Source organism: Marmota flaviventris, chromosome 19, assembly GCF_047511675.1.
Source record: "Marmota flaviventris isolate mMarFla1 chromosome 19, mMarFla1.hap1, whole genome shotgun sequence".
In the NCBI taxonomy this organism is placed as follows: Eukaryota; Metazoa; Chordata; class Mammalia; order Rodentia; family Sciuridae; genus Marmota; species Marmota flaviventris.
The window spans coordinates 20,304,282-20,366,973 of record NC_092516.1 but is presented as its reverse complement, the minus strand read 5'-3'; the positions used below and the strand labels follow the sequence as shown (position 1 = coordinate 20,366,973).

The window sequence follows — 62,692 nt, the reverse complement described above, 5'->3', positions numbered from 1 at the left end:
TGATTGTGGGGGCAAGAGCATGGAGTACTGCATATGTGGCTATATTAAGGGTGTCTGAGTAGCAAATCACTCCCACGTGCTACGCGTGTGAGCAGCAAACCGCTTATCCCATAGGCAGTCCTGGGTGTAAGGCTATGTGTTGCAAGTCCCTGCACTTGCTCCATGGCCCACTCCTCGATTGGTTGCTGCAAAGACAGTTGGCCAGAAATTGTATTGGTGGCTGCTTATAATCTGCTTAGCTACTGCCTGAATATATATACATGGTAACCGTGTAATAAAATCAGACCTGCTTCCTGCTTGGTCTCCGGAGGTCTTGATTAGCGACTCACAGCCACACTTTCCTCTACCCTGTTTTGTGGCCCATGCACATAATTTCAGATTTTTGGTGAGGGGTACTGGGAATTGAATTGGTGAACTCAGCCTTAGAGCCACATCGCCAGCCCTATTTTGTAATTTATTTAGGGTCTCACTGAGTTGCTTAGTGTCTCACTTTTGCTAAGTCTGGCTTTGAACTTGAGGTCCTCCAGCCTCAGCCTCCTGAGCCACTGGAATTATAAGTGTGCACCACCGCACCCAGCATAATTTCAGATTTTTATTTTTATTTTTTAATTTTTTTTTTTTTAGTATTTAATGTGGTGCTGAGGATTAAACCCAGGGCCTTGCATGTGCTAGGCGAGCTACCACTGAGCCACAACTACAGCCCATGATTTCAGATTTTTTTTTTTTAAAGAGAGAGAATTTTTAATATTTATATTTTTAGTTTTCGGCGGACACAACATCTTTGTTTGTATGTGGTGCTGAGGATCGAACCCGGGCTACACACATGCCAGCAGAGCGTGCTACCGCTTGAGCCACATCCCCAGCCCAGAGATTTTTATACTAACCTTTGATTCCTGAGACCTAGCCTGTTTAGTCCTGATATATTATCTTTTGTATATTGCTAAATTTTATTTGCAGTTTTGTTTTTTTTATGCCAGGGATTGAATTATGTAAGCACTCTCTCACTAAATTGTACTCAGGCTCCTGTTTGCTCATACTAGTTCCTTTTTTTTTGTTTTTTCTTTTTTATAATGTTATTATATTATTATGCCCTTATTTTATTTATTTTTTTGTAGTACTGAGGATCAAATGCAGTGCCTCACACATGCTAGGCATGCATTCTACTGCTGTGCTATAGCCTCAGCCTGCTAATATTTCTTACAGCTGTTTGCATCAGTGTTTTATGACTTGTGTGTTGATCCCCCCTACATTTTTTTTGTTTGGGTTTTTTTTGTTTGTTTATTGTTGTTTTTGTAATAGGGATTGAACCCAGGCATGCTACTTAACCACTAAGCCACATCTGCAACCCTTTTAGAGACAGGGTCTCACTGAGTTGCTTAGGGCCTTGCTAAATTGCTGAGACTGGCTTTAAATTTGCAGTCCTCCTACCTCAGCCTCCTGAACTGTAGGGATTATAGGTGGACCTAGCTATAATTGTTAATGAAGATTTAGTCTTTCTGGGCACAGTGGCACATGCCGGTAACCCCAGCTGCTTGGGAGGCTGAGGCAGGAGGTTTACAAGTTCAAAGCCAGCCTCAGGAGGGCCATGCGCAACTTAGGGAGACCTTGCCTCAAAATGAAAAATGTCCTTGGATTCATTCTCTTGGTCCCCCACCCCATCTCCGCCAAAAAAATCATTAACATGAAGTGGTGGGTGTAGGGATGCATGCTTGTAATCCCCCTACTTGGTGGGCTAAGGCAGAAGGATCACAAATTTGAGGTCAACCTCAACATTTTAGCAAGACTTTGTGTCAAAGTAAAAAGCCAGAGGAGGGGAGGTATTGCTTAGTTGTCGAGCACTCCTGGGTTCAATCTCCAGTACTGCAAAAAGGAACAAAGAAAAGCAAGCCACCATTACCACACAAACTCCTTTTTTACTCCCTTCTCCTATTTTATTTTTCTGTAACATTAGTCATTTTCATCATGTAGTTATTTTGTTCTATATCCACAGGCCATGCCCTCGTACTCAGCATATAGTAGATGCTTTAAATTTTTTGACTAAATGAACAACTTGCCTGTGGCCGACACCTGACTGCATTACTCTGTTCCCCCAGATCCTGTACAACCGCACCATGGTACAGCTCGGCATCTGTGCCTTCCGCCAAGGCCTGACCAAGGATGCACACAATGCACTGCTGGATATCCAGTCCAGTGGCCGGGCCAAGGAACTTCTGGGCCAGGGTCTACTGCTGCGCAGCCTACAAGAGCGCAACCAGGAGCAGGAGAAGGTGGAGCGGCGCCGGCAGGTCCCCTTTCACCTGCACATTAACCTGGAGCTGCTGGAGTGTGTGTATCTGGTGTCTGCCATGCTCCTGGAGATCCCCTACATGGCTGCCCATGAGAGTGATGCTCGACGCCGCATGATCAGCAAGCAGTTCCATCACCAGCTGCGGGTGGGCGAGCGACAGCCCTTGCTGGGTGAGTGTGGACTTCTGTAGTGCAGTATACTTCCTTTGCTGTTTGGTTATGATTAAGTATTAAGAGAAATTAAGGAGAGTAACTCTCCCACTCAGTGATTCCATTTGGTTTAATGGTACTTTCTCTAGCACTATTCTGAATGTTTTACAAATGAAAATTTGTTTCATCTGTTTTAGAAATGGCACTGTGATACAGATTCCCTTGTTTACCTCTTTTTCCTGATGTAGAAACTGAGGCACAGAGAAGTTAAAGTGACTTGCATAACTTTTAACCTTCCCCCTGCCTTCATTTACAGTGACTCCTTTGATTACTTGTGTGTATATGCCTGCACGCACACAAAGTGCTAGGTATCAAACCCAGAGCCTTAGTGCTAGACAAGCACTTTACCACTGAGCTACATCCTCAGTCTTTGCTCTGATCACTTTTGCTGATCATGCAAGGCCTGAATGAGTTGTGATTCAGTGGGGAGGGAATTGAACTGTGCCCTTCCCACCTACGCAGTTGGTGAATGGAAGGGCTTGAGTGGGCCAAACTCACTATCCATGGCTATATCCCCTTACACCGATGTCTTCTACTGGTCCTGCAAATGACATCCTACGTGCAATCCTAAGGCAAATTTGGTTTGACTTACATAGTGATGTCTTATTTGATGGAAAATTTTCCATTGAAAATCTGAATTTCTCACACCTTAGGTGGATCTGGCAACCCTGGGGCTGCCTTCCCATGGAGCTAGTCTTGGCAAGAGCTGAAGCTGTAGGGAAGGATTTTCTGGCTTACACAGTCCCTGCCTCTATCTGTTACTCAGGATGTGTCAAAAAGCAGTTTCTAGGGCTGGGGTTGTGGCTCAGTGGTAGAGCACTTGCCTAGCACTTGTGAGGCACTGGGTTCAATCCTCAGCACCACATAAAAATAAAGTTATTAAAAAAATGTTTTTATTTCAGCACTGCACTCTTGCTTGTAGAAAGATATTCCCAGAGCCTCTAAATTTGCCTTTGCAACAGTGTAACAATAGACTAGTCTAAGGTGTGTATTTTTTCTTACACTTAGTTCTTTTCGTATATTATTTGGTCCTGGTCAGTGTAATACATTTGAACTTGCTGTGCCTATTCTGGTATCTTCCACGATGATTTCCAGTCTTGGCATTTCTGTACTTTGTTTATCCTGAATTCCACTTAATGTTGTTTGTTGTGTTCCTGGCTTATCTCTCAAGAAAGTATTTGGGGACCTGAATTCATAATCAGCACATCAAGCCTGGGATTTCACAGAGATGATTAAACTGAGGCTGAATTTTTTTGGTACTGAGGATTTAAGCCAGTGGTGCTTTACCCTGAGCCACATCCCCAGCACTTTTTATTTTTATTTTGAAACAAGGTCTTGCTAAGTTGCTTAGAGCCTTCCTAAATTGCTGAGGCGATCGATCATTCTTCCTCAGCTGCCCGAGTCTTGAGTATGCAGGTGTGTGCCACCATATCTGGCCTGAGGCTGAATTTTTTAAAAGCAAATAAATGAGCCACTTTCAATAAAAATAACCTAGTCTGTTCAGACTTTTAGTCCTAAACCCACCCTAGTCATTAAAGGTCTGTATGGATATGGCAAAAACACAAAAGTGATAAAAGAATGATTGCTTGTGTCCAAATCTAAGGAAACGTATTCAGATATCAAGTGACATGTACAGTCCGTTGCTTTTCAGTGAAACTGGGAGGGAATCTGCTCTAGTTGTTTGCCCTTCTGACATATGTTCCTTCCTGAGCAGTGCTCATGGGGACAGGAGCCTGTGTCCCGAGTATGTCTAGGTCCTGCCTTATTCCCAACTTTCAGGTCCCCCTGAGTCCATGAGGGAACATGTGGTTGCTGCCTCCAAGGCCATGAAGATGGGTGACTGGAAGACCTGCCACAGCTTCATTATTAATGAGAAAATGAATGGGAAAGTGTGGGACCTGTTCCCTGAGGCTGACAAAGTTCGCACCATGCTGGTTAGGTGAGTGCAGAAGGAGGTTGTGGTAGGTGGGAAAGGAAAGACTGACTGGTCTCCTTCCCTAAGAACCTCCTCCTTTTCTGCCCTCTTCCCATAGGAAGATCCAGGAAGAGTCCCTGAGGACCTACCTCTTCACCTACAGCAGTGTCTATGATTCCATCAGGTAGGATGGGCTCTGGGACTGCAGAGAGGCCCCCGCTTTGTAGTCCCGGAACTGGCTGCCCCACTCCCTGCTTTGCTTTCCTTCTCCCCAGCATGGAGACACTGTCAGACATGTTTGAGCTGGATCTTCCCACTGTGCACTCCATCATCAGCAAGATGATCATTAATGAGGAATTAATGGTAAGGGCCAGTAATGGTAATGGCAGGTGGGAGAGAACAGGCTGGACAGGTCTTATTGGTGTCACATCGCTTGCCTTCAACAGGCCTCCCTAGACCAGCCAACACAGACAGTGGTGATGCACCGCACTGAGCCCACTGCCCAACAGAACTTGGCTTTACAACTGGCTGAGAAACTGGGCAGCCTGGTGGAGAATAATGAACGGGTGTTTGACCACAAGCAAGGTACTTATGGCGGCTACTTCCGAGGTGAGTGGTTCCAGTCCCCTGTCCTCTGTCAGTACCCCAGCCCTCTACTGCTTTTCCCCTGTGCTCATGCCTTCCCCTTTCTTCCCACCTCTTTCCTGCAGACCAGAAGGATGGCTACCGCAAAAACGAGGGCTACATGCGCCGGGGTGGCTACCGCCAGCAGCAGTCTCAGACCGCCTACTGAGCTCTCTGTGTCTGTCTCGATGATCTAGACCATTCAGACTTTTAGTCCTAAACCCACCCCGATCATTAAAGGTCTGTTTTAAGTTGTTACAGTTCCTAATTTTCTGCATGTTGTCACAGGTGTGTGTTGGTCTCATTCATTTGCTAATTAGATTTCTAAATTAACCACATGACAGGAACAAGGCTTGGGATACAGGATGAATTGGATGTACCCCTGACTTCAAAGAATCTAGTACACCTTGATATTTAATGGGAAATTGTAGTGATGTGATAAGTTACAGCAGTGGAATTAAAAAAGGTGGGTGTAATGAACAGAACGTGACTACGGGGCATAACATTAGGGATGGCATAGTGGAGGTAGTAGAGACTGCTGAACCTTGAAGGGTGAGTGGTGGTTCATGAGGCAAGGAGAAAAGATAGTTAATCTAGGTAAGTGTGAAGAGTGGTTTTTGAAACAGTGTAGATCAGCTATTACCTGTTATAACAGGATGGGGACCATAATTAAGAGTAAGCATAATTTTTATAAAAGTATTGGTCTGCAGTAGATTGGAAACTTTTAAAAAATTATTCTTTACCAAGTTTAAGAAACACTGTGTTTGCTGTGGTTGCTGCCTCAAAGGGCCATGAAGATGGATGACTGGAAGAGGAAAAGAGAGCAAGTGCAAAGAGTCAGGGGGAAGTGTACTTGAGTGTGTGCAGGAGGCAGATTGGAACCTGAGTGGGGCATCTGAGAAAGGCTTTGATTTTTATAGACAAATAACATGAAGGGGTCCAATGTAGGAAAGAGAATGAAGCAGCATTGTAAAGTGTGAAATTGGAGGCAGAGAGCTAACTTAGAAAGCAAAAAGCAACTAAAGCCAAAATAGCTGGGATGAAAGGTGGGGGACCCTTGAGGAGGTGTGAGCGTAAAAGGCCATGGGGTTTCTATGAGTGGAAGAAGTGAAGAATGACATTCTTCTAATTGGAGGATAAACAAATAGGACTGTAATCAAGAAGTACCTGGAGTATTCTCGTGTGTTTAGGAATGCACTAATAGCACATATGCTGGGAGCTGTGATAATGAGGTTGGTTTTTCCCCAAGTTTGAGGAGTCTTTGAGACAAATGAGGCAATGATTGAAGGTGAAAGTTTAAGACACATTAATTCAACTATAAGCTACTATATTCTGGAACATCTAGATATTCAAACAAAACAGGGTATTTCTCTTGTGATAGTTCAAAGGTAGGTAGGTGGTCCATGCTTGGGGTTATGTAACAACTGTTCCACAGGATCTTATGGGAATCTGGGTCCACTGTCCTATTATGCCACTAACCCAAGTCTCCTTGTTTAAGCTCTCAGGAAGTGGAAGAGGATATAGCAGGCCTGGAAATTACACTGGTTCATTGACCAGATCTTAGTCTTATTCTTACCACCATGTAGGAAAACCTCTAGCTGGATAGTTATGTTAATTTAAACTTGGAATTTTATTACTAACAAAAAGAAAGGGAGATGCCAAATTCCTAGCCCATCACAGAAGGGGAAAAAACAAAAAGATTTCAAAGTGAGTTATTTACAAATGGTTGTTCAAACTATAGTAATGAGTAACATCAGAGCCAGCATTATTGACTTTTTACATACTGGGTGTTTTACATGCCATATCTCATTCAATCTTTTTGGAAAAACCTTATTATTATTTTTATAGATAAAGAACCTGAGGCCCAAAGAAGTCTGATATCATGTAACTAGAAAGTAAGGGGTATGGAGACCTGGGAATTCAGGTGCCGCCTCTTTTTACTCCTTTCATAGTCTGGGTGTTTCCAGTCATGGCAGCTAGTGTCTAGCCTTGAAGACAGAAGAGACTAGTCAAGTCTAGGTCAAGTTAATCCTTTATTGTTGTGGGGTGAATTTCTCAAATGACCAGGATGTCTACATTGCAGTGCTGAGTGAAATCTGACCCAAAAGTTAAGGCGGCACAGGAGACAGGTATAATATACAGACAGAGATGCTTAGTGTTTCCATCTTACTCCAGTCACCCATGGGACATCCACGGGTCAAGAATCAACAGTTGTTTCAGATCCCTGGAAAGTAACCTAGGATCATCATAACCCATACATTAGAGGTGTTGTCTACAGCAGTTAACTATTAGTGGGAGACTAATACTGTCTAGCCATGTGACCTCCAAAATTAGTGATTTTTAGGTCAACTAGGAGCAAGTGAAGCTAGAGGATTTCTTTAAGTCTTTCACTATTATTTAACTATTTCTTTTCTTTTTAATACCTCTTAAGACATAAAATCCATCCTTACTAACTGATGGTACAAAATCCACAGACCAGATTTGGCCCATGGACCATAATTTGCTGAAACCTGTTCTAGATAACAAAGTGATTACTATGCCCTGGAATTGTACAACATGGCAGTTCTGCCAGGCCTAGAGCACATTGGACAAGATTTGGTTTTGGCTTTAACTTTTGGGGAGGAAGCAATATATACCCTTTGTTTTTTTGTGAAAAACTCATGTTCACAAGTTTTCTTAACTTTCAGATTTTGAGAAAATAACAACAGTTTATAAACAGAAACAACCACATATTCACAAATTTCTTTTTATTTATTTAGGTGCCAAGGATTGAACCCTGGGGTGCTTAACCACTGAGCCACATCCCCAGCCCTTTTTATTTTTTATTTTGAGACAGAGTCTCCCTGACTTGCTTAGGGCCTCACTAAGTTGCTGAGACTGAGGCTGGTTTTGAACTGCTATCTTCCTGCTTTAGCCTCCAGAGTCATTTCCAAAAGAAATTTCCAAGTGTGAATTTGAGCACATCTATGATGAATCATAGTCTGCTGCTGCTGCTGCTGTTTTGTTTAAAAACAACTTAGGTTTACAGATTTTTTAAAGTATCTTCCTGGCGGGTGTGGTGGCACATGCCTGTAATTCCAGCTGCTTGGGAGGCTAAAGCAGGAGGATCGTGAGTTCAAAAGCAGCCTTAGCAATTTAGTGAGGCCCTAAGTAACTCAGTGAGGCCCTGTCTCTAAATAAAATATTTAAAAAGGGCTGGAGATGTGACTTGGTGGTTAAATGCCCCTAGGTTCAATCCCTGGTACCAAAATTAATAAATAAAAAGTATCTTCCTGAGTTTTAAGAAAATATAGGTGGGAAAACAAACTCTGAAAAATAACTTCCTGTCATGAGTTTCAGGAAATCTAGCTGAACCCCTAATAATTATAGAGGCTGGGCATAATGGCGCATGCCTGTAATCCCAGCAGCTCAAGAGGGTGAGGCAGGAGGATTGCAAGTTTGAGGCTAGGCTTAGCAATGTAGCAAGGCCCTAAGCAATTCAGCAAGACCCTGTCTCAAAAATATAAAGGACTGGGGATGTGGCTCAGTGGTTAAGTGCCCCTGGATTCAATCCCTGCTGCCCACCCACCCCCCCCAAAAAAAAAAAAAAAAACTTATGCAGATGAGCTCAGATTATTCAAGAGTTTTCAAAGTTAACTTCCAGGTGAGATTGTACAACTCCAGCTGCAAGAGCAGTCTTGTGAAAACAAGATCATACTCAGGGATTCTCCCAGTGTGAATTTGAAAAATTGTCTCCCAGCTTTACGCTCACTTTTCCACTGATGAGAGAAATGAGGAAAAAAATACGAAAAAGAACCTGAGAACTCTGTGAAGTAAAGGCCGGCATATTGGGGGGAAATTCAAAACTTGAAGCAAGCAATACAGGGGTGAGTTTCTTGGTATTTTTTCTTTTGTGGCTTCTGAGGTCAGGCTGCAAAAACCCCAAAAGAAAAACCCATCTTGGACCAGGAAAAGGAGCCTGTGGACTGGAAAGCCTGGCAGGAGATCCCATCCCCCTACTCCCCTTTTTTCCCACCAGGGGCAGGGAACAATTACAAAATTATGCAGCAGTGTTGCTCTGGAAGCTAAAACTTTAGAGGAACCAGGAAAGAGGACACTTGTCTGAAGAAGTGGGGCAATCACTATTTTGTTTTTCTATTGCTGGTTTGGCCCAAGGATGGGCTCAACTGTAGTAGGGGCACAGGCAACTAAAACTTCTGAACAACTGACTCTCTGGGCCAGAGATCAATTGACTACTGAAAGGAAATATTTACCAAGAGATTTTTTTTTTTTTTTTGGCAAGGGTTGGAGGTACACTGGGAATTGAACCCAGAGGCACTTTACAACTGAGGTATATCCCTGGCCATTTTTGTTTTTATTTTATTTTTATTTCTTTATTTGTGGTACCAGGGATTGGACTCAAGGGCACTTAACCACTGAGCCATATCCATCCCCTGCCTCCCCTTTTTGAGGTTCTTGCTAAGTGCTTAGGGCCTTGCTGAGTTGCTGAGGCTGGCCTCAAATTTACAATCCTCTTGCCTTAGCATCCTGAGCTGCTGGGATTACAGGAGTTGTGTACCACTGCACCCAGCTTACCAAAGGATTTTAACAGAACCTAGAGTCTCGATATGCAAATACTTGGAACACAATCTATTTTAACAATACTCTCTGAAATATACACTTGAGCCTGGGAAAGACTTCTCAGCAGGTCATCAGCACATTAAGGGACTATGTAGCATGACCAAATTTGATTTATCCCAGTAGTACAGGAGATGCTTAACATAAGGAAATCAATGATACAAATTAATAAAACAAAGAAGAAACCCAGTTAACTTGATGCAAAAACCCTTCCCCACCCCCTCATTTGGTACTGGGAATTGAACCCAGGGGTGCTTTACAACTGGACTACATCCCTGACCCTTTTTGTTTGGAAACGGTTTCACTAAGTTGCTTAGGACTTTGCTAAGTGACTGAGGCTGAGGCCTTGAATTTGATTCTCCTGCCTCGGCCTTCTGAGTTGCTAGGATTATAGGCACACCACATGTCCTACAAAGTGTCCTTTCATGATAAAAATAAAAGAAATAGAAGGGACTGTCCTTAACATGATATTGGCCACTTAGGAAAAACTCACAGCTAGCATTCTCGATGGTGAAAAAGACTGAACACTTTCCCCAGAGTTCAAGAACAAGAGACAGGATGTCAGCTTTCACCATTGCTATTTAACTTGTACCAGAGATTTGACCCAGAGTAGACAAGGAAAAGAAAGGCATCCAGTTGGAAAGGAAGAGGAAAGAAATCCAAGTTGCAGGTTGCAAAGGTAAGGCAAAAATCAGTGTGCACACATCAAAGAACTCTCAAAAGTGAAAAGGTGACCCCCAGGGCGGGAAGAAATCAGTAAAATGTATCTGATATGCATCTGATAAAAGATGAACCCGCAAAATATAGAGAGCTAAAAAGAGACAACCTTACTTCAAAAGACCAGGTGCGCACGCCTGTAATCCCAGCGACTCTGGAGGCCAAAGCAGGAGGATCACAAGTTCAAAGCCAGCCTCAGCAATAGTGAGGTGCTAACAAACTCAGTGAGACCCTGTCTCTAAATAAAATACACAATAGGGCTGGGATGTGGCTCAGTGGTTGAGTGCCCCTGAGTTTCAATCCCTGGTACAAAAAAAAAAAGACAAAGGACTGGAAGATATTTCTCCAAAGAAGCTGTATAATCCTATGGCTCAGCAATTTTACTCTTTAGAGATAACACCCAAAATAATTTAAAGCAGGCTCAAATTGCAGTAGAATTTTATTATTTATTTATTTGGTACTGGGAATTGAACCCAGGGGCACTTAACCACAGAGTAACTAACATCCCAGAAGATTTTTATATTTAGCGACAGGTTCTCATTGAGTTTCCTAAGGGCCTCATTAAATTGCTGAGGCTGGCTTTGAACTCAATCTTCCTGCCTCAGCCTCCTGAGCCAGTGGGATTACAGGCATGCACCACCACACCCAGCTCCTCAGCAGAATTATTCACAGTAACAAGGTGGATACCCAAGTCTCCATCAAAGTGGAGAATATATAAAATGTGGTATATACATACAGTGGAATGTTAGCATTGAAAAGGAAAATCCTAATAATGTGTCATAACGTGGATGAACCTTGAAAATATGCAAAGTGAATTAGCCAGACAGAAAAGGACAATATTTTATTATTTCACTCGAATTAATCTAAAAGGGGCAAATTCGGGAAAAAAATAGGTTTACCAGGGGCAGGGGAAATGGGTAATTGTTGCAGAGTTTCTGTTTTGGGTGATGGGAAAGTAGTGATGTTTATACGTTATTATAAATGTACTGTCACAATTGTGCACTTAAAAATTAAGGCTGGGCATGATGGCACACGCCTGTAATCCCAGTGACTCAGGAGGCTGAGGCAGGAGGATTGCAAGTTCAAAGCCAGCCTCAGCAAAAGTGAGGTGCTAAGCAACTTGGTGAGACCCTGTCTCTAAATAAAATACAAAATAGGACTGGGGATGTAGCTCAGTGGTCAAGTGCCCCTAACTTCAATCCCTGGTACTAAAAAAATAAATAAATAATAAGATAAACCAGGTTCGGTGATGTGTGTCTGTAGTCTTAACACTTAGGAGGCTGAAGGATCACTTGAGCCCAGGAGAAATAAGTTAAAATAGTAAATTTAGTGTTCTGTGTATTTTGTCACAATAAAATAATAGATCAAAGACTTAAGTATAAAACTATTAGAAGACAACTTAGAAGGAAATCTCTGAATTTAAGAAAAGATGTATTAGCTGTAATGCCAAAATTATGATCCACAAAACCCAAATTGGACCTTTTTAAAATTAAGAACCAATCTTCAAGAGATGCTTAAGTGAATGAAAAGCTATAGGCTGGGAGAAATTTGCAAGTCATATCTGACAAAGTACTTGTATCCAGAATATATAAAGAATCAAAATTCAGTAATTTAAATTTTTTTTAAAATGCTTAAAATACTTGAACAAATACTTCAACGATTTCTTGGAGGTTCCACACCATTAGTTATTAGGAAATGCTAACTGAAACCACAGTGATACACCACTCCACACCCATTAAAAGGTGTAAACAACAGACCATGCCAGGTGTGGAGGAACTTCCTTACACTTGGTGAGTGTAAAATGGTGCGACTCCTTTGGAAACCAGTTTCACACTTTCCTCAAAAGTTAACGTACAGTTACCACATGCACAGAGATCTTGAGAGATTCAGAGCTTCAAGGACACCCACGATGTTGTCCCTTTCCTGAACTGAAGACAACCCTGTGGATCATGGTGTGGGAGCTGCAGGGCCAGAACCTGGTTTTGGTTCCTCTTCCACCATTTGTGTGCCCTCGTGTGATCCGATTAGGTCTCTCTTGAGCTTCAGTTTCTTCAGATCCGTGCTACATCACCAATACCATGAGATTTATGGTCCGTGATAGTATGATTTATAATAAGCAGTTAAAGAATTAGATGTTAGCCAGGCGCAGTGATGACATGCTCCTGTAGCTCCAGCTGCTCAGAGGCTGAGGTGAGAGGATCACTTGAGCCCACAAATTCAAAGCAAGCCTGAGCACCATAGCAAGACAGCATCTCAAAAAACAAAAACCCTATTAACAACTAGATGTGAGTTAAACTCTTCGCTTTCATGAAATCAGGGAATTTTGCTTGCTTAAGGTCACACAGCTATAAATATAAAAAGAACATATGATGCTGGGAGCTTCAAGGGACTTTCACGATGAAGTCAAGCTTCCCATGTTTCCCAGATGAGGAAATTAAAATATAGAGGAAGCGATTTTTTCCTGTCTTTTGACTCTCAGCCTGAACTAAAATCCCTCTCCCCTCTAATGTAGGAACAAAGTCCCGATATGTCCTTTTCCTCACAAGTTATGGGTGCCTCTCTAGGAAGCTCTGCCAGTTTCCTGGACAAAAAGCCTGGTTTTCCCAAGAAAGCTATCAGGACAAGGTTTCCAACCCTGGGCTTGACACAGCTCAGCTGAAGTGTCAAATTCAGCCAGAGCCCAAAATCAAGTAGTAAGCCATATGGTTGGGAGCAGCCACATATTCCAAGCCTTTACTATGAAAGTGACAGGGTTTGAGCAGGTCAGACAGAGAAGGGAAGGCTGCTGCCAGACACAAACTAAAGGATTAGCTAACGAATGTCAAGCCTCTACCTGGGTTTTGCCCTGGCCTTCAGGACTGACTGGAAGGGACATGCGGTCCAGATGTGTTAAGCAGACTCACCAATAACTCAACTTGTGGCCCAAGTGACATCAAAGAAAAATCTTTATTTTCTGCTACAAAAGACACTTCCTTTATGTAGGAAATTTGGAAAATATTAGTGGTAAAGACGAAGTTGCTGGTAGTTTCAAAAGAAATATACAGCCAGGCACAGGGCTGTACTGTAATCCCAGCAGGAGGCTGAGGCAGGAGATGGCAAATTCAATTACCTCAGCAATTTAGGAAGCCCCTCAGCAACTTGAGACCTTGTCTCAAAGAGCAAAAAGGACTGGGGGTGGGGCTGGGGCTGGGGCTCAGCGGTAGAGCGGCCACCTAGCATGTGCGAGGCACTGGGTCCGATCCTCAGCGCCACATAAATGTCCAGCTGCAACTAAAATAAATAAATGTTTTTTTAAAAAAGTACTGGGGATGTAGCTCAGTGGCAAAGCACCCCTGGGTTCAATCCCCCAAATTCGAAAATAAAAATATAAAAAGAAATGAGATAACATGCTTTGCCCAGAGCCCAGTCCAAGGCATATGTGGAGGCTCAGTGATGGCAGCTGTGCTCCACTGACTCTCCAGAAGGATCAGGTAGTGTCCAGCGCCAGGGTGGGAGCCCTCGTGGAAAGGCAATTACATAGTGATCATAACTCCCCGTTCACACCCACAAACATTTGCACAGCCCCTTCTGTGTGCCAGGCTCTGGACTGAAAACATGGGTATAACCCATGAGCAGACTGTCCTGGGCCACACCTAAGTGTGCCATACCTTAGGAAGTAGGATAGCAGGCTAAGGCCATCCCCACCTTCAAGCCCTTCCACTGACCTGCCCTGTGAGTCACTTCCCCTCCAGGACTTCAGGCTCCTCATATCTCAAATGGAGGGGACAATTTTCAAAGGATGGAGAACAAACTTTTTTTTTTTAGCACTTTATGCCTTTAATTGAAATTATCCAATCTTTATTTTTGCTTAAAATAACAACCATTTAAAAATATTCAGTGGTGTTTAGTATATTCATACTGCAGTGCAATTGCCACCCCTAACTTGTTTTAAAAAACATCATTTCGAAGTGAAACCCTTCATTGTGCAGCTTCTCTCAGCCTCTGGTAACCACCAGTCAGCTTCCTGTCTTATCAACTGATCTACTCTGGTATTTCATGTAAATTGAATACTACAACAGTGACATTTTCCATCTGACTTTTCATTTAGCATATTTTGGAGACTCATCTACATCATAGCATGTATCAGTACTTCAATCATTTCATGACTGACTAATATTCCATTGTATGGATATACCACAGTTTACCATTCATTCATTCATTGGTGGACATTTGGGCTGTTTCCATCACTATGTCTTTTCTCAACAAATCTTTTTTTTTCCCTTTTTTTCTTTTCTTTCTTTCTTTCTTTTTAAATGCCATGCTTGGGGGTCAAATCCAGGGCTTTACAAAGGATAGGCAAGCACTCTACCACTGAGCTTCACACCCCAGCTCAAACCATTTTAAAAAGGGGGAAACCTAGGCTCAAAAAAGGTCAAGTGAAACTGGGTGTGATGGTACAAACTGTAATCCCAGCTACTCAGGAGGCTGAAGCAGGTGGATCAAAAGTTCAAGGCCAATCTGGGCAATTTAGAAAGACCCTGTCTCAGAAAATACAATAAAGAAGCCTGGGGACAGTTCTGTGGTAAAGTGCTTGCCTCACACGTACGAGGCCCTGGGTGTGATTCCCAGTGCTGACAAACGGGAAAAAATGCAACATAGGATCAGGGAGAATGTGACAACCAGAGAACTGATGCCCCCATCTCAGGGAGCAGCTCCTACGCACAGCGCTACCAGGGCTGAATTTAAAGAGAAGCAGAAATTTAGATTTTATTGTGAACTCTAATCCTAATACGTTGGATTTACTTTAATTAAAAAAAAAAAAAAAAGTCAGTACCATACAGGACAAACGAAACATTTGCTGGCCAGATTGGGCCCAAAAATCCATTTGTGAATTCTGCTCTCATTGCAAATACTAAATGTCAATTAAACACTATAGATCCACAATTTAATGCGTTTCCATGCACTTCCCTCGTCACTGGAGAGCCCAGGTGAACGCCGTTCATTTGGAGACCCATCACCGTGCACAGCTAGGAGCAGGCTTTACTCTCAAGGAAGGCGCGCTCCCGAGTTCTGCAGTCAGAAGAGATGAGGGGAAGGGGCTGCAGGGACAGACCAGATGACAAAACAGACTCTGGTCCCCTCTTCAGGACCCATCATGGCCTCAGATCTAGCCACCAGCCCTCAAGTCTCAGAGTAGAAAGGCACATTTGCTCTCCAACTTTACTTCCCCAGGGGGCGCTGCCATCTCACAAAACACAGCCCCAGGCCCACTCTCCTCCCTCTTGCACGAAAGCAGCAAACGGGACTGAAAGGACCACAGTAGCCTCTGTTTCTTTTACCAGTCCCTTCCTCCCTCACACTCTCCTTGGCCTTCCCTGTGAGCTCAGGCCAGCCAGTAGAACTTAAGGGCGGTGTAGACAACACAACTAATCTTTGAAGACTTCAGTACATCACTGTGGTTGTTGGTTGTTTTGTTGTTGTTGTTGTTTGTTTGTTTTTGGTACTGGAGATTGAACCCAGGGTCATTTGACCACCGAACTACATCTCCAGCCCTTTAAAAAAAATTTTTTTTTTTTAAATTTCCAAACAGGGTCTGGCTAAGTTGCTGAGACTGTCCTCAAGCTTGTGATCCTCCTGCCTCAGTCTCCCAAGTTGCTAGGATTAAAAGGTGTGTGCCACCACATCTGGCACCACTATCAATAAGGTTAAACAGAAGGGCAACATGTAAATAGAAGACTTGGCAACACTACAAACCAACCAGACTGAACAGGCATCTGCAGAACACCCCACCCAACAACAGATCCGTTCTTCTCAAATACACCTGAACATTCTCTGTGATGACATACATTAGCCATGAAACAAGTCTTAAGATAGAATTGAAACCATACAACAACAGAATTATCTTAGGGATCAAGGACAGTGAGAGCCTGGCATGGACTCCACCATGCCAGGAGGATTGCAAGTTCAAGGCCAGCCTAAGCAATTTAGGGTTGCCCTAAGCAACTTAGCAAAACCCTGTCTCAAAAATTAAAAGAAGGGCTGGGGATGTGGCTCAAGCAGTAGCGTGCTCGCCTGGCATGCGTGTGGCCGAAAACTAAAAAATAAATATTAAAGATATATTCTCTCTCTCTCTCTCTCTCTCTCTCTCTCTCCCTCCCTCCCTCCCTCCCTCCCTCCCTCCCTAAAAAAATTAAAAGAAAAAGAAAGAAAGATGGGGGGGAAGAAGAGGAAAAAATTTGGAAAATTCACAAATATGTGGAAATTAACACATATCTAAATAATTAATGAATCAAGGGGAAACTTAGAAAGTGCTTTCAAGATGGGAACCCTCCTCCATGAAAAACAAAACCCCTTAAAATTAAAGGGGGAATGAGATGGGCAAACTACTCTCAATCCCATAGAACTAATGGATATAACAGAAAATTGGGATTTAAAAAAAGGACTACTCTTTGAGGCTATGGAATTAACACACCAGGATGTTGAGAAGTCATCTCTGCCTTCTGAGACCATATCAAGAAGCCAGAGCCAGACAAAGCAACATCACTAAAACACATCTTGACAGGACAATAGTTTGCCCTGCTCTTAAAATAATATTAGGGACTTTCCCAGATGATAAGGAGCAATTCCAGGTGGCCAGGGGCAGATGTATGCATAGAACAGTCACTAAAGTAGCCCACACTTACCTTTGTTGGCAGAGTAAAAAGCTCAGCCCTATTGGGGACTTCAGGTGGTTACGAGACATGCTGTAGGGGACCAGGAATGATGAAGACCATAGGCTCTCCTCTGCGCGGGGTGGCATCAAGGGGCCAGTCCGTGTTTGTCTTTAGTTTGAAACAAACTGATTCCCTCTCCCTCCTTCTTCGAGCAGAAGCCCCCAGGGAAGAATCTTGTAACCCTCTTGTCGTTCCTTTGTCCAATTCTTCTCATGGAATGGACAAGAACCCACTGACGCTTTGAGAGGAATGAAAACAAAAAGAGAACATACCAGGACTCATAGGAATCAGCTAAGGCAGTTCTCAGAAATTTATAAACACATATTTAAAAAGAAGAGATACCTCAAACCAATAACCTAAGCCTCCCAATAAAAAGAAGAAACTAAACCTAAAGAGAGCAGAGGAAGGAAATCATAAACATGAGCACAAAGAAATGCAACAATTAAAAAGTAAAGAAGTGGTTGGGGATGTGGCTCAAGCGGTAGCGCGCTCGCCTGGCATGCGTGCGGCCCCGGGTTCGATCCTCAGCGCCACATACAAACAAAGATGTTGTGTCCGCTGAAAACTAGAAAATAAATATTAAAAAAAAAGTTCTCTCTCTCTCTCTCTGTCTTTCACTCTCTCTTTAAAAAAAAATATTTAAAAAAAAAAGTAAAGAAGTAAATGAAACAAAAGCTGATTCTTTGAAAAATCACAAACCTGACAAATCTAAATGGACCAACCAAGAGAGAAATAGAACAGACTCATAAACAAAACAGGAACAAAAGAGAAGACATCGGTTGGGGACATAGCTCAGTTGGTTGAGTGTTTGCCTCACCTGCACAAGGCCCTGGGTTCAATCCCCAGCACCACCACCAAAAAAAAAAAAAAAAAAAGTCATCATGACTGATATTGCAGAAAGAAAAGAAATATAATTGAAAACATTTGTGTGTCAACAATTAGATGACCTAAATGACATGGAAAAATTCCTAGGGCGATTCAAAATAATGAAATTAATTTATGAAATATAACATCTGAGTAGAAAAATGTAAAGGCATTGAATGATTGATTTAAAAGACTTCCCACATGCCAGTAATCACATGCCTGTAATCACAACTCAGGGGGCTGAGGCAGGAGGATCACAAGTTTGGGCAGTTTAGCAAGACTTTGTCTCAACATAGAAAATAAAAAGTACTGGGGATGTAGCTCAGTGGTAAAGCACCCTGAGTTCAATTTGCAGTATCAACAAAACAAAATAAAACTTCTGTAAAGAAAATTCCAGGGGTCCATTGACAACTAAAATATATAGAGAGAGAAAATTCCAGACCAGATGGCTTTGTTTTGAATTCTACTAAACATTGCAGAATTGCCATGGATCCCTTACAACTTCTCCAAAAGTTGAAAGATGGGGAGGAAGATATCAGATTAGGAAGCACCAACAATCGGTCTCCCTAACCCAGCTGGCAAGAGTACTAGCAGAATCTGTCCAGAGTAACATCTTGGAGCTCTGGATTCCATTGAAAGTTGGTGACTTCCAGGGTGAGATAGGAGTTTGGGGATGCCCACATGGCAGAGGTAGTGTACCGGGCTGGAGTAGAAGAGTCATCATGTCCCTGTGTACACTATGACCATGACAACTCCCACCCCTGAGGGCGTATCACCATGGCAACGCCCACCATAGGTTCTGTATTCTAATCAGGTGAAAATCAAGTGACCAATAGAAACTGTCTTCTAATTAGGCAAAAATCAAGTAACCAATGGGAACAAATGGGGCAGGGTCTCCAATCAGGTGTGTGCAGAGAGGGATCCCAGCGCAGCTCACCGTGTAGGATGAGACTCGCCTGGACCCTGGGCCTTGAGCCAGTCTCACTTGGCCCACTCTGCTCTGTTTTATGGAGTGTCACTTTCGCTTTGAACAAATCTATGCTCTGCCTGTTGCTTCTGTCTGTCTTGCTCAGTTCTTTGTTCACGATACCAAGAACCTGAACCCTAACTGGACCTCCCACTGGTGTCACGGGGAAAGTTTGGATGGTGACTTGTGATGAATTTCAGCTCTTAGCAGCAGCTATCCAGCCCTCTGCAGGCACTTATACTGCTGATATACATCAGCATGGATGTCACATCAGAGCCAGGGTGTGGGCACTCAGGGTCCCACTCTCTAAATATGGGGGAACTACATTCTGATGAATAATTGCCACATTTTAAAAAAATTGCCATAATTGTGTAGGGTGTGGTGCTGAAGATGGAACCCAGGGTCTCATGCATGCCAGGCAAGTGCTCTACCTCTGCACCACACCCCAACCCCTGATTGCCACTTCTGACCACAGAGACCATTTTTTTCAAACACACACACACACACACACACACACACACACCATTGTTCAAACCCATCCCTCACTGGCTTAAGCACTTCCAGTGGATTTTTAAATGCCAGGATATTTTTTTCCCTTTCATTTTTCTTTTTTTTCCCCTTTTGGGATCTAGACATGAAAGACAAAGACATTCAAATGTCACAAGTATGGGGAAGATTAAAAAGACACCTTGCATGCCCAGATTAAAGGAGGTCTTGTAAAGACCTAAGACTTTAACGTTGCACCTCAGGCTGATCCTTTTTACGGGAGATCACTTACAACGATTAATAAACAAAAACAGCTGCCCTGCAGATGCTGGACTGGGACCGCCAACACCACAGACATGACTGCTTTGCTCTGCCTGTGACATCAAGGCAAAGAGGAAGTAGCTATTTCTGTGCTTAGTTTTCAGGCCAGTGAGCACTAAGATTTATAGCCTAATACTTCTTAGAAAACAAACAACAAGAAACAATAAACAGCAACCCTGGAGCAGAATTACCATATTATTAGAATAACAGTTCAGTTTTCAACAACAACAAAAAATCACTAGTATATAAAGAAACAGGAAGGTATGGCCCACTTATTGGGGAGCAATGCAAAACAATAGAAACTGTCCCTCACAAAGGCCAGATGATATACCTACTACTAGACAAAGATTCTAAAACAACTCTCTGAAATATGCTTAAATAACTAAAGGAAGATGTGAGAAAAGAAAAATTAAAAAAAAAAAAACCGGACAGACAAAACATATGTCAACAAAGAGACAGAAAACAAATTGAAATGACACACAGTGATCCTAATTTCCTCATAGTGAGGTTCCTTAGGATATGCTTGTCACCAATTAGTTTGCCCACTCGGAGTTCCTGACGTGATGTCCAATGGGTAGGCTACAAGGGTGGCTGTCCTGAGGCCCTCTTGCTGATCGTCAAACTCACAGCATCTCATGTGAGGTTGAATGTGGAGTTAGGTGTGAGATCTGGTCTCAACTGAAATGAATAATTCACTGGAGGAATTTAAAGACAGATTTGAGAAGGCACAAGAAAGAATCAGCAAACTTGAATACAGTATGCTTGAATTATTTAGCCTGAGGAACAAAGATTAAAAGGATTCAAGAAAAGCAAGCAGAGTCTAAGGGACCTTTGGATCATCATCAAGGAAACCAATATAGACATTTTAGGGTTCCAGAAGGAGAACAGGGAGAAAGTGCAGAGAGATTCTTTGAAAGAATAATGACTGAAAACTTTTCAAGTTTGATGAAAGACATAAATATTTAAGAAGCTCAATAAATTTCAAATAGAATAAACTCAAGGAGACATACACCTAAATATAACTACTACATTGACTGAGACACAGAATCTTACTTGTCAAAGACACAGAATCTTAAAAGCAGCGAGAGACGTGACTTGTCACATACAAGGGATGCACAACATTCTTATCCATAGATTTTTCATTACAAACTTTGGAAACAAAAGGTAGTAGGCTCATATAGTCAACCCGCTAAATAAACAAAAGAGTCTGTTAACCAAGAATTCAGCAAAGCTATCCTTCCAAAGTGATGAAGAAATTAACATGTTCCCAGATAAACAAAAGTTGAAAGATCTGTTATCACTAGATTTGCTCTGCAAGAAATGCTAAAGGAGGCCAGGTGGGTGATGCACACCAATAATCCCAGCAACTCAGGAGGCTAAGCCAGGAGGATCACAAGTACAAGGCCAGCCTCAGAAACTTATCTGAGACCCTGTCTCAAAATAAAAAATAAAAAGGGCTGGGATGTAGCTCAGTGGTAAAGTGGCCTTGGGTTCAATCCCCAGTACCATGGGCTGGGGGTGTGGCTCAAGCGGTAGCGCGCTTGCCTGGCATGCATGAGGCCTGGGTTCAATCCTCAGCACCACATACAAACAAAGATGTTGTGTCTGCCAAAAACTAAAAAAAAAAAATAAATATTAAAATTCTCTCTCTTAAAAAAAAAAAAAAAAGAATATTTAAAAAAAAAATCCCCAGTACCATGGGTCGGTGTGGGTGGGTGGGGACCCAATTACTAGTTTGCAGTTTTGTACACACAATACAAAGAGATATAATTCTATGATGTTAACATATGAAAGAGGTGAGGACAGATTTGTAAAGGAAGAACTTTTGTATGTAACTAAAATTAAGCTGTGATAAATTCAAATGAATGTTATAACTTTTCTTTTTTTTTTTTTTTCCGTGTGTGTGCCAGGGATTGAACCCAGGGGCACTTAATCACTGAGCCACACCTCCTGCCCTTTTTTATATGTCATTTAGAGACAGGGACTCACTAAATTGCTGAGGTTGACCTTGAACTCAGGACCCTCTTACATCATCCTCTTGAGCTGCTGGGATTATGAGCATGTGCCACTGCACACAGCTGAATGTTATGACTTAAAGATATCAATTGTAATCCTCATAGTAATCAAAAATAAAAAAAGCCATAGAATATACATAAAATAACCCAATCAATAAATTGGCCAAGGACATGAACAGACACTTGACACTTCTCAACAAATATATGAAAAATGTTCATCATCTAGCAATTAGAGAAATGCAAATCAAAACTACTGTAAGATATCATCTCACTCCAGTCAGAATGGCAGCTATTATGAAGACAAACAACAATAAGTGTTGGTGAGGATGTGGGGAAAAAGGCACACTCATACATTGCTGGTGGGACTGCAAATTTGTGCAGCCAATATGGAAAGCAGTATGGAGATTCCTTGGAAATATGGGAATGGAACCACCATTTGACCCAACTATTCCTCTCCTCGGACCATACCCAAAGGACTTAAAAACAGCATACTGCAGGGACACAGCCACATCAATGTTTTTAGCAGCACAATTCACAATAGCTAAATTATAGAACCAACCTAGATACCCTTTAGTAGATGAATCGATTAAAAAATGTGGCATATATACACAATGGAATATTACTCAGCAATAAAAGAGAATAAAATCATGGCATTTGCAGGTAAATGGATGCAGTTGGAGAAGATAATGCTAAGTGAAGTTAGCTAATCCAAAAAAAAACAAATGGAGAATGTTTTCCCTGATATAAGGTGACTGACTCATAATGGAGTAGGGAGAGGGAGCATGGGAGGAATTGACAAACTCTAGATATGGCAGAAGGGTGGGAGGGGAAGGGAGAGGGCAGGGGGTTAGCAATGATGGTTGAATGTGATGGACATCATTATCCAAAGCACATGTATGAAGACACGAATTTGTGTGAACATACTTTATATACAGAGATATGAAAAATTGTGTTCTATATGTTTAATAAGAATTGTGATGCATTCTGCAATTAAAAAGAATATACATAAAATAAATTGAGAAAGGAATTAAATTATCTCACTATTCTCCAAAAATTAACTGAACAAAAAGGAAGACAGTAATACAGAAAACGAAGAAACAGTGCTTTCCAAAAGGTCTGAAGAACATGGAGTGGGCGCCTCTCCCCTTTTCCTTTGTGTTTGACATTTGGCAAATTATTGGAAGATGGTGGTTCTGACTGAAAGGTGAAATTATGATCTTATAGGTAGAAAATACTTAAGATGCCACAAACAACTGTTAGAGCCCCTTCATTAATTCAACAAATTAGCAGGATATGAGAACAACAGACAAAGATCAGCCGTACTTCTGTATAAAAAAAATAAGCAATCGGACAAGAAAATGTGCTTAGCATGCAAGAGGCCCCAGGTTCAATGCCCATTACCAGCACCACTGCCACCACAAGCTTCAGAACTCAGCATGGTGTGAGCATAAGGACAAAGAGACGAATGGAATAGAATAGGGAAATGAGAGAGACCCTCACATACACAGTCAACTGATTTTTTAAAAAAATTATTGTCAATGGATGTTTGTTTTATTTGTTTATTTCTGTGAGGTGCTGAGAATCAAACCCAGTGCCTCACAACTTTCATTCCTGGTTTTAGGTGAAGTTCTAATCTTCTGGTTTTGTGTGGGGGTGTCCAGTTGTCCCACTGAGATGTGATGAAAAGACTTTTTTTCTCCATGAATGGTCTTGGGATACTTGTCAAAGCTCAGTCGTGCGGGTCTATGTGAGGGTTTATTTCTGGGCTACTCAATTTGATTGATCTGTATGTCTGTCCTTATGCTGTCTGTTCACCGGCGTAAGTTTTGAAATCAGAAAATGTGAGTCCTCCAAATTTTCTTTTTCTTCAAGACTCTCTTCGTGTGTGTGTGTGTGTGTGTGTGTGTGTGTGTGTGTGTGTCCACACTGAGGATTGAGCCCAGGGGTGCTTAAACACTGAGCTACATCTCCAGTCCTTTATTTTTTTAATTTGCTCTTTTTAGATATACATGACAATAGAGTGTATTTTGATATATTACACATACATGGAGTAAAGAAATTTTTATTTTTTATTTTTTAGTTGTAGATGGATGCAATACCTTTATTTTGTTTATTTAGTTTTATGTGGTGCTGGGGATCGAACCCAGGGCCTCACACGTGCTAGGCAAATGCTCTACCACCGAGCTACAACCCCAGCCCAGAGAATAACTTACTATTTATTTTGAGACAGGTTCTCACTGAGTTGCTTAGGGTCTTGCTAAATTGCTGGGCTGGTTTTGAACTTGCGATCTTCCTGCCTCAGCCTCCTGAGTCTCTGGGATTACAGATGTGTACCACTATGTATTAATTTGATTTATGGATTATTCATTGTTAGCATAAAGAATTGCAACTCATTTTTGTTGTGTTGACTGTATTCTGAAACTTTGCTAAATTAGTTATTAGCTTTATTTTTTTGAGAGAGAGAGAGAGAAAGAGAGAGAGAGAGAATTTTAATATTTTTATTTATTTTTTTAGTTTTTCGGCGGACACAACATCTTTGTTTGTATGTGGTGCTGAGGGTCGAACCCAGGCCGCACGCATGCCAGGCGAGCGCGCTACTGCTTGAGCCACATCCCCAGCCCAGTTATTAGCTTTAACAGGGGTGTGTGTGTGTGTGTGTGTGTGTGTGTGAGAGAGAGAGATCTTTAAGGTTTTCTACATATAAAATCATGTAATCTGCAAACTAATATAACTTTACTTTTTCCTTTCCAGTTTGGATTCCTTTTGTTTCTTTGCCTAATTGCTCAAACTAGAGATTTTAATGTTGAGTAGAAGTGGCCATAGTGGGTATTCTTGTCTTGTTCCTGATCTCCAGGGAAAAGTTTTGTCTTTCATCAATAAATATGATATTAACTTTTAAACTTTTGGTGTTGCAGTATGAAAAGGGGACGTTAAAACACCATGTCCCTGAATGCCCAACTTCTATTCCCCAAAACCTACCCAAGGGAACAATGAGAGCAAGCCCGGCCAGGAATGCTTTGAAGGACACAGTCTCTTATGCACCCTGGGAGCTGCGGTAAGTCTGCGATCTGTAGAAAGCTGCTTTCTTGCTTGTACGCCTGGGCAGTTGCTCCTTGGGGTGCTGGTCATGCAAGCAGACCAAGCAAGCTGATACTGGTGATGTCACTGCTCCTGCAGCCTGACTGACACAATCCCCCCTCAGTGGGGTCAGACATGAACCCCAGGGCACTATGGGAAGGTATGTGTCATTCATGCAGCTGGCCACCAGGAAGGAGAGGAGGTACTGCTTGGAGAAGCACCTGCAAGGATAGAGGTGCTGTCTGCTCAGCCTGTCGCCACTGAACTCCACTTGGTGCTTCTCTGATCTCTTGTGATCCTTTCCTGACAAACCTTGCATCTCCTATGCACTTTCTTTGGCCTACCCCACTGCCCTGGCACGACTGGGTGTGAATGAGACAGGTATATATTCAGATTTTTATTTCTTCCCGAATCCGTTTTCATTGTGCGTTTCTAAGAAGATGTCTATTTCCATCTAACTTACCCAGCGTGTTAGGGTGTGATTGTTGGTCGTGGAGTTGGGACTCTGAGCTGATTCCAACTTGTGCCAAGTCCCCCTTCCTTCCCATCTCATCTCCCTCCGTCTTTCCCCCCTTCTCTCATCCTCTACTTTGCATTTCTCTGACCTTCCTTCCTTCACTGGTCTTCGACTAGTTCTTTTCCTTCCCTGGACTTCCCCACCATCCCTCCTTCCCCCCGGCTCCTCCTGCAGACCTGACAGGCCTGCACTGCTCCTGGCCCATCAGGGTGAGGCACAGCCCTGGGCAGGTGTGCCCCTGTGGGACACATTTTGGCCTGATGTAGAAGAGGAGGAAAAAGAAGAGAATGAAGGGTCTAAGGAGAATCCCATCAGCTTCTCTTCCTGAAGGCAAAGCTTCCACTGGTGCCCAGCGCTCAGCTGAATTTAGCACCACCCACAAAGTGATGGTCAGCGCTCGGAGACCCTCTTCTGCAGGCTCCCCTTGCCCCGTGGCCCTCTGGCCTCCGGACTGTTGCTCTCTGAGCCCTCTTAGGTAGAGACAGAGCTCTATTTCTTCAACCCACCTCTTCCTCAAGATGGGCCTCTTCTTGAAAATGAGACTGATCCCCGCCAACCTCTGAGATCCTTTCTCCATGGCTCTCAACTTCCCCACAGCCCACCTCTCCCCGGCTTGCCTGCCTGAGATGGAGGGTCCCAGAGAAACAGAGAGAAATATTTTAAAATTCTAGTCTGCCAGGTGTAGTGGTGCATCCCAGGGGTTCAGGAGGCTGAGGCAGGAGGATCGAAAGTTCAAAGCCAGCCTCAGAAACTTAGCGAGGCCCTAAGCAACTTAGTGAGACCCTGTCTCCAAAAATAAAAAGGGATGGGATGTGACTCAGTGGTTGAGCACTCCAACCATTGGTACCGAATAATAATAATAATAATAATAAATAAAAATACAGATAGCAAATTAACTACATGTTATCTTTTTGCAAATCTCTTTAATGTCTTGCCTAATAAAAGCTGAATTCTTATATATGCTTTTGCGTACAATATGGTTTGCGTATTGTTTTAGTTGAAGTACAAAGAAAATCCAGCCTCACACAGATATATAGTTGGAAAAGGAAGGGTATTTTTCAAATAACTGTGGATATACTACCATACAATTTGACAGAGTTGTTTTTAAAAGTTAGTTAAGGGGCTGGCGTTGTGGCTCAGTAGTAGAGCACTCACCTCGCACATGCTTGACCCTGGATTCGATCCTCAGCACCACATAAAAATAAATAATAAATGAATAAATAAAATAAAGGTATTATGTCCAACTACAACTAAAAAATAAATATTTAAAAAAGTTAGTTAACAATATCGGGGAAGCCCAGTGTAGTGGCTCACACCTGTAATCCCAGTGACTCTGGAGGCTAAGGCAGGAGGATTGCAAGTTGGAGACCTCAGCCTCAGCAACTTAGAGAAACTTGTCTCAAAAGGTAGAGGGGACTGTGGATGTAGCTCAGTGACAGAGCACCCCTGTATTCAATCCCCAGTACCAAATAAAAAAATAAAATAAAAAGGGCATTCTGGGGCTGGGGTTGTGGCTCAGTGAAAGAGAGCTTGCCTAGCAAGTGCAAGGCTCTGGGTTTGAGCCTCAGCACCACATAAATAAAATAAAGATATTTTTTTTAAAAAGGACATTCTGAAGTGAAACTGTTTTGTTTTTCTTTTCTTTTTTCCTGAGTACTTATTCATGCCAGTTATCAATTTATTGCCTTTTGGTCTGGTACCCATTTCTTCCTCTGCTTGCTACTAGAAGTGAAATTGGTAACTATTTCTTCCCAGTAGAGGGCATCAGAGGGATGCAGCAGGAAGAAAGAGGCTTCTCTTGGTTTTGTTTTCTTTGCTGACTCCTTCACCCTGGGGACAGGCACCCCTGTCTGGGACGCCCAGTGGCCTTCAGGCCCCTGCTCCCTGCCAGACAGCACTTCAGTGGGAAGGTTTCCTGCTTGCAATTCCCTGACCACCAATTCTGCTGGCTGTGGGCCAGTGTGGGCCTGCAGTCACACCTCTCCACTGGGGTCTGAATCCCAGCCTTGGGGAGAGCACCTGCCCTCTCAGGTTTGCTTTACCTGGGTCTTCCCTTAGCTTAGGGGCGCGTGCGTGCGTGCGTGCGTACGTGCGTGTGTGTGTGTGTGTGTGTGTGTGTGTGATATGGCTCTCCCTCCTGACCGCGGTGCTTGGGATGGAACTCAGGGCCTCATCATATTAGGCAAGTGCTCTACCACAGGTTTTGTTTTGTTTTGTTTCTCTCTTATTCACAGTTAGTAGTATCCTTGTAAAGAGCTTTTTTCTTTTTTTGGTTGTGGCACTGGTGATTGAGAGCACCCTACCTCTGAGCTACATCCCAGTCCTTTAAAATATTTTACTTAGAGATGGTCTTGCTGAGTTGCTTAGAGCCTTGCTAACTTGCTGAGGCTGGCTTTTTTAAAATTTTGAGACAATGTCTCACTAAGTTGCTGATCCTCCTGCCTCAGCCTCCTGAGCCTCTAGGTTTGAGTTAGTTCATTATTCTTCCTGCTAAACCTTCCCTGTTTAAATTACCATGTGCAGCCAGCACAGTGGTTCATGCCTATAGTCCCAGCTGCTTGGGGAACTGAGGCAGGACATTCAGCCTGGCATCTAGCAAACCTCTGTCTCTTACTAAGAAAATAAATGACTCTGTGGTTTCTGCCTTTGAGAAAGGCAGAAAGAAGAACTGGTACCAGGTGTGTAGCCCACAGGTAGAGCTACAAGGGAAGAACCTGGAAGTCATTTTGGTCGTGCCCTTGAATATAAGTGAATATATTGAATATTCACCTTCAATGTGAGTGTGGTGCTGAGTTCCTTGACAGTGGAAATGTGAGGTTAGTGATCCACACTTTATAGTGACATCACAGTCGAGCTATCGCCTTTGCTTACTTTGATGAACTACCAAATAAAGCAGGCGCCTTGGGAGCCAAAGGGCTACTGCACCTGTTAGGTCAGCAGTGCTGACCACCAGGGCTGTGGGCTAGGGGGCTCTTCTAAGGGCACTAGATGGCTCCAGAATGAACATGACAAGTTCAGGTTCTTGAACTCCCAGCTCATGTCCTGATCTGAGAACAAGAGCGATCCCATGGCAGTCCTAAGAGTATTTATTGGTTTTTTATAGCCACAGAGCTGATTTTGGTGAAAATAAATAAAAAATAAAAATTGTGTGGAAGAGTTCTGTTTCTAAAATGGATTAACAGGGAACAGATTTACCCAGGAAGAAGGAAAACTGTCTAATTTCCCAGAGATTCCCCACACAGACCCCCAATCAGTGTGCGGAAAGTCCAGTGGAATCTAAAAAATGCTATGAGAACTAAGGTTGGTTTTAGTAAGATTGTAGAATACAAACTCAATGTGCAAAAATCAATTGCACTAATTAGAACAAATAAAATATTTTTAAAAAGAATAATATCGGGGCTGGGGTTGTGGCTCAGCAGTAGAGCACTCACCTAGCAAGTGCAGGACGCTGGATTCAATCCTCAGCACCACATGTAAAAATAAATAAATAAAATAAAGGTATTGTGTCCAACTACAACTAAAAAAATAATAATATTGACCAAATTATATGTTACATTGTGTGTATGTACAACTAAGTAACAATAAATCCCACTATCATGCATAATTACAATTTACCCTGTAGTCCCAGTGTCTCACAGGGCTAAAACAGGGGGTTCCCTTGAACCCAGGAATTTAAGACCAGCCTAAGCAACATAGCAAGACTCTGTCTAGAAAAACAGGAGGACAAAAAATGGGGTCTGAGGAGGAAGACATGGAGGAGTCGGAAAATAGGAGGAAATCTTTGTGACTTTTGTTTAGGGAAAGATTTCTTAGATTTGACACCCAAACTACAATAGATCAGGAACAAATCCACAAATTATATGTTATTAAAGTCAAAAACATATGCTGTTTAAAAGATTTCCAGTGAAATAAAAAATAAGCTGTCAACTGAGAATATTTATAAAAATAATAATGGCAACAACAGTAATGATAATATCTAGGTGTGGTGATGCATGTCTATAATCTCAGCTACTCAGGAGATTGAGGCAGGAGGATTACAAATTTGAGGCAAGCCCAGGCAACTTAGTGAGATCCTGTCTCAAAAAAATAAAAAGGGCTGGGGATGTGGCTCAGTGGTAGAGCAACCCTGGGTTCATTCCCCACTACCAAAAAAAAAAAAGTTATTAACCATGTCAAGTGCAGATAAAGATTTAAAGCAACCGAACCCTCATGCATTGGAGGTAGGTATGGTTTGGCAGTTTCTTAAAAAGTTAGACATATACCTACAATATGCGCCAGTCAAGGAAAAAGAAAACATATGCCCATGTAAAGATTGTACATGAATACTAACAGGAATTTTATTTAGAATAGCCCCAAACTGGCAACAATCCAATGTCTATCAACAAATGAATGGATAAGCAAACTGTGAAAATTTCACAATATGGAGTATTTACTCCATGATTTAAGCTATTCTTACAAACAACATGGAATAATCTCAAAATAATTGTGCTGAGTGAAAGAAGCCAGACATAAAAGAGTGCATGACTGCATTTATATGAACTCTACAACATTTGCGTGTGTGTGTGCATGTGTGTGTGCGTGGGTGGTGCTGGGGACTGACTCCAGGGGCACTCTACCTTTGCGCTATATCCCCATCCCTTTTATTTTTTATTTTGAGATGGGCCTTACTAAGTTGCTGAGGTTGGCCTCAGAGCCTCAGGTTTGCCATCCTCCTGCCTCAGGCTCCCAAATTGCTGGAATTTCAGGCATGTGCCACCACACCCTACTAAAATCTAGAACATTGTACGCGACTTATACCTCAAAAGAAGAAAAGTGTAAAGAAACATTGCACTCTACTTAACAATACAGATCCTTAACTATTTAGGGATAAGTGTACTGAGTTTACATTCAGGGCTCGGCCTGTGGGCAAAATCCAGCCAACTGTCTGTTCTTTTTTTTTTTTTTTTTTTAAATGGTTTGTGAACCAACAATGTTTTTTTTCAGCCAGTTGATTGGTTTTATAAAATCAAAAGAGGGGCTGGGGCTAGGGCTCAGTGGCTGAGCCCTCACCTCACATGCGTGAGACAGTAGGTTCCATCCTCAGCACCACATACAAAAAATGAAACAAAGATATTTTTAAAATATCAAAAGAAGAAGGGCGCATGAAAATTTCATGAAATTCCAACGTTAGCATCTATTAAAATTTTATCAGAGACAGCCACAATTGTCTATTGCTGTTCTTGAGCTACAACAATGACTTCCACAGTTGCTGAAGAGACTGTATGTGCTGGTGTTCTCACCACTTCATACTGATCCAAGGGGCACTGAAAATCACAGTAGCACAATTTAACATGACAGTGTTTCAAACGCCATGCATGGCATCATACTGCGACCTTTTCCCCCAAACACCAATTCATACCCATCATGTCAATAAAGAAAAGTCGCACTCAAAGAGTAGGTTATTTTGTAATTAAATTCAATGGAAAGTCCTTGTGTTTATTACACAACAAACATTATAGAGATGCTAGAAGGATATAATACACATTGACTTTACCAGACTAAGCACTCATCATAATATTCCTAATTCATAGGAAGGCAACAGTCAAAAAATTTAGGAAATTGAAATAGAATATTTAACCACAGGAGAAATTCTTCACAAAAATTAAAAAATGAAAAAAGTGAGATACAAGTGGTGATATATGTACGTGATCCCAGCTACTCAGGAGGCTGAGGCAGGAGGATCTCAAGTTTTGTATCTCAAGACTTTGTATCAAAACAAAAAATAAAAATGACTCTGGGGATGTGGCTCATTGGTAGTGTGCTCCTAGTTTCAATCCCAGCCTGAAAACAAAACAAAACAGAAAAACAAAGTGACTACAACAAAAGTCAGATTCCAAGTGGCTAGTTGAGCAAAACTCTTTGATGGTGAGTTGATTAAATTACTCTTGATTACAGTATCCAGAGAAGATAAACTGTTCAAAACTCTTATGTGAGAACAGTTGCTCAAAGAGTTGAAGAAATCAAGAGAAACATCAATAACAATTTAAAAGGTGAATTATTTTGATTTTTCTTGACTCTTGATTTAACAGATTTTATCAATACTGCTCAGCTAGAGTTGTTTATTTGAAGAACCAATGTTGAAACTGAAATGACCCCAAAATTAGTCTCTATGGATAGTCTTAAAGAATATTATTTAAAAAATATTTTTATAAGCTATTAATGTATCTTTATTTATTTATTTGTTTATATGCGGTGCTAAGAATCGAACCCAGTGCTTCACACATGCGAGGCAAGTGCTCTACCACTGAGCTACAACCCCAGCCCAAGAATATTCTTTTAGAAACTGAGAAAATACTAATTCAGTATGAATGAAAGTGGAATCTACAAAGATGTGTTAAAAGTAATGTTGGTAAAAATATGTAAAGGAGAGAAAGCCTTAGTTGGACAAATGTACAAAGCTTACTAAAATGTAAAATGTTTAAAACTTTTTTTTCTTTTCTTTTTTTTTTGTTACCGGGAATTGAATCCAGGGGTAACAAGTTCTCACCGCGTTGCTTAGAGCCTCGCTAAATTGCTGAGACTGGCCAAGACACTGGGATTATAGGTGTGCGCCATCATGCCTGGCCATGTTTAAAACTTCTGATAATTGTTTTTCATTAGTTCACCACATTTTGCAAGAAATTTAAAATCTGTCATATGATGTTGAACCAGTGTTGTGAACTTTGTTTGCTTGTATAAACTTAGCCATCATCAGTTCTATGAATTTCTATTAGAAATAGAAGCTGATTATCCCTGACCTGCCCTATCACACAGTTGTTTGATGTCTTAACTGGGCTGAAGTTTCATGGTTTTGCTTTTTTTTTTTTTTTTGCTTTTTTGATTTTGGTTGTTGATTTTTGCTGTTGTTGTTAACTTTTTTTTTAAAGAGAGAGAGAGAGAGAGAGTTTTTAAATTTTTTTTTTTAGTTATAGATGGACACAATATCTTTATTTATTTATATGTGGTGCTGAGGATCGAACCCAGGGCCTCACACTTGCGAGGCAAGTGCTCTACCTCTGAGCCACAACACCAGCCCCAGAGAGAGAGAATTTTTTAATATTTATTTTTTAGTTCTCGGCGGACACAACATCTTTGTTTGTATGTGGTGCTGAGGATCGAGCCCGGGCCTCACGCATACCATGGCGAGCGCGCTACCGCTTGAGCCACATCCCCAGCCCTGTTGTTGTTAACTTGGGGCTGGATTTTTCTTGAAATTTTTCTGAATGAGAAGAACCACACTCAACCGTTCCTAACTGAATGGCTTTGGTAACTACTTTTAGTTATAGACTTGATAATATTTCCTAAAATTACAAAAAACAAAATAGTACATCTATACATAAGTTACGGTGCTGTAAGGCAATTTTAATGATAGCATATTGTTTGAGACACATGTAATATATCAAGCTGCTTTCTACATATCCCACAATGTCAAAATCTACAACAAGAAGCAAGATTTTCATTCCAACATAAATTTGCAGTAATTATATTTTCCAAGATCAAACTACAGTTCTGGTAGCATTTTCAGAACTATTTAGAATGCAAGGAAGGAAATATCTATGTTTCAAAATTTATTTAAACTGCTTAATTGAAGAACTTATGCATAACTTTTAATTGGAAGTGATTAAACTGCAGTGTAGTGTCATGTTAAAACACAATGATCAAGTGAATAATCTAAAAAAATTCTATATATGCCTCCAAATGATGAATGTGCTCAAGTAAAACCACAGCTGTAGGTTGTATTTGGATTTAGCATTACCTGTCCCCGTGGAAAAACATTTTAATAAAACAATTATAGATCAGACAAAAATTTGTGATCGATTCTGGTGATAAGAAGCGCTAACTGTAGCTGGGCATGGGGGACATACACCTGTTATCTTAGAGACTCATAAGGCTGAAGTAGGAGGATCACAAGTTTAAGTTCAGCCTCAGCAACTTAATTTTCTGGGGTGTAGCTGAGTGGTAATATACTTGCCTCATATGGGTGAATCCCTGGGTTTGACCCCCAGCTCTCAAAAAGAAAAGACGGAAGAAGAAGAAAGGAGGAGGAGAGGAAGAAGAAGAAGAATTAGAAGAAGGAGAAGGAGAAGGAGGAGAAAGAGAAGGAGGAGGCAGAGGAGGAGGAGAAGGGAGGGAAGGAAGGAAGGAAAAGAAAAGAAAAAAGAAACCTCAATCCCTGACCCCCCCCCCAGAAGTATTTACTTATGAGCTTGGTTTGTGGCTCAGTGGTAGAGCACTTGCCTAGCAGGGCAAGACTCTGGGTTCAATCCCTAGCACTGAAGAGAAAAAAAAATGTACTCAATTATTATACTTCTAATCTCATCAAACAAAATTTGTTTTCTCTTGTTATACAAATCCATTTTTTTTTTTTGTACTGGAGATTTAACCCAGGGGCACATTACCTCTGAGCCACATCCCCACCACCCCACCTTTTTTTTTTTTTTTTTGAGACAGGGTCTCACTAAATTGCTGAGGCTGGCCTCAGACTTGGGTCCTCCTACCTCAGCTTTCTGAGTCACTGGGATTATAGGTGTGTGCCACTGCACCTGGCTACAAATCCTAATTTTTGATTGTTGTCTCGCAACACATGAAATATTTACTATTTGGCCCCTTTATAAAAAAATATCTGCCAAACCCCTGCTCCAGAAAATGTAAACCAATCTCTAGTGACAGAGAGCAGATCAATGGTTTCTAGGGGGTGAGCAATTGAAAATGGGCAGGTGAGAGAGATTACAAAAGGTCATGAAGAAACTTCAAGAGTTCCATTAGCAAGCAATGGAACCATGAAAGTTAGAAGAGAAATGCCTTGTGGAACATGGACCCAACTGAAAATGTGAGCACTCAAGTTTTTCTGAGCTTCCCTTGCCATCCTTAGTATTTTGCCTTCAGGAGGATCAAAAGCCAGCCTCAGCAACTTAGTGAGACCCTGTCTCAAAATAAAAAATAAGCAAGGCGCAGTGGCACACGCCTATAATCCTAGTGGCTAGGGAGGCTGAGGCAGGAGGATCACGAGTTCAAAGACAGCCTCTGCAAGGGCAAGGTGCTAAGCAACTCAGTGAGACCCTGTCTCTAAATAAAATACGAAATAGGGCTGAGGATGTGGTTCAGTGGTCGAGTGCCCCTGAGTTCAATCCCTGGCACCCAATAAATAAATAAATAAATAAATACAAAAGGGCTGGAGATGTAGCTCCGTGGCAAAGTGTCTCTGTTCAATCCTCGTTACCACAAAGGGGGGGGGGAGGAGGAGGAGGGGGAGGAGGAGATGATGATGGAGATCTTGGGGCTGGGATTGTGGCTCAGTGGTGGAGTGCTTGTCTAGCACGTGCGGGGCACTGGATTCAATCCTCAGCACCACGTAAAAATAAATAAATAAAAGAAAGGGGGGCTGGGGATGTGGCTCAAGCGGTAGCACGCTCGCCTGGCATGCGTGCGGCCCGGGTTCGATCCTCAGCACCCCACATACAAACAACCATGTTGTGTCCGCCGAAAACTAAAAAATAAATATTAAAAAATTCTCTCTCTCTGTCTCTATCACTCTCTCTTTAAAAAAAAAAGAAGAAAGGTATTGTGTCCAACTATTTCTAAAAATAAATAAATAAATGTTAAAAAAGAAGAAGATCTTGCCTTGCCTTCTAATATCTGAGGTTCTTTGTTAGAAATCTCTGTAACAACTTCATCAGCAACATATTCCTTGAAAAAAAGCGTTCTCCTCAAGATTACCACAAATGTTGCCATTAAATCTTTGAAGTCAGAGGTGGTGACTAAGGCCTGTAATCCCTACAACTTGGGAGGCTGAGGCAGGAGGATTGCTAGTTAGAGGCCAACTTCAGCAACTTAGTGAGGCCCTAAGTAACTTAAGAAGACCCTATCTCAAAAGGGTGGTTCAGTGATTAAGCACCCCTGGGTTCAATACCCAGAGCCAAAAAAAAACCCTAAAACATTTAATCTTCCAAGAGTAAAATCTTAGGACACTCTGGAGGGTTGAGGTTTATACACATGGTATCATCTAGAAAGAAATAACTTGCACAACAAAATAACTGCAAGACTACTAAAATATGTGGACAGAACGCTGGGCAATGCGTATGAAAGGGTGTTAGACTAAGTAGAGCAAAACAGAGCACTATATTGGGTTGAAGTCTTGGACATCGGTGCACTTACTAGAAGTCTGTATTTAATGTTAGCTCATGCAGTTGGAGGTGGTTCTAACAATTTACTCAGTTTACTGAAAAAAAAAATGCCCTCAACGATGGCATAACTTTAATGGAGATGCCAGAGCTTCCCTGCCAAGATTTGGAGGAGGGAATCGAAGGGTTAAGGGAATAGGAATGCTGGAGTTAATCTCCAATATTATGGAGATTACATCATGTGCAACTGACATAATCATCCCTTAAATACTTTCGATGAGAAGACCTAGAAGATACTTCTTTCATGAAGGCATTGAGAAATAGATCACTGAGGAAAACATCTGTATTTCTGAAATGCCCTGCTGTTGCTCAGTGTTTGTGTAAGCAAGGTATGACCACAGGTATGATGGGAACCTGAAACAGAAGAGATCAAGCACATTGTCACCCAAGATGAGATAGGTGCATGTGTTAAAGGGCAGCAGGGACATCCTAGTAACCATCTTTGGCAGTGGATAACTCTTCACCACCTTCCTAGGATTAAATGGATGGGCAGCCACCAAATAATTGTTTGATTTATATAACAGAATGAAATCTTACCCTGGTAGCCAAAAGCCCAACTTGAGTTGCCACAATGGAGATTCATGGTCCCTCTCCCAGTTTCCAGACCCAAGTCAGCATATATCCAGAGTCCTTCAGTTGAAGAGAAGTTTGAGTCTCCTTGATAAAGGGACAGTGCCCGTTTACTAGAGTAACTGTGCATTAGGGAGAAGAAACAACCCACACTTAATCAGGGTGGTGGCACATGCCTGTAATCCCAGTTACTCAGAAGGCTGAGACAGGAGGACTCCAAGTTTGAGGCCAGCATGGGTAATTTACAAAAACTCTTGTCTCAAACTTTTAAAAAGGGCCAAGAAGCTGGGCATGGTGACACATGCCTGTAATCCCAGCAGCTGAGGAGGCAGAGGTAGGAGGATTGCAAGTTCAAAGCCAGCCTCAGCAACTTAGTGACACCCTGTCTCAAAATAAAAACATAAAATGGGCTGGAGAATGTGGCTCAGTTATGAAGTGACCCTGGATTTGATCTCTGGTAACAAAAAAGGTCAGTGGGGGCTGGGGATGCTGCTGAGGATATAGCTCGATAGTAGAATGCTTGGCTCTAGCATGCATTAGGCCCTGGGTTCAATCCCCAGTTCCACAATCAATCAATTAACCAATAACTTCATGTAGGCATTACTTGAGAGATCACATCCTTAAAAAATGAGGTTCTATTTTATAGGAAGCAGGATGTACTTTAATCAGAGACCATTATGTGGTGCTGTCTCCTGTATAGCCCGAACAGATGAGTCAGAACCAAGGAGTGGAATTGGATCTTGTTCTTCTCCCTACTCTATTGAATAACCCATTTGTAGAACTTTTGCTTCCCATCTTGTCCAATTTGAGCTTTGCTGATTTGGAGGTCTTATTTCCCAAGGGAGAAATTCTTCCTCCAGGTGACACAACAATGGTTTCATTGTATTGGAAGATGAGACTGTCACCTGGCCATTGTGGACTTTTCATGCCACTGAACAAACTGTAGACAAAAGGATAACTCTACTGGCAAGAGTCATTGATTCTTTTGAGTAGGAGGAAAGTGGGCCCCACTATGAGTAGGGGCAAGAATGGTCTATGGGAACCCAGGGGTTCTGCCAGGTAGCTCTGACTACTTCCAAGCCCAATGGCAAAGGCCAGTGGAAGACTACAGTAACTAAAAGACAGCAGGATGATGGCTGACCTTCAGGAATGGAGTTTGGCTTCATTTCGCCAGGTAAAATTCTAGTTATCTAAGATTCTAGGTGATGTCCAGGTAAATATGACCTGAATAATTAAAGAAGGAACCATAGTATCCAACTTGGAACTTATGACCAATTACAGAAATGGGGACTCTAGCAGCTTGATGTATTTTCTCTTTCCTAATAGGCATGTGTTTATTTGTATATGCAAACTATTTCCTTTTTCTCTCCTCATTTTATGTTTATACAATTTAGTGTTATGTAGCAGAATATTCAGAAGGACAATGGCTGACCTTTGAGACTATGGGACTCTTTCTAGGGAAAGGGTGAAAACTTCACTTATTCTTCACACAAATGGGGAATGGGAAGGGTGGAGAGAGGATGATTGACAGTACAAAGTACAATTGGATAGGAGGGATATCTTCTATTTTAAGTACAGTAAGCTTGACAACAATTAATTAAATAGTTCAAAATAACCAAATGTGCTGAAATTTATAGACCCTTAATTTTTAAAAAAAAAGCTAATGGAGAGATTTTGATTGTTCTCAATACAAAAGAAAGGTGTTTGAGGCAATGGATATGCTGATTACCCTGATGTGATATTACACATTGTTTACATTTATAGAGATATCCTATTGTGCATCACAAATATGTGCAATTCAAAAAAATTGTGCCATAACTTACCCAAGTATGTTTTTCTATCACTGGAAAACTTTTTAGCTATTTGTTTTCATTCAACTAACAACTATATAATAATAAAAGCAGTATATGTGTGTTTACTTTCAAAAAAAAAACAAATATGTGCAATTATCACACATCAATTAAAACTTAAAATGTTTTGAATATAACTAGAAGAGAATTAGGAATGGGGAGGGGAAGAGAAGGAGAGCTTAGTAGAAAACCAGAGAAAACAGAAGGCGTCTGAAGTCAAGGAAGAGGTGAACTCTCAGTCAGTGTGTGGTATCTGAGCCATGAAAAATAGGAGGGCGAGGGCTGGGGATGTGGTACAATTTTTTTTTTTTTTTAAAGAGAGGGAGAGAGGGAGAGAGAGAAAGAGAGAATTTTTTTAATATTTATTTTTTAGTTATCGGCGGACACAACATCTTTGTTTGTATGTGGTGCTGAGGATCGAACCCGGGCCGCATGCATGCCAGGCGAGCGCGCTACTGCTTGAGCCACATCCCCAGCCCAATGTGGTACAATTTGCCCAACATGGTACAATTTGCCCAACATGCACAAGGTCCTGGGTTCAATCCCTAGCACTGAAAAAAAAAATGAAATCAAATAAACATAGGAGGGGCACTGGGGAAATTATGACAGATCTAAGAATGAGAATAGTATTTAAGGAAAAAAGGCTGGTTGACGTGGGGCTGAACAGGGAAAGATCCTGAATGTGGGCTTGAGAAAGACAAGCTAGCACAGTCTTACAGGGTTAAGAGACATACTATAGAATCAGGACTTAAAAAAGTGGACCAGTGTGGAAGTTCTGGAATTAAGAGAGCACACCAAGAGATGGGAGACCGAGAAGCCAGCTCAGTCTTTTGAAACTGTGTGGTTAACAGAAACTTCAGAAAGCCAAGGTCTCTAAAACCCAACTCACCAAAACAGGACAATAAATAATCTGCCCGGTTTTGAAGATAACATTAGGGATTTTCTCAGATGATTAGGAGCAGTTCCCGGTGATGAGGGCAAATGCACGTGTCGATCAGCCACATACATACCCAGCAGCTACCTTTACTTTATTAGCTTAGTAAAATGCACACCCCTAGGTGGAGACTTAAGATGGCAATGGGACACAGGCCGCACAAAGAAATATGATAAAGAGCAGCTCAGACACTATTAAAATTCCATCTCTACATGTGATAATGTTGAGACCAAGTTCTTACCTACCTGGCAGATGCCATAAAGCTATAGACCTTTGTCCTTTGTTTGAGGCGGCCTGACACTCTCAGTCAGCGCTGGGATTACAGGCATGGGCTACCATGCTCAGCTCAACACCTATTTTAAAATTACCCATGAAAACCAAGATCTCAGATAAGCATAGTTAATAGTTATTAATTTTTTGTCAAATGAAATCCCTAAAAGCAATGAACACAATATTTTAAACATCCTAATGGAGACAAATGTAATCCTGATTGGTAGTAATCTGGGCAAAAACATGTTAATAATTCTAAAAACATCTTTACTGTGACTTTACCAAAAATTTTAAATTAACTTATTTGTCAAAGATTTATTTAAGTCAAATGAACTAAGAGACATTTTTGTTTATTTATTTTTTTATTTTTAATATTTATTTTTTTAGTTTTCGGCGGGCACAGCATCTTTGTTTGTATGTGGTGCTGAGGATCGAACCCCGGCCGCATGCATGCCAGGCGAGCGCGCTACCGCTTGAGCCACATCCCCAGCCCCTATTTTTTTATTTTTAAAGAGAGAGAGAGAGAGAGAGAGAATTTTTTAATATTTATTTTTTAGTTTTCGGTGGACACATCTTTATTTTTATGTGGTGCTGAGGATCGAACCCAGTGCCCTGCGCATGCCAGGCGAGCGTGCTACTGCTTGAGCCACATCCCCAGCCCCACTAAGAGACATTTTTAGATTCAGTTTTTTAAAATGATCATCACTCCTTTATCTCTAAATCAATTTGGTACCATGAATACAGATATATACACAAGCACACAAGTAGACATACAATATATACAGGTATACAAACATGCATTAAAAGGCAGAAAACAAATATTTTATAATTATCATTTACTAGATTTTAGGTCTTCATAGGTAGGAGCATGCACCAGATTTAGAATACCAAAAATCAAAACATACTCTGACACAGAAGGTTATCAAATGACACACTGAGCAACAGATTACACCACAGGGGACACAGATATGGAGGAGGCCCATCTAGCTGGGGATGGTCGGGGCAGAGTCTATGAAGCAGTGGTTCAGGTGACTACTTGTTTATTAGCCACGAGGCAGATCCAAGTCAACATCCCCCTGTTTACCCTCCTCTTTAGGGCTTTCTAAAGGGGAAGATCCCTGCTTTTTTTTTTTTTTTTTTTCATTTGGGAATTAGTTAGCCATTAAATAACTGCTTAAAATAATAACCCTTGAATAATTAATTGCTTGTTTGGTACTGGGGATTGAACCCAGGAGTGCTTTATCACTGAGCTACATTCCCAGGCCTTTTTATTTTTTGTTTTGAGTCAGGGACAAGCTAAGTTGTTTAGGGCCTCACTAAATTGCTGAGGTTGGCTTTGATCTTGTGATCCTCCTGCATCAGTACCCAAACTGCTGGGATTACAGGCATGCGCCATTATGCCTGACTACGATAACTTTGTTTTTTGGGGGGAGGTGGTACCAGGGACTGAACTCAGGGGCACTAGGCCACTGAGCCACATCCCCAGCCCTATTTTGTATTTTATTTAGAGACAGGGTCCCACTCAGTTGCCTAGCGCCTTGCTGTTGTTGAGGCTGGCTTTGAACTTCTATCTCAGATCCTCCTATCTCCGCCTCCCAAGCTGCTGAGATTACAAGTATGGGCCAGCATGCCCAACTAGAATAACCATTTTTTTAAAAAAGAAAAATATCAGGGAAAAGAACCAGGTAGATAGTCAGATCTGTCCATTTTCCTTCCTGTTTACAGAACAAGTCAAACTGAAATGTTAAATTAAAATGTACAGTCCCATGTGTAGGCCATGTTTCCTCACTCTCTAATTTATATTGGTCCAAACTGTATTAAAGAAAACAATCAACCCAGGTGTGTGGCACATGCCTGTAATACAATGGCTCAGGAGGCTGAAGTGGGAGGATTCCAAATTCAAAGTCAGCCTCAGCAATTAAACAAACCCCGGCTCAGAATATAGCAAATAAGAGGGCTGGGGGCGTGGGGGGGGGCTGGAGGGATGAGGGGGGTTCAGTGGTAGAGCAATTTTCTAGCATGTGTGAGGCACTGGGTTCAATTCTCAGCACCGCATAAAAATAAATGAATAAGGGGCTGTGGCTGTGGCTGAGTGGTAGAGCATTCATCTCGCATGTGTGAGGCCCTGGGTTTGATCCTTAGTACCCCATAAATAAAATTGTGTCCACCTACAACTAGAAAAATAATTATTTTAAAACTTCTGCTTTAAAATAATACCAATTATTGTAATCTCATTTACTCTAGGGAATGAGGCAGGAGGATCATAAGTTCAAGGCCAGCCTCAGAAATTTAGTAAGGCCTTGCCTCAAAAAAAAAGAAAGAAGGGCTTTCTTTGAAACCAGGGTCTCTGGTTCAATCTGTAGTGCCACCAAAATGAGTAAATAAATAATCCCAGCTATTATTATGTACCTGAGGGGTGAGATCTCAGGGATAGACACTGAATTACCAATTATCTTGAAGTTTATCCACTTTGAAAATTTTCTGAAAAGAAAAAAGAACAAGGAGTTGGGCTGTGGCTCAGTGGTAGAGCGCCTGCCTCGCACGCATGAGGCACTGGGTTCCATCCTTGGCACCACATAAAAAGAAAGGTTATTGTGTCCACCTACAACTAAAAAACAAAACAAAACAAGAACAAGATCATTCTTTTTGCAGATTATTGGTGGTTTGAGCATCTTCACCTCCAAAAAGCAGACATAGCCTCAGGATCCACCAAACTATACTTTTGATGTCCTCAAGAAAAAGAAGACTTAGCTGGGCATGGTGGCACATGCCTATATTTCAGTGACTTGGGAGGCTGAGATAGCAGGACCCCAAGTCTGAGGCTAGCCTTGGCAATTTAGTGAGACCCTGTAGCAAATAAAAATAAATAAATAAAAAAGACTGGGGATGTAGTTCAGTGGTAAAGCACCCCTGGCTTCAACCCATGGTACCAAAAAGAGAAAAAGTCATCTTAGTCCCTTATGAAAAGAATATCACAAAGACTTGAAATCATCTAGATGCACTTGAAAATTTATGATTTTTAAGATGATGACACAAAGACCTTTTACAGAGTTTTAAATAGGATTTGGAGGTATTCCAGAGTAGGACAGAGTTAGGAAAACTTCAACAGAAGATGATCTATTTATGGCTGATGTTCTTATCCTAAATAATAAATTAAGAGCACCTGCTAAGTCTTAAAGGAGTTTGTTTTTGTACTGGGGATTGAACCCAGAGGCACTTCTACCACTGAGCTACATCCCCAGCCCTTTTTATTTGTTTATTTTGAGGCAGGGTCTCGCTGAGTCACCTAGGGCCTTGTGAAACTACTGAGCTGGCTTTGGTTCTGCCACCCTCCTCCCTTCTTGATTGCTTGGATTACAGGCCTGTGCCAGTGTGCTCAGCAGCACTCTGGATTTTTAAAGAGAACCCCCCAACCCCTTATTTGTCTTTTGATCTCAAAGGAATCTGAGAAATGACTCACACAAAGTTTACATTCCAGTTCTTGATTAAGATAACAGACCTTAGGAGACAGATACCAGGTAGAGAACTGAGAATCTACTATAGCTAATTCCACAACTGCAGCATAAGAAAAAAGAAAAGGGAAGAATTCTAAAGACCAGTGAGCTCCTGCATGATTAATTTTTACTTATTATTGGGGATTGAACCCAGGGGTGCTCTACCACTGAGCCACTCTTTTATTTTGAAATGTTTCACTAAGTTGCTTAGGACCTGCTAAACTGGGGCTGGCTTTGAACTTGCAATCCTCCTGCCTCAGCCTCTGGAGTTGCCTGGTGTGCCACCAAGCCCAGCTACTAAAGGAAATTTGGTGAGGGCAGGCATGGGAAGGTATGTGGGGATGACATCAGTCTGGGACCAAAAGAGAAGATGGTGGTCCAACAGTTCTCAGGATCTTCAGGCTGGCTGACTTATCTCCATTATTTGATTGGTAGATTCACTAGAATAATGTTTTGTTTTGTTAAGTATTCTTAGTTATAGATGAACATATCTATTTTTGTGGGGGGGTACAGGGGATTAAACTCAGGGGCAATCAACCACTGAACCACTTCCCCAGCCCTATTTTTGTATTTTATTTAGAGACAGGGTCTCACTGAGTTGCTTAGTGCCTTGCTTTTGTTGAGGCTGGCTTTGAACTTGTGATCCTCCTGCCTCAGCCTCCCAAGCCCCTGGGATTAAAGGCATGCTTCATCATGCCCTGCAAATACCTTTATTTTAATGTGGTGTTGAGGATTGAACCCAGTGCCTCATAAATCCAAAGCAAGTACTCCACCACTGAGCTATGACCCTAGGCTTGGTTTTCTTTTTATGTATTCCTCGTGGATGTTAACACCTGTTAACAACAGAGACGTGAGATGATTAGAGACTACTACAGGGTCAAAGGGCAGATGCCCTCCCAAGTCCTTAACTCATGATCTACTAATTGAAAGCACCACAGGGCTGGGGTTGTGGCTCACTGGTGGAGTGCTTGCCTAGGACGCGTGAAGCACTAGGTTCAATCCTCAGTGCCACATAAAAATAAATAAAGGCATAAAAATGTGTTTTTAAAAAAGTACCACAAAAACTAGACTATAACAAGGACTTATAGAGGTTTCTTTCACTAAGAAGCTCACTCTTCTCTTATTTTATAGATGCTTGATGGGTTACTGAAAGTAGGATAAAAGCTTGGCATCTCTGCCTTATTCTTATCCGTCTGTCCCCTTTATTACTTTATTTATTTAGTATCAGGGATCAAACTTAACCACTGAGCCACATCCCCAGCCCTTCTTTATATTTTATTTTGAGACAGGGTCTCACCAAGTTGCTTGGGGCCTCAATAAGTTGCTGAGGCTGGCTTTGGACTTGCAATCCTCCTGCCTCAGCCTCCTGAGTCACTGGGATTACACACATGTACCACCGCACTCGGCTTCTTTATTATTCTAAACTTTGTGTTTGATACCTACTCTGCTGTGCACACGGGCATATTAGTCATTTGAGGGAAGTTCATCTAAAGCTGACAACCACCCGATTCAAGGCTGAAGAATCAGAGATAGGGAAACTACTGCAGCTGTGCATGGTACTGCACCCCTGGAATCCCAGCGACTTGGGAGGCTGAAGTAGGAGGATCACAAGGTTGATGCCAGCCTTACTAACTTAGGGAGGCCCTGTCTCAAAATAAAAAATAAAAAGGGCTGGGGATGGGGCTCAGTGGTAAAACCCCTGGGTTCAATCCCCAGAACAACAACAAAAAAGAGTGATTAATGGATTTTCAGGATTTGCAGGATACCCAACTGCCAGCTTTTACAATTTCCCAGACTCTGGAATGGCACCTAGAATCCTCCGGTCATGCCCCACACTTTGAGCAACAGTGCAGCCTTGCAGGCAGATGGTGGTGACTGCTCCCCAAGGTGGAAACAATCACCTCATGGGAACCAAGTTGCCTGTCCCCTTTTTTGTCAGGACCCACTGATAAACACTCTGCAAAACAAATGGAGGTTACCCCTCAGTGATAAGGATTTCTCCAGAGACATCTGGCAAAACCAGAATGAGGTAATGAGCAACCAGACCCCAGGCCACTCCAATAACAGGCTGATAAAAGGCTTTCTTCTCCATGTTTGGGGAGCAGCCGATCTCTCTCTCTCCCCTCTGTTTCTCCATTGTCTTTCCCATCCTTGAGGTAAAATCCCTCAATCAGAGCTTTACCTGGGTGCTAATACTCTTTGCCTCCAGCATCAGATGATATGGTTTTATACAGTTACTGGTATCACCTATTTCTGTTCTTATTTATTTTGCAGCTTAAATTGTCCCAGATTTGACTGGTGGGATACTTTTTCAAGTTAGCCCTTGTGTTTCTTTGTCATATAATTTAAGTTTTTCCCTCCCTTTCCCTCTCTCTTTCTTTCTAGTGCTGGGATTAAACCCAGGACCTCACAGATGTGCACAGTAAGTGCTCTACCACGAAGCTAACCCCCCAGCCTACGTACTTTGTTTCTGACAACAAAATATTCCAAATTCATCTCATTCCTTCCTTGCTCTTGTCCTGGCTAGAATCAGCCTTTCTTCAAAGAGCTGCAGGTGCTCTTAGGGGATAATGGTATTTAGAAAGCAAGATCTGAGTCCTAGGTATCTGTCTATCCACAGGTTTTGTACTGATATTTTTTCCAATTCAATCACAAGAAATTTTTGTGTCTCCCTTCTCTCCAGCTGAGGTCTCTGGTTCTCAACAACATCCATACTTACTCATGTGCTTCATCCTATAAAACAGGCAAAATAGGTACAGAATTTCTGGGTACACCTGTAATCCCAGCAGTTTGGGAGGCTGAGGCAGGAGGATCACAAGTTCAAGGCCAGCCTTAGCAACTCAGTGAGGACTATGCAACTTCGCAAGATCCTGTCTCAAAAAATAAAAAAGGGCAGGGATGTGGCTCAGTGATTGAGGGCCCCAGGTACAACTCCCAGTACCAATAAAGAGTTGAGTCACCTGGTAGCAAATACCTGTAATCCCAGCAACTTGGCAGACTGAAGCAGGAGAGCACAAGTTTGAGGTTGGCTTGGGCAATTTAGTGAAATTCGCTCAAAAATCTTTTTTTTAAATATTTTTTTTAGTTGTAGTTGGACACACTATCTTTATTTTATTTATTTATAATATATTTTTTTTAGTTACACATGGGCACAATATCTTTATTTTGTTTATTTATTTTTGTGTGGTGTTAAGGATTGAACCCAGGGCGTCGCACGTGCTAAGCAAGCGCTCTACCGCTGAGCCACAACCCCAACCCTGTCTCAAAATCTTAAAAAAACATTATTTTATTTTTTTTTTTTAAGAGCTGGGGATGAAGCTAAGTTGTAGAGTACACCTCTGGATTAAATTCCCAGTACCACACACTCACCAAAAAAAAAAAAAAAAGAAAAAGAGTTGAGTTTCTTTGTTTATATATGCATTCAATTTCTAAAGTACTTAACCCCACCCTTGTTGATTTTAACTTGTGGAATATTTTGGAATATGTTAACACGATTTGAAGTAAAAACTCCATAGAAAGATCTACTGAAAGCAGTGTCTCCCTGCCCCAGTCGGAGCTCTATAGCTTCCTTTAACAAGACTGTAACCCAAGAAATCCTCACTTCCCCCTCTCCCCATAAGTAACTCACTGGACTCATTTTTGGTCTATTCTTTCTGTATTTTTCTTTGTAAAAACCTGGCATATCCATCTGCTTTCTTTTTTCTCCTTTCTTATACAAAAGCTAGCCCAGAACTTTGCTTTTTTTTTAATATTTATTTTTTAGTTGTAGGTGGACACACAATATTTTTATTTCATTTTTTTTTATGTGGTGCTGAGGATCGAACCCAGTGCCTCACATGTGCTAGGCGAGCGCTCTACCGCTGAGCCCCAGTCCCAGCCTAGGAACTTTGCTTTCTTAATAACATGTCTTGTCAATCATTGTAGCATATTATTATTATTCCTTTTTTAAGCTATGACACCCAGGATGGCTCTAAACTCCAGGGCTCAAGCAATCCTCCTGCCTGAGACTCCCAAGTAGTTGGGACTACAGGTGTATGCCCCTCAGCTAATTCGGTTGTTGTTATTACTGGGGATTGAACCAGGGGTGCTGTGTCACTGGGCTACACCCCCCCAGTGCTTTTTATTTTTGAGACAGGGTCTCTCTAAATTGCTCAAATCATCATTAAGTTGCTGAGGCTGGACTCAAACTTGCAATACTCCTGCCTTAGCCTCGTGAGTAGCTGGGATTATAGGCGTGAGCCACTGTGCCCAGCTCTCTTTTCTAATTTTTAAATCGCATACACTAAGAGGGCAATTACCAATTTAGTGAGTGCGTGGGTGCTAGCCACTGAGCTGATAGAGGGATAGAGGAATAGAGAAATGCCCTTCATGATACCAGACTCCAAGAGAAACAAATGTACAAAAACATAGTGCTTTGGAGGCCTGGAGGAAGGAGTCAAAACAAGAAACATTTGAAAGAACTGACACCTGAGCTTGAAATGAGAAAGCAGAGAACCAGAAGGGAATTCTGTGTGTAGAAACAGTACTCAGGCAGGCAGAGTTGAATAAGGACAACGCTTGTTGTGGAAAAAGGACTTGAACCTGCTAAAACTTAGAATTTGGGTGTGGGAGGAGGAAGGGATGGGGAGCAGTTAGAGACCCACAGAGAGGCTGGAGAGCTGGTGCCTCACAAGTGGTGCAGATAAAAAAAACTGCACTGTTATGGTACCAGGGAAATGAGAAGGTCCTTAAAATACCATTTGGATCCATTCACCTTACAAATATTCAACTGACTGCCTACCTTATGCTGGTACCACAGGAGGGAATAAGTGTCAAGGCCCCAGCCATTAGGGAATTTACGTTAGCAGGACGACAGAATTCAGCAAGCTTAGAAAAAGAAGAGAGTAAATTGCTGGGCAGGCACCCATGAGAGGAACCTAACACATTTGACTGAGGCAGAGGTGACAATATTTCCCAAAGAGTAAGAGAGACTCTCATAGTTAGGCGTGTTTGTGTTTGGGAGGGAGGAGTTGGGAAGAGTCCCAGTGCTGGTGCCTAGAGCAGAAAGAGTGAGACTTTGGGATTAAAGGGCAGGCGAGGTGGCACACACCTGTAATCCCAGCGACTCACAATTCAGGAGGCTGAGGCAGGAGGATCCCATATTCTAGCCAAGCCTCAACAACCTATTAAGACCATGCCTACAAATAAAGGACTGGGGATGTTGCTCAGTTCCCCTGGGTTCGATCCCCAGTACAAAAACCAAACAAACAACAAAAAACCTGGGCTAAGCTACCTCCCTGTCTTTAGTATTTGGATTCATTTTGGCAAAATTATATATGCAAGAAATGATTTCAATTCCCATTCTCCCTTGCCCACCCTTCCTCTATCCCTCTGTCAGCTCAGTGGCTAGCACCCCCGCAACCAATCTTTGCTTCCTCCTTTATTGTTCTTCCTTCCACACCCTTATTTGATTGATATTTTCTAAATAACACTTAAAGGTGAGACTGCCTTTGGTACATTTATATATGTATATAACATGATTTTGTCAAATTCATTCCATTTTTCTTCCTCTTTTTCCTCTCTCCCTCTCATCTAGTGTGATTTTCAAAATTTGTATTTATGTATATAATTTTTGCAGCACTGGGGATTTAGCCCGGGGGTGCTCTACCCCTGAGTTATAGCCTCAGATCGCTTTCTATTTTTTATTTTGAGACAGGGTCTCTAAATTACCACAGCTGACCTTGAACTTCCAATTCTCCTGCCTTGGCCTTCCCAGGCTCTGGAATTCAGACAAGCACCATCATTGCCCCGCTCCAGTCTTTCATCTAAACCCCCTCTTTTCTCCTTTTAATTTTATGCTCCAGCCAAGCTGAATTTTTCATATCTTGTCATATCCTATTCCTGTCTAGAAATCCTCTCCTTGCCCGCTTCTCAATTTAGATGTCACCTAATGCTGGATTAGGTGATACACTTACTACTCTCATAGTGCTTCCTGCTTCAGCTCACAGATTTCATCAATTAGTTAAATCCCCACTAACTTGAACTCTTTGAGAGCAACAAGTGGTTTAATTACTCTTGTGTGCAAGGCATCTAGATTAATGTTCAACTCATTTCGAATGAATAAAGGCTGCCTTCATTGTAGACTTGGGTAAAGGATTTTTAGTTTTGTTTTGCGATGTTGGTGATCGAACCCCGGTCCTAGCACATGGTAGGCAAGGGATCTACCGCTGAGCTACGGATACCCCCAGTCATCGGGTGTAGGGCTTTGAAGTAGACCCTAGGAACTCTGGCCTTCCATGTTACGGTTCAAGGGTTCATTCTCAGGCACGGAGAAATGACAATTTAGGTTTAAACTTACTGAAATTTAAAATTTAGGATTGGGCATAGGTACAGCACGCTCAAAAAATTTTTTTTATTTATTATTATTTTTTAATCTAGAAGCACTTTACCACTGAACTACATCGCCAGTCCTTTTTGAGGCAAGGACTTGCTAAATTACTGAGGCTGACCTCCAACCTGTGATTCTCTTGCCTTGGCCTCCTGAGTCGGGGGGATTTTAGGCGTGTACTACCACACCCAGCTCAAACTAATTACTTTAATATGCATCGATCTTTTTATTTAAAGTAGATACAATGAAGCATAGCTCATTGGGAAACCTACCACCTGCCTAAATGAGCAGCGGCTAAGTCGTCCAGTCCCAGGGATTTTTTGGCACCTAACTCCGCCCACCAGTACTCAAGTGGCGGAAGAACCTCACGCCACGACGTGACAGCTCACACTGCAGCGGAGGCATCCTGACGTTACGCCGGAGGCGTGGGCGGGGCGGCCGGTCCTTCCTCTCCGCTTCTTCGGCTCCTCCCCCAGAGCTTCACACGCTCATTGTGAAGCGACAGCGGCCGCCAGTCTTTAAGGCGGTTTGAGCCCTAGAGACCCTAAATCCTTGGCGCGCGTGAGCGCCCGCGCTGCTCCTTACCCACACCAAAGGCCAGGGGTGCGAGGGTCACCTATTTGATTCTCTCCCAGCCTCTCGCCGGAGCTAACCGCCCGGTGCGCGCGGGCACCTCGCGCCGCGCTCCCTCCTCCCCGCCCCCCCTTCGGAGTTCCCGCCCGCGCGCTCCTCCCCTCTCCTCTCCCCGGCGACGCGCACGCGCGCCAGACCGGCTCGCGCCCTCTCGCTTTCCTCCGGCCCGCGAGACCCCCCTCCCCTTCCGCCTCGCGCCGCGGTCTTCTCTATCCACCCCCGACACCGCGGGGCTCCCCCCGCCCGCCAACGGCGGGTCCCCAGCTTCCCGATCCCCCTCGCTTCCCGCGCTCTTTGGCGGGGACCCAGCCCCGGCCCCCTCTCTCCCTCCCTTCCCTCCGATTCCCCTTCCGGACGCTGCCATCATGTTGAAGCCTCAGCCGCCACAACAGACCTCCCAGCCCCAGCAGCCGCCCCCCACGCAACAGGCCGTGGCCCGCCGGCCTCCCGGCGGCACCAGCCCTCCCAACGGCGGCCTCCCGGGGCCGCTGGCCCCCGCCGCTGCTCTCCCAGGGACTCCCGCGGCTGCCTCTCCCTGCCTGGGGCCTGCGGCTGCTGCCGGTAGCGGGCTCCGCCGGGGAGCCGAAAGCATCCTGGCACCGCAACCGCCGCCGCCGCAACATCAAGAGAGGCCAGGGGCAGCCGCCATCGGCAGCGCCAGGTGAGGAGGGGTGGGCTTCCTGGCGCGGGAACCCAGGCTCCAAGGAGGCGGCGGCGACTCGGTTCCAGCGGGGCGGGCCCCAGCCCGGCGCCTTGGATCCCCGTGAAGCTAGGGTGGCCTCTCCGGTCCCAACAGGTCAAAGGGAAAGGGTCCCTAAGCGACCACCAGGAAATCTAGGAGCCATGCTTGGCTCTCGGGGCCTAATTGGGGATCGGGTCTCGGGCCCTGAGGGGAGGCGGGGCGCGTCCCGCCAGCGCCGTCGGAACCGGGAGTTGGGGGGGGGGTGAGGAGGTGTTCGGGGTCCCCGGCTCCATTACCACGGAGGGTCTCGCGGTCCCCGGCTTCAGCCAATGGGGAGTCAGCTGCGGGAAAGGGTCCCCGGCCGTAGCCAATGGAGGGGGGCGCGCGGCCCACAGTTTGGCCAATGGGGAGGGAGGGACTTGGGAGCGGGTTGCTACCTCCCCCTTGCCGGTCTGGCCAGTAGGAGGGGAGCGGGGTGGGAGGGGGCACGGAAGGAGCGACTACTGGGAGGACTGCGGGCCGGGAACCTCCAGCGCGCGCGCGCCCTTCCCGTACGTGCGCGCGGATGCTCTGTCTTATGACCCGGGCATTCGCGTGTCCTGGTAACTCTTAGGGCAGGGGCTGGGAGTGTGCATGGAGGGATTCGTCTGGTGTTGGGTGGATGAGTAGTGGACGCACCACTCAGTTTCTTCTCTGTGTGTGCTAATACGATTGAGAGTCGCGGTGCACGCAGGCGCAGTGGGTTCTGATCACGGGAGGGGGGATTTTGAAGAGGCCCGTGGGCTTTAGTGCGCAGGCGCAGACCGGGCGAGGCCTCCCGGTGGATGGCTTTTGCGGCTGCGCTGTCCCCCAGCCCCGCCAACGGCCCCCTCATCGCCCTCCTCAACTGCCGGTTACATCAGCCATCGAGGAGCAGTGTTACCTGTCGATTGGTGACCCCTGCAGTGTGGGTAACAGGCTGAATGAATAGTGAGGGTGAAGGGGTGGGGTATGGAGGGAACACCCCTCCTCCCAGGGTTTGGGGCATAAGGCTACTGAAAATGATTTTTTTTAACCGTCTGGGAGGTAGTGTGCCTGAGCTGAGTAGTTCTGCATCGCGCCCCTGAGCATTCACCTTCACATCTGGGGAGGGTTACTGGTTATTGAATGCTATAGCATTTGTCTGTTGGAAGCATGCAGCCCTATCCCCTTGGAAAAAGTGAGAGGGCTGTGTTGCATTGGCTGTTATAGCAGTTGACAGCCATTGTTGACTGGGGTCTTTTTTTTTACGGGCATTTAGATTAAATGTGTTTATTGGCATTTAATGTCTACTTTCTTCCTTTTTTAGAGTATAAGAATATTTTTGGTTAATTGCCTTGTAGGCTAAATCATCAATGCTGATTAGTAACTAGTTTCTTGTTTCCCTCTCTTTTAGGGGACAGAGCACAGGAAAGGGACCCCCACAATCACCTGTGAGTTCCTTTTCCCTCCTATATAAGATTCAAAAACCTGAAAGCGAAATATATGGGAATATAGGGCAGAATAGGTGTTGAGATGGTCACATGGACTCAGAAGGGCCAGAGGCACTGCACAAATAAGGTGGGTGCCGGTAGAGTGTGGCCATTTAGAAAGTGGAGTGTTTATTCACTGCTTCTTTATTTCTCTTTCTTATGTTACTGACAGGTGTTTGAAGGTGTTTATAACAACTCCAGGATGCTGCATTTCCTGACAGCTGTTGTGGTAAGTGAGGACTTAACTCCTAGGTTGATTAAGGAATGCAGTGCATCAGTTTTCTAGAGTCACTCTACTTAATATTCCATTCTCCTAGGGCTCCACTTGTGATGTAAAGGTGAAAAATGGCACCACCTATGAAGGCATTTTCAAGACTCTGAGCTCAAAGGTCAGTGTACTCGAATTAGTTTGGTTTTGGTGCTGCATGTGAGAAGGAGGGAGAGAATGATATTTCGGGTGTGTTTTCAGTGGTATTAGAAAGTACTGTCAATCATTTATGTAGAACCTATGTTTAAAATTCCAAAATTTTAAATTTTAACTTTAAGCCTTTGCTGAGTCCTATGGCTGATGTTGAATACAGGCACATGAGAATGAGATGTAGGGCAAAATATGGAAAGGGTTAAGAGAAATACAAGTCATATTTTGCCTTTGCATTTCTTGATACTGACCCTTGGGTGTTGGGGAATGGGGCTTTTGTAGTTTGAACTGGCAGTAGACGCTGTACACCGGAAAGCATCTGAGCCAGCAGGTGGCCCTCGCAGAGAAGACATTGTAGACACCATGGTGTTTAAACCGAGTGATGTCATGCTTGTCCATTTCCGGAATGTTGACTTCAATTATGCTACTAAAGGTATTATAGCTCTAGGCTATTGTGTCAGGCTTTGTAGAGGGAAGTTTGTGTGCAGGTGGAATGTATTAACTTTTTCTTTACTACCCTTCATAACTAAGGGACATGGCTGAATTTTTCTTCTTGAAAATGTGTCTTGATATCTAATGTATGGTGGGGCAAATTCTGGCCTGTGTTGTGGTACTTCATATTTTCTCTGGTTAGTTTTCAACTTACTATTCCTTTTGAACTATCAAGATCAGGGTTTTCATGCTCTGCCCTACCTTCCATGCCCCATAAGAATAGATACCCTAAATTTGGGTTTGTTGGAATACCTTTGTTTCTGAACTATTTATGAGGGGAGGGGGTAAAGGTGAGGGGAAAGAAAGCTGTCAAATGTCACCTGACTCCTTCTGATCTTCAACTCTGCCCCCACAGACAAGTTCACTGACTCAGCCATTGCCATGAACTCGAAGGTGAATGGGGAGCACAAAGAGAAAGTGCTTCAGCGCTGGGAGGGCGGTGACAGCAACAGTGATGATTATGACCTCGAGTCTGACATGGTATAGTTTCCTTCCTTGAGAACCGGGCAGCTACAGTGTGGGTTGATGACAGTGACATTGTTGGAACAAGGAGTTGATTCTTGAAAATGAGGGAGGAAAATATTGACTGCTGCTTTTTTTTTTTTTTTTTTAAATGTGTTTATTGGCATTAAAATGTGTTTATTGGTCAAATAGAAAACAGCTAAACAAAAGTACCAGTTCTTTTAATTCTTTGTAATTGACAATGATTAACTTTGCTTTATGGCATTATTTTTTCCAATATGACAAAAAGTAGAAGTGAGATTGACTAATGTAGACCCATTTGTCTTTGTAAAATGACTACCTTCATACTTTTAGAATCTTCTGAATGAAAAATTTGTTTAATTTGTACAAAAGTCTTTTTAATTCGAACTTTTCATACTCATACACAGGTCTAGTTGGTTGCTTTTTAAGTATTTTTTTTAGTGGTTGATAGATCGTTATTGTATTTACATGCGGTGCTGAGAATCGAACCCAGTGCTTCACACATGCCAGGGGAGTGCCTTATCGCTGAGCCCCAGCCCTAGTTGGTTGTTTTTAATACTATATACATGTATCGGTGTATATACACAACAAATTGTATTTCTTCTTTTACTTATCTGGTTTGTTACCATTATTTTGCTATTAAAACCCACACTGTAGTCTCACTGGGCACAGCTGTGCACTCCTGTAATCCCAGTGGTTTGGGAAGCTGAGACAGGATGGTCACAAGTTCAGGGCCAGCCTTAGTAACTTGGCAAGGCCCTAAGCCATGTGGCGAGATTCTGTCTCAAAAAATAAATAGGGCCCCTGGGCTAAATTTTCCAGTACCAAAAAGAAGAAAAAAAAATAGCATCTTTTTGAATGTGGTAGTGCACATCTGTAATTCCAGTGGTTCAGTAGACTGAGTCAAGGAATTACAAGTTTTGAGTCTAGCCTCAGCAACTTAATCAGACCCTGTCTCAAAATAAAAAGGACTAGGGATCTTAACTCAATGTTAAAGCACTTCTGGGTTCAGGCCCCAGTACTGCTTGCCCAATAGTGTCATACTGGACCTTAGAACATGTATTTCCATACATACAAGCTAGAATTTTTCAAGAACATAAACCTGGAAATGGATTTGTTAGGACTTTCCACTTACATTAGTTATTGCCTATTTATGCTACAAATTGGCATTATTAGTTGATGCTCTCACCAGCCCTGTACTATTATTACATTCTTGGATTGGTTACATTTTTGTTCTTTACCAGGTGGAAAAACCAGTTTCCTTTTCTTGCTGAGTTTTAAAACATTCTCCCTTTCCCTTCCCTAGTCCAATGGATGGGACCCCAATGAAATGTTCAAGTTCAATGAGGAGAACTATGGTGTAAAGACCACCTATGATAGTAGTCTCTCTTCTTACACGTGAGTATTTTGGTGCTTCCAGGAGGTACAGTTGGGGTTGTGGGGTCACTGACAGAAGGCAGATCTCTAGGTGGAACATAGTTTTTACGCATGCTTTTCTGAGTATCTAGGTAACCCTCCCCCTTTCCTTTCCTGGCTGCCTTATGAACTGCTCCCTGAAAGGTATTCTGATTCCAGGCCACCCATGTATAGAACTAGCTACTTGCTTATTCATCTACCCATATCTTTTCTCTAGAGTATAAAAAACATAAGCAGGGGCTGGGGATGTGGCTCAAGCGGTAGCGCGCTCGCCTGGCATGCGTGCGGCCCAGGTTCGATCCTCGGCACCACATACAAACAAAGATGTTGTGTTCACCAAAAACTAAAAAATAAATATTAAAAAAATAATAAAAAACATAAACATTATATTTAGGATATGCTAGCTGGGCATGGTGGTGCATTCATGTTATCCCAGCTCATCAGGAGGGTGAGACGGGATGATGGCAAGTTTAAGGCCAGTTTGGGAAACTTTGTGACATCCTGACTAAAAGTAAAAAGGCCTGGTGGCAGAGCACCCTTGGGTTCAATCACCTGAGCTGAAAAGAAAGATTTTGAACGTAACTTGGTTCTCTGCCTAATACCCAGTAAATACTCATTTAAATATTTGTTGACTGGGATGGTGTGTGGCTCAGTGATAAAGCACTTAACTAGCATCATAGGACCCTAGGTCTGATCCCCAGCACTGCAGAAGAGAAAGTGTTATTGAAGGAATTAAGTACCGTATGCCTGAATGCCTGAAGTGGTTATGGGACTGATAGGAATGTTTTCCATTTTCTTCTTTTGTTCCCTGGTGGGTGATGGGATATGGTGGTCTGTGGGTGTTTGCTCAGGGTGCCCTTAGAAAAGGACAACTCCGAAGAGTTCCGTCAGCGGGAGCTGCGTGCAGCCCAGTTGGCTCGGGAGATTGAGTCAAGCCCGCAGTACCGCCTGCGGATCGCCATGGAGAATGACGACGGGCGCACTGAGGAGGAAAAACACAGTGCAGTTCAGCGGCAGGGGTCAGGGCGAGAGAGCCCCAGCTTGGCATCCAGGTATTTATGGGGGCAGCCAGGACTCTTTGAGGCTCAACAAATAGGATTCACGACGTGGTCTAAGACCTTTGTACAGTTTGTTAAATCTCACCACTTTGTTAGATAAAAGTTAATGCCTTGTTATTCTCAATTTTTAAGTTAGGAGACTGAAACTAGGGAGATAATTTGCAACAAGGCCAAGGCGAATAGATTTAGAAAAAAAGAGCCTTTAAAAAAAAAAAAAGTTATACTGTGTTTTTTCTGTTTATCAAAATGAAATCAGCTGGGCATGGTGGTGCATGCCTGTAATCCAGCACCTCAGGAGGCTGAGACTGGAGGATTGCGAATTCAAAGCTAGCCTCAGCAAAAGCAAGGCTTGAAGCAACTCAGTGAGACCCTGTCTCTAAATAAACTACAAAATAGGACTGGGGATGTGGGGATGTGGCTCAGTTGCCGAGTTGGTGAGTGCCCCTGAGTTCAATTCCCATCCCCCCCCGCCGCGCCAAAAAAATAAAAAATAAATCAAACTGTACCATCAGTTTCTCGTGAAAGCTTCTCCTTAATGTAATCTGATTCCTCCTAAGAGTCAGGAGTGGTAGAATTGTGGAGCATTGACCACAATTGTTTGGGTCAGGGTTCATGTAACACAAGGTCATAAGCCTATAGCCTCAACATTTAACTCTGTGATTTTCAGGTAGAATAGTGACAAAAGCTAGAGCCAGGAAGTGTGTCCACAGGGGGACTTCAGAAAGGTCTCATGTTGCCAATTTGTGTGAGGTATTCTTGGTACTGGGAATTGAAACCAGGTCCTCACATGCTAGGCAAGTGGGCAAGTGCTCTACTGTTGAGCTACATCCCTAGCCAAAATGTGTGGGTTTTGCGGCTGCCTTCCCTTATTTAAACTCTTTTCCCAGGGAGGGCAAGTATATCCCTCTGCCTCAACGAGTTCGAGAAGGTCCCCGGGGAGGAGTTCGGTGCAGCAGTTCTCGGGGTGGCCGGCCTGGCCCTAGCTCTTTGCCACCTCGTGGCCCTCATCATCTTGACAATAGTAGCCCTGGCCCAGGTTCTGAGGCACGTGGTATCAATGGAGGTGAGTTATAAAGCAGACGTATGACAGATGGGATGGAAAGAAAGTGGAAAAGGTGATTGAAAGGATTTAGACCATTTGGAGAAGATGATGAGTTGGTGATAATGCAGGTTCTCTGTCCCTTCATATTCTCTGTCTTTTGAAAATAGGTCCTTCCCGCATGTCCCCCAAGGCACAGCGCCCTCTGAGAGGTGCCAAGACTTTGTCTTCACCCAACAGCAGGCCTTCTGGAGAATCTTCTGTTCCACCTCCTCCTGCAGGTAAAGCTTCAGTGCTGTTATATGAAGAAATGGGTAGAAATTTGTACAGGGAGATAAACATGTCCCTTGGAATGCTGGGATGGGAGAATAAATTGTTTTAGAGAGCTTGTTCTTATCCTTTAGGCGAAGAAATTTTTCAGTTTTCCTAGTATGAAATCTAACCTAGCAGTTCATGGGTTGTATATTGGCTGACAGGTGTCTCTTTTTTTTTTTTTTTTTTGGTTTAGATTTGAATTTGACCAACAGTTTTAAAACATGACAAGTCACAGAAATTTTTAAGACCATTTTTTAAATACGTGAAATTCTTCCAACACTGAGCCTGTCTTACTGCACAGCTCTAGCTGGCCCAGAAGCACACCTGTTTCTTTTAAGCATTCCAGCCCTTCATGGTGCCCTTGAGGCTATTAACCTGCTTTCTGTTATCTACCTTGGCCTTGGTTTGAGGTGTAATAAATGTGTATGCTTTGGGTTTTAGTAAGTTTCCTGTACTTGCTGCTTATTGACCAGCAGTAACCATTGTACAGCTCTCCCTTTTCTTCCAGTGGGCCGGATGTACCCTCCACGCTCTCCCAAGTCTGCTGCCCCTGCCCCAATCTCTGCTTCCTGTCCTGAACCTCCTATCGGCTCTGCAGTGGTGACCTCTTCAGCCCCTATCCCTGTAACATCATCAGTTGTGGATCCTGGAGTGGGTTCCATTTCCCCAGCTTCTCCAAAGATCTCACTGGCCCCCACTGATGGTAAGAGTCAGATGGTTGAGTGCTGTGGACAATGTAAAATGTGGCCCTGGACAGGAGGACCTTCAGGCATCTCTCTCTTTCCTTGTCAGTAAAAGACCTCCCAACCAAGGAACCTGGCAGAACTCTGGAATCCCAGGAGCTGCCCCGGATAGCTGGGAAAGGTGAGTGCGGTTTGTTGTGCTGCGGTCTGATGCCCCTTTGTTGAGGAGAGCATTTCAGGAAGTTTGTTGGGATTCAGGAACAGACATTTATCTGTTACCCCTTCACTTATAATTATTTCTTTGGAATTCTCCTCATTTGTCTTTGGTTTCTTGTCCTTGAGCTACTAGTATTGTGTAGACACCTTTGAGAAAGGTGTATGTTATATTTTCTCCTTTTTCCATCATTTTTTTCATAGTCCCTGGCCTTCAGAATGAGCAGAAACGATTTCAACTAGAAGAACTGAGAAAGTTTGGGGCCCAGTTTAAGGTACATGAAATGTGGAAATGAATTGGATGTCAGCAGGGGGTATGGAGGATTTATAGAAGAGACAAAAGGGTCAGCTGGGTAGAAGAGATGAACTGAAGCTGACAAGAGGAGTCCAGCCTGGGATCTGGATCATGATACATATCTTTCTTTTTCCAGCTTCAGCCCAGTAGTTCCCCTGAGACCAGCCTGGATCCTTTTCCTCCTCGGATTTTAAAGGAGGAGGTCAAAGGGAAGGAGAAGGAGGTTGATGGTCTATTGACTTCAGAACCTATGGGGTCCCCAGTCTCATCTAAGACAGAATCCGTATCGGATAAGGAAGACAAACCCGCCCTGGCACCAGCAGGAAGCACTGAGGGGCCAGAGCAGCCCCCACCACCTTGCCCAAATCAAACTGGCAGCCCCCCGGTGGGGCTCATCAAGGGAGATGACAAGGATGAGGGCCCTGTTGCCGAGTAAGTGAGGTGGGGAGCTGGGTGGATGTCGGGTGGTGAGGGGAAACCATGAGGACTTAACTTAATTTTATCTCACAGACAAGTAAAGAAGTCAACGTTGAACCCCAATGCCAAGGAGTTTAATCCCACAAAGCCTCTGCTGTCTGTGGTGAGATGGGCATGAAGAGTGGGGACTTGGGTTTCCATGAGGGAATTTTGGGAGCAGGCACTACACAGTGGAGGGGAGCACTTCATTGCCAGGACCACTGGGCTGTCCAGCAGTGCAAAGGAGATAATACAGAAGTGTAGAGCAGCAGCAGTTATGCTGGTTTGGGAAGAAAGAAGTCTCGAGGGTTGGGTGAATCTGATAGGCTTTAGTTTCTCCAAGAAGTTCTTAGCATTTGGAGTATTTGAGCGAGACTGTTTGAAGCTTGGGCTTCATTTAGACTGACTTGGCTTGAACCTGTATGCTTACATAGTTTATAGGTCTTGGACAAGCCATTTAATCTGTTTTCCCACCTGTAATTTGTGAATGCCCATGTTAGGGTTTGATGGGAAGTTTAGAATGTGCAAAATGTGTTTGTCACACGACATTGTGAATGGCTGTTACGGCCAGGGTAGGAGTGGGGATATAGAAATAAAATGTTGTCCTCCCTTGTCTCTTAACAGAACAAATCCACCAGTACCCCAACTTCTCCAGGGCCCCGAACTCATTCAACTCCCTCCATCCCGGTGCTGACAGCAGGCCAGAGTGGGCTCTACAGCCCCCAGTACATCTCCTACATACCTCAGATCCATATGGGACCAGCTGTACAGGTAGGAGAGAAGAACCTTGGGGCCTAGGGTAAGAGAAGTAGAGTTTTGTTGGGCAGACCAGGTCAGGCCAGTCCTGAATGTCAATAAACAAGCCAAGCTTCATGTGTCCTTGTCCTAGGCACCTCAGATGTATCCGTATCCTGTATCCAATTCGGTGCCTGGGCAGCAGGGCAAGTACCGAGGAGCAAAAGGTGAGCAGGGTGAGGAGGGGCAGTTGGTGGGGCTGCCTGGTACCTCCTGGCAGATGGAGCTTGAGCTCTGCACTCTTTTCCTGCCACCCTCAGGCTCCCTCCCGCCCCAGCGCTCAGACCAACACCAGCCAGCCTCAGCCCCTCCGATGATGCAGGCTGCTGCAGCTGCTGGCCCACCTTTGGTGGCTGCTACACCTTATTCTTCCTACATCCCCTACAACCCGCAGCAGTTCCCAGGCCAGCCTGCTATGATGCAGCCTATGGCCCACTACCCCTCACAGGTAACCATGGCACAGGAGGGAAAGGGGGGTGGTACAGAGCCCTTGCAAGGGATCCCACCTTCTCCGTCTCCACCTCACTTGGGTGAGGGAGATAGTTGCATGATTGACTGTCAGACTTGTGCTGAAATCCAGGCTCTAACAGGGCTTAATGCTTATAACAGTCATTGAACACCTACTTCTGAGTTTATTCTTCTGAAGTGTAAATGAATTAGCATCTGCTTGAAAGTATTACTGTAAACCTTGAATAAATAAGGTATCTGCTAAGGCCCAAGCAGTGCTATGCACACGTTGACCAACTTCCCTAGTTGGCTGAACTAAATTCTTTCTGTCCCATTAGCCGGTGTTTGCCCCCATGCTTCAAAGCAGCCCACGCATGCTGACGTCGGGTAGCCATCCCCAGGCCATTGTGTCATCCTCCACTCCTCAGTACCCTTCTGCAGAGCAGCCCACCCCCCAAGCCCTCTATGGTGAGTTCTGTGCTTTTCCTGTCTGCTCTGGGCTGTACCTAGTGGCTTCTGGCGTGCTCAGCATTGGTTCTCTCCTTCTTCCTCTGCAGCCACTGTTCACCAGTCCTATCCACACCATGCCACGCCACTCCATGCCCACCAGCCACAGCCGGCCACCACACCTACTGGGAGCCAGCCGCAGTCACAGCATGCGGCCCCCAGTCCCGTCCAGGTGCCTGCTCTTGGGAATCTGAATGGTTGGGGCAGGAAGGGTGGCTAGAAGAATAGAGAGCCTGGCATTATTTCCCATTTGGAGATTGGGTCAGAAGTGATTGGCCTGGTACCAGAGGAGTACATGGCACTCATATTTCCCTTCACCTTTCCAACAGCACCAGGCGGGGCAGGCCCCACACCTGGGCAGTGGACAGCCACAGCAGAATCTGTACCACCCAGGGGCCCTGACAGGCACGCCGCCCTCTCTGCCACCGGGACCTTCTGCCCAGTCCCCTCAGAGCAGCTTCCCCCAGCCAGCTGCTGTGTATGCCATCCATCCCCACCAGCAGCTGCCCCACGGCTTCACCAATATGGCCCATGTTACCCAGGTAAGCACCCAAGGGACTGATCCGGCTGGGTCTCTGTGCCAATGGAAATGAGCCTTGACATTGTCCTTTTCCGGAGACACTATACCTCTTGCAGGAGTATCCCCAATGCTAGGATTCTCGGGTTCCATCTCAGACTTCTGTGGTTCTCCTAGCTGCTTTTTCTCCTTGACAGGCCCATGTCCAAACTGGAATCACAGCAGCCCCGCCCCCTCACCCTGGGGCTCCCCACCCGCCCCAGGTGATGCTGCTGCACCCACCCCAGAGCCATGGGGGGCCCCCCCAAGGCGCGGTGCCCCAGAGTGGGGTGCCTGCACTCTCAGCTTCCACACCCTCACCCTACCCCTACATCGGACACCCCCAAGGTGAGCAGCCTGGCCAGGCGCCTGGATTTCCAGGAGGAGCCGATGACAGGATTCGTGAGTTCTCGTTAGCTGGGGGAATTTGGCATGGAAGAGCTGAGGGGCTGCAGGTGGGGCAGGATGCACGGGTTCTGGGTGGGGAGTGAGGGGTCTTGGAGGCAGGGCTGTCCCACAGGGCGCCCGCCGACCTGCACCTGTCTGTGAAGTATGTAGGGTGGGCAGAAGCCACAGTCGCCGCCGCCAGGGGCTTGCTCCTGGCTCTGTCCTTTGCTTCCCTCCGTCCTCGCTCAGTTGTGATCCAGCAGCCCCCCTCCCCACTGCCTCCCCAGCTCTCAGTGACCCCGACTGTCTCCTGACTTAGCCGAGGTAAGGTCAGCGCAGCAGACAGGGCCAGACTGGGGTGTGGGGGGCTGAGCTGGGCACACGAGTAAGGGCTCTGGCTTACTGGGAAACAGCGATTGACCTGTGCTTCTGACAGCCCCATGAGACACCTTGAGGAGGCCGCTCCTACCCACACACCCCCACAGCCCCTGGACGCATTGATGAAGGGACAGCTGCTTGGGTTCTAATGCTCCTGCTCTCTTCTCTTTCCCCTCCAACCAGTTCAATCTCATCCCTCCCAGCAGCTCCCCTTCCACCCCCCGGGGAACTGAAGATTGTCCTGGCCGCGACCTGAGACCTCCATGAGTGGAGGGAAGAGTGATCTATGTCTCTTCCCCCAGCAGCTCGGACCAGTCCCAGCCCCCCAACCCCCCCCTTTCCCCTGGGGGAGCTGGGGAATTCCTGCCAAGCACCTTGAATGGGAGGGGCCTCAAAGTGGGCAGGGCCAGGGTCCTGCAGGGGTGGGGGGTTCCTGCTCTGCCCCTGCCTGTTCCCACCCAATCTTGCCCTCCCATCCTCTCATCTATTCCTCCCTCCCCCCGCTGGAGACGGAAGATCTTTTATTTTCTATTATTTATAACCTCAGACTTGGGCCCCCTGTTCTTTCTTCCCCATTAACTTGAGTGACCTGCGTGAGAGACAGACAGATGCCCCACAAGGATGGTTGGACAAGGACTTTTACTTTTTATTACATAAAAATATTAAAAAATAAATAAAAAAAATAAAATTTTAAACTAACTTAACTTATAGTTTGCTCTTTAGAGATGAGAGGTTGGTCATAGTTTAGTCTTAGGTGATACTAGGATTACATTCATCATGTCACCTGTTCTCCTTTTGTCTAAAGTAGCAGTTTCTCTGAACCTAGGATAAGGAACCACCTCGAGTTGTGTGCTGTTCATTTGAAAAGTGAGTTCCAGTCTTAATGTGGAGTTGTGATTATTGATGGAGTTTTTGTGTTACTGGATGGTGAAAAGTACAAGTATCAGGGGAGTAGT

General features: G+C 43.7%; 2 protein-coding genes and 1 non-coding gene across 13 annotated transcripts in view; all 3 read left to right on the top strand.

Moving 5' to 3' along the window:
* LOC114102967 (eukaryotic translation initiation factor 3 subunit C) overlaps positions 1-5,291 on the top strand; it is a 19,537-nt gene extending 14,246 nt beyond the window's left edge. For both annotated transcript variants that reach the window (XM_027948476.2, XM_027948475.3), the window contains exons 16-21: positions 2,094-2,457; positions 4,276-4,435; positions 4,530-4,595; positions 4,687-4,774; positions 4,858-5,020; positions 5,122-5,291. In XM_027948476.2, coding sequence (XP_027804277.1) covers positions 2,094-2,457; positions 4,276-4,435; positions 4,530-4,595; positions 4,687-4,774; positions 4,858-5,020; positions 5,122-5,204 — 924 coding nt within the window. In that variant the 3' untranslated portion in view covers positions 5,205-5,291. The remainder of the gene's footprint in view (positions 1-2,093; positions 2,458-4,275; positions 4,436-4,529; positions 4,596-4,686; positions 4,775-4,857; positions 5,021-5,121) is intronic.
* Positions 5,292-19,716: 14,425 nt separating this feature from the next.
* Positions 19,717-19,836, top strand: LOC114103183 (small nucleolar RNA SNORA17). The gene has a single exon (XR_003584613.1). It is a non-coding gene; the product is annotated as a small nucleolar RNA SNORA17 (small nucleolar RNA).
* A 29,911-nt stretch (positions 19,837-49,747) lies between these two features.
* On the top strand, positions 49,748-62,440 carry Atxn2l (ataxin 2 like). Of its 10 annotated transcripts, none has more exons than XM_071605639.1 (23): positions 49,749-50,287; positions 51,723-51,759; positions 51,971-52,027; positions 52,116-52,187; positions 52,499-52,649; positions 53,064-53,188; positions 54,498-54,589; positions 55,459-55,659; positions 56,553-56,728; positions 56,875-56,985; positions 57,528-57,722; positions 57,812-57,883; positions 58,120-58,190; positions 58,347-58,642; positions 58,721-58,790; positions 59,291-59,437; positions 59,556-59,628; positions 59,722-59,909; positions 60,247-60,376; positions 60,466-60,587; positions 60,745-60,957; positions 61,130-61,373; positions 61,920-62,440. In XM_071605639.1, exons 1-23 carry the CDS (start codon positions 49,992-49,994, stop codon positions 61,967-61,969), a joined length of 3,189 nt encoding a protein of 1,062 aa, XP_071461740.1. In that variant the 5' UTR covers positions 49,749-49,991; the 3' UTR covers positions 61,970-62,440. The 10 variants fall into 10 exon arrangements, with proteins under 10 accessions (XP_071461742.1, XP_071461740.1, XP_027804179.2 ...); XM_027948378.3 differs by having other exon boundaries at positions 57,510-57,722; positions 61,130-61,319; XM_071605638.1 differs by having other exon boundaries at positions 57,510-57,722.
* Positions 62,441-62,692: the final 252 nt, after the last annotated feature.

Excerpts from the sequence above, each read along its gene's own strand:
- Atxn2l (XM_071605640.1), top strand. The coding sequence starts at position 49,992 with ATGTTGAAGCCTCAGCCGCCACAACAGACCTCCCAGCCCCAGCAGCCG. Across the intron at positions 56,986-57,509 it reads TGTTCCACCTCCTCCTGCAG|CTCTCCCTTTTCTTCCAGTG; the intron begins GTAAAGCTTCAG and ends ACCATTGTACAG. Across the intron at positions 60,958-61,129 it reads ATATGGCCCATGTTACCCAG|GCCCATGTCCAAACTGGAAT; the intron begins GTAAGCACCCAA and ends TCTCCTTGACAG.